This window comes from Lytechinus pictus, chromosome 3 (assembly GCF_037042905.1).
Source record: "Lytechinus pictus isolate F3 Inbred chromosome 3, Lp3.0, whole genome shotgun sequence".
Lineage (NCBI taxonomy): Eukaryota > Metazoa > Echinodermata > Echinoidea > Temnopleuroida > Toxopneustidae > Lytechinus > Lytechinus pictus.
In genome coordinates this window covers 54221525-54293613 of record NC_087247.1, presented here as the reverse complement: position 1 = coordinate 54293613, position 72089 = coordinate 54221525, and the positions used below count along the sequence as shown (strand labels likewise).

The 72089-nt window shown below is 35.1% G+C and overlaps 1 protein-coding gene across 1 annotated transcript; it reads right to left on the bottom strand.

The window, feature by feature from the left end:
- Window positions 1-20797: 20797 nt before the first annotated feature.
- On the bottom strand, window positions 20798-69844 carry LOC129255492 (homeobox protein engrailed-like). Its single transcript, XM_064096018.1, has 2 exons — window positions 69487-69844; window positions 20798-21213 (listed from the first exon to the last, which is right to left on the bottom strand). The coding sequence occupies exons 1-2, from the start codon at window positions 69842-69844 to the stop codon at window positions 20798-20800; spliced, it is 774 nt and encodes a 257-aa protein (XP_063952088.1).
- Between the last annotated feature and the right edge of the window lie 2245 nt (window positions 69845-72089).

Here is a 72089-nt window from a genome sequence, read left to right as displayed (position 1 = left end):
TAAGGTGTAATAGGGGCGGGCTGATTATATTAGACACGAAAATATCAAACAACTCCCCAAAATTCTATGGAAACTGTTTTATATGTGAAGGTAGGGGCATTTGATCGACAGTATATTGGTAAGTTTGTAATGAGTTCCCGTCGGATTTGAATAGATGAAATCGTCAGACGTGGGGGACAATTTTGGATGATGTAAAACGAATAGAAGTCATATTCGAAATAAAAAGGTAGCTAGCCATATTTATCAAAGTTCATGAAAAATAAGTGCCACTGCTCCTTCCGCCACTTCTTCAATACATTATTTAAAAAAAACCTGATTTTACAGAAAAAAAGATTTTGCAGAAAGCAATAACAGAATCATTCTGTAAATTCATAAAACAGGAATTTTTCTACAATTTAACAGAACAGGTCTGTTTAAAAAGGGGAAAATTGTGTTTTATTTAAGGAAATTTGTAAAGTTCCATACACCAAATACCAATTTCCTGTAATTTTACATGATATAATGTAAGATTACACAATCTGGTAAGATTACAGGTGTTCTCGAGACTCTGCTGCAGGAACTTCTTTTATTTTAAGGATACATTTTTAACAGTGTAGGGTCCCAATTGTATTCTGATAAATCAAAGAAATTCTGAAGAATCTTATTGTCCTTTATATTGAATATGGCTGAAATATTACCCTTTTAAAACATGACATCTGTCTCTCTATAGAGTCAATAACTGTATCTCATCTGTTATCAGATTATTTTTTTTTACTTTTAACTTCCCACCAAAACCTTAAAATATCTCAATTTTCTTTTAAGTATTGTTGATATTTATATATTATGCCACCATGAATACATTTAAGGGTGTTCAATTTTATAAATGGAAGGGGATAAAGAGCTTTTAAAGTCGAAGGAAAAGTTGGTCTGTTGCTGCTTTCGGTTTCACAACACGATGAGTGTGATCTTTATTAAAGGTATACCAAAATCCCTACCAAATCATGTTATATTGAAGTTAAAGGGGTGATGGACATGACTATGAAATGGTCCCATTGCATGCCGTACCACTCGTATATAATTATCTACTCTATGTTTTTTATATACCCTTTTTTCAATTTCCATTTCTTCTACCTTTTTTTTTTTCATTTTTAATACTTTATTTAACCCTTATTAAACTGGGGGGGGGGTCAATTTGACCCCCTCCCCTCAACAAATTTAGTCACTACGCCGTCGCACGAATTTTTTGGACTGCGCCGCTCACCGACTTTTTACTTTCAAGTCTTGTGCATCTTTTGAGAAAAATTTGCGACCCCCGGGTTCGCGGTTCCAAAATTACGCAACGTTTTGTAGGGGCATGTCAGACCAGAAATTGCTCAAAAACGTGATTCCGTGTAAAAAGTCAATGCAAATTGTGTTTTTCAACCCAAAATCATATAAATGTATGATTATTTTTAGTTTTGTTGGTTTAAATGGATTTATTTTAAGCTATTTATGATCACAAAAGGGTCCTCGACAAAGTTCATCGGGAAAAACATTAAAAAACAAAGGTTTGAAAAAACAAAGAAATACATAATAATTTAAAAAACAATAAAATACATAAGAAATTAATAATATTTTTGCTATTTTTTGCAGATATTTGTTAGAAATGTAGTAATTGATACTCCCACCAAAAATTAGCATTCTAATAGCTATACAAATTGAGTTAAAGGCAAATACATACACAAAAAACAAAATTTATGGCAAATTTCATATGCTTATTTGCATAATTATTTTTTTTTTGTAAATTTTACTATACACTCTTGTAGTTTAAATCCGGCTCTACGCGCTTGCAAATTTTCGTGGCGATTGCGCTATCAGCGGCCAAGATCTGAGGGGGGATTCAAATTGACCCCCACCCCCAGTATATACTGATCCGAAATAGCCCAGTTAAGATAGGGTTAAAGAAGATAATCTAACAGTACTCTTCTTCTATCTCGTTTTCTTCTTTTTCTTCTTCTTCTTCTTCTGCTAATTCTACTTCCTTTCATGACCCTGGGATGTGGGGGTGATGGGGTGCTACGTGTATTCTGCATAGGCAGCTCCCCCAGGTATTCTGGAAGATGTGTAAAAATTGATAAATGTAACCAACACAAGATTTTGCTTTTCAAATTTCTCTGGACTAAATTGAGCTCCATATTGTAGTGAAACCTTTTTTTTCTTTTTCAAATCTATATCATCGCCCACAGTAAAAAAAATCGTTCCCAGGGCCCTGCTTTCTTTTGTATGGCTTTCCTTTCATTTTTATATACTTTACTTTATACATTTACTATACCTCCTCGGCTTCAAGTGTAAAAAAACATTTGAAATCGTATTTACAATAAGCATGACTTAATGACTTATTTATGACTATTCATTAAGCAACATGTTTATCATAATTGTACTGAACTAATCCCCCTGACTCAAAGATTATCAGTATTACGATAGTAGTGTGGGCCACGGAAATATTTTCGTGGTGTGGGCGCGTCGGGGTCTAGTAGTTCTGACTCTCGTCTTTCGAACAGAGGGTCGTTGTTTCGAATCCTAGCCATGGCGTGTTTTCCTTCTGCAAGAAATTTATCCATACTGTGCTGCACTCGACCCAGGTGAGGTGAATGGGTACCCGGCATGATTAATTCCTTGAACGCACGAGCCCTGAGACGCTGCTGGAGCTAAAGCTCCAAAGTACAGAGGTTTGCCAAATACTGATTTTTTTACTTTTTTAATCAATATATTCATTAAACCAGCGCTTCTCAACCGATGGGCCGCGAAGCTCTATCAGGTGGGCCGCGAGAAGCTCAAGAGGGAGAAAAAAAAGAGGAAAAACTGTAATATATTTCACAGACCTGTCCGATCGGTCTACGTTGATCAAATAAGACTAAAGCACGCTTACAGATATCATGCATATTGCAAAGCATGCACATACACATTTTGATGGTTAATCTAACATTGATGTGAACCTCATTTGCATGCATGTGTATGTCGTTAATAATTGTCGCCCATATACCGGACATTTGCGAATGCAGATTAGTACTCAAACTGTTTGTTTCAAATGTGCTTTATAGAGCTTTGTGTTCAAATTTTATGAAACATTTTGTCATCAAAATTGACGTTTTCTAAAACTTTTGGTAGGTGGGCCTCGAAAAAAATCTGAGAGTCAAAGTGGTCCTAAAGTAAAAAAAAAAAAAAAAAAAAGGTTGAGAAGCGCTGCATTAACGGAAAAGACGACCACCAAAAGTCCAAGCAATGGCGCCATCTACGGCATACTTTGAGCACACAATAATTCATGTAACCATACTTCTTCTCAAGAGTATTTGAATATTATCCAGGGGTTTCTCTGAGTAATCATCATACCATTGTTTGATAATTCAACCCACTCTATAAAACCCATTTTCAGCAAACATCAATTGAAGTTCATGAATCCCTGATGTCGAAAAATACTGGGGGATGGTAAAGACAATAGTTATGGACACTGGTGATTTGTCTGTTGCTAGGGGTGATATCATATGAGAAGTCAATAATGCATCTCGGCTAGGTCAGGAAAAATGCCTCAGGAATTATTTCCGGGGGAAAACTGTGAGATTTCTTTCACGTTTGACCATTGCATGAAGAAAAAGAAGAGCAAAGTGAAATGAAAACTTGCGGTCGAGTGAAATATGCTTGTGATCAACCGAGGTTTCCCCTAGCCGAGTTAAGGAACCTGGCGGTCCGGCCTGTCTGGGTGTCACCAATCGTGAAGGTATAACGGAAGAAATCTTGATTAAAACCATGCTGGTCTCTTACACCGATCCTGCCAACATTAGCCAGTAGGGCCTACACGAAGTTGGAATTAGGGGAGGGGATAAAGGTGCCCTAAAAAGCTTTGTTCCGCCTATAATGATTTGAAGAAAAAAAATATTATAGAAAAGGACAAAAATGATAAAGATATAAGCCCTAATTTCATCTTACCTTTGATTTAGAATAAATGTTGAAAGGCTCATCGGGTCTGGTCTTTTCTCGATCGCTAAATTCTCTTACATAATAACATGTAAAACAACTTATTGCCTCGAATATTTATCGCAACAATTTCAGACACTATACAGCAATTGCCCTATACTATACCTTCAACAGTGAGATGGCCGTAACATCATCCCCAACCCCAACCCGACGCCACCCTTTATTCTTCACTGGAAATCAACCTAGCTATGCCACTGCTATATATTATGTTCCCTGATCATCTCTCGGAATAAAACTTTTTTGGCTTTTCTGTCTGATTTTGGAGTGAAGGCGTCCATTGGGGACATGTGAAGTAATAATTAGGTGAAGGGGAAGTCTCTTCATCAGTATAGGAGAAGCCTTTGGGGTCGACAGGCCTGGAGAAACCCGGTGAAAGAAGGAGATATGGCTCATTACCTGATCTAGTTCTCACCATACTATCGTTCTTCCATTCCTTAGTCTGTTGGGGTAACAACAATTAAGCCTAGCCCCCTGGGAATTAATGATCTCAATTTCATTGTTTGATATAATCTGGAATCATTTGTGATTTCAAATTATATTTTATTTGATTTCTTTATCAGTCATCGTGTATCATACCCCCATAGGGTAATATTGTCAGGTTAATAGAGTTAGTTGAAAGTTTTGAGTCATTGAAATGTATGATAAAACCAACACTGATCTACCGGCAAGAAATATCCACATCGTATATTTATCAAGAAAGAATGCACACAACTTTGAGCAGAATGTCGTGGGTTCGATTTTGGCCGAATCATACCAAATACTTATAAATGTAGAACCTCCTGCCTTCTAGCTTGGCGCTCAGCAATTAAGATTGGAAAAGGATAATAATAGCGTGTTATGTTGTATAAGCTCTGTTGGTGGAGTTGTTTTATATCAAACTCAAGTGGCGTCGCTTGGTAATTAATACGTTATTACTATATTTTGTTATGTATTGTAATAAGCAGGGCTAATCAATATGTCTAAACTGATGCACTTCATAATCAAAATAGATGTCAAGATGGATAACTGTTTCTGTCTTGACGCCTTTTTGTGGCCCCTTATTTCTGGGTTTATTAGTAGCGACCCCGCCTTACCCTCAGGAGGGAATATGGGGACAGTATCTCCCCCCCCCACCATGCTTAAAAAATCCTGATTCCGTCACCAATCTTACGTAATTTCGTTCTTTTTTTTTTTCCATTTCTCTTTTCTTTTTTCTTTCGTTCTTTCTTATTTTTTCCATTTCCCTTTTCTTTTTTCTTTCTTTCTTTATTTTCTTTCTTTCATTCTTTCTTTATTTCTTTCTTCTCTCTTTCTTTCTTTCTTTATTTATTTATTTCTATCTTCATTTTCTTATTTTTTATTATTCTGCCCTTCCTTTCTCTTGTGTTCAATTAATAACAATAAAAATAAGATAAATTTAATGTTAAAATATTATCGTTATGATACTACTACTATTATCATTATTCCTTAAAAAAAAACGCTGATTTGTTGAAGCGAGTAGATGAGTAGCAAATATATATATATTATTCACCAGAAATATTAAAATTAGAGTGGAAATGCGATGAAAAGTAGAAACATATTTGTCGCAAGTCGCAACCATTATAGTTGCCTGTAGGTTTAGGACATGCGTGGTTGGGGCCCGACTTTTACCACCATTCGTTTCGTATTAGCAGACGATGAGCACACCTTATGAAAGTCGAGCCATAGAGGGAGTGCCGCATTGGGATTACAAAATTTGAAGAAGGAAGGATGACGAAATATCTATTCATAAGCTTTCTAAAAATCCTTCTCTCTCCCTCCCCCGTCCCCCATTCTCTATAATAGCTCTGAAAAATATAAATCGACATCGATTTTAGGTAATCATGTGTTCATATCGATACAAAGAGGAGCAGGAAATACAGACAGAAAAACTGAAAGAAAGAATGAATGGATGAAAGAAAGAAAGAAAGAGGGAGGGAGATGGAAAGATGATAACAAGGGAGAAAGGGAACGTAGAATATTAAGTTTTAAGAAAAAAAATCACATGAGCTGTAATTATTATTTAATCGATTGCACGATTTTAAATTCCTTGGTGGTTTGTGTTTTCTTGTCTAGTGTGAACGATGTACTGACAATAAATGGCATAATACCACAACCGTTCTATTACAAAATTCGTTGTTGATATTTTATGAAAAAGGGAATACAAAATTTCATTTTAGATTATATTGTATATGTCTTTATTGGCCACCTTGAAGGGTGTGAGAGAACAACACATATATACATACATGGCTAGTATACTAACACAAACATTGACGAACGAGTTAATGTTTAAGAAGATGAATAATAATGCTTAGTGGTTTGATGAAGTAGAATATATCAACATTTCAGTGATGAAAAAGAAATACATTGAAAAGGAATGGAAGTTGAATGTTGATTGCCATTGACTATGACACGGAAAGGGAGGTAACAATAGAATTATCCCATTTCCTTCTTGTAGCAGTACATCCTGTATTTCATGATGATGTTTAACAAAATGAATTACTGCGCAATTATATCAGACCACATCTATTATTTCGTCCCGAACGATTTGCCACGATCGAAAAAAACAAGTCATCGGTAAGTCATTGCTATAAGGCGAAAATGATGCTATCGGAATGAGATTAATAAATTTGATATAAAACGAAAGATGGAATTTATTCGGAAATATCACTCAGGACTTCTAAGATGGCAAACACATGACGGTAAATTGTAACGCTTTCTGTGACACACCGGGCTTAGCATCTAAATCAGATCCAGTACACCTTTGGTGTAGTATCCTATACATCAATCATCGGCATACCTGTTGGTGTAGAGCTCCCTTTCTATTCTCTCTCTATTCCTCTTTCTTTATCTCTTCATGCTCTCTTATCTATATTGTCTCTCCCATGTTTTACGCCTCCTCTCTTTATATATACGCCTATTGCCGTCTTTCTCTTGATCTCTCTCTCAGTCTCCATGACTGCCGGAACCCAACTAAGTCATTTTGGGGGCTCATGATTATTAGAGATAATTCATTCCAGGCATCATTTTAAAAAAGTTCAAAAGATCTACTCTCGGTAAAAAAAAAAGTGAGAAATATATCGAAAGTTTAAACAAAGACTCCGTTAAAAATATTTCGAATCAATTTTTCACCCATTTCACCCATGTGGCTTCTTCAAGCTATACACAAACTTCTTACACATACACACCCTCATACACCCACATACACACACGCGCACCCTAACACCCACATAAAGTCCCATGTACAGCCCCCACACACACACGAGTGCGCTCCCGCACGCGCATAGGCCTATAGTGCGTTTTCGTGTCAATGTCGAGATCCCTGCTCCCCCCTCTCCTTTGCTTCATCTTTACGCCTCTCTCTCTCTCTCTCTACATCTCCTTCTCTAGATGTCTCCTCTCTCTATGTGTCTCTCTTTTTCCCTCCCTCTTTTTCTCTCTCCCCGTCTGCCATTACCTCGCCCTCCTTCTTTCTCTAAGAGAAGAAGATTTACTGTCAGTAGTTAGAGCACAGATGAAAGACAGGCTTCGATGTCTGCTCTGATTGATCAGTCGAATTGTGACGATGGTGGATTATACAATCAAATGAAGTTAGTTTTTAGTGCCGAAAGCATGATCATTTCTTTTTCTTGTATCAGGGATGATCAAATACGTCGTCATCGTTTTGACAACATCCCATGACCATCAGATCATCCTCGTTCCCAATATATCATAGACTGGATAAAATGGATCTTTGAATTCATAATTACATTACGATTTTTTATTTTGCAACTGAAGATGGCGTCTATTTACCCAAATATCCCATAAGACAGAAAAAAAATCGTTTGGCAAAATTAAATAATACCTAAAATTTTCATTTGAATTTTTTTTTGGCTTTTCAAGTATTCAAAGGGGAAATGGAGTAATGAAGATGAATTAATATTAAAGTAAGAAGAGCCGAAAACAGAGAGATTCGGATATCTTACCACTTACATTCAATCGAGAAAAATACGTCTTTGGGTCGTCTTTCCCCTACTAAAAATACAATGGAGCCATCTCTGAGTTCAACATTAAATCGGCTCACGAAGATATCCATTGATCTGTATTTAAACAATGTCACAAAGATGGAGGGGCTGCAAAGAGTGATAACTTCATTAGTTAATGTACATTATGGGGATTACGAATAATACATTGAGTTCATCAATGATTTTGATCTACGGAGAATCTGAAATCGTGGAACCAAAATTTATGTCATCTTAGGATTTCGGAGCAATTATTGTGCAATAATTAATTTTAACATAAATATGATCAAAATGGTCGCCAACACTATTAACTCTCCACAAAGTTTATATCCAACATTTGGTTAGCAAATACATTGAAAACGAGGCTTCTGCCCCAACCCACCTCTGACTAGCATGTTAAACGGGATTGATAAAAGGTATTTTTTAAAGGATTTTAAAATAGTATTTATACGATTCCCCAAGATCCATAGAACCCTGGATCAGGTGATATACCTTACCCTCATAACACTTTATCACGCGACTCATCGCAGAACAATCACTTCACCCAGCCTCAGGGTGGTAGATCTACAAAACTGCCAGGTACAGATCCGTTTCAGGAAACATCGGCCCTTCTATTCAAAATCAAAACCAGTTGATCTCTTCATATTTTAGTTTTTTTTTCTTCATTTCTTTATATATTGAGAAATCAGCGCAGAGCCCTGTCACAATCAGAAAATGAAATAGATTTGGCAAGCATGACAGATTGGAACAATCTGGATGGGTATGCTGATTGACACCAGGTAATCATCACAGGGTGTATAGACATGAAGAGAAATGAAGATTTGAGGATGGAATGAAGAGATACATATTATTCTGTTTTATTTTCTTTCTTGTATAACCGTGTGAGCAGGCAAGATTATTTAAGATATTGATAATGAACTTTATGAGCTGTGGTAAACAAAATCATACCTGTAATTTGAAATCATTATGTATGAATGACAAAATAACTTACCAAAAGTCTATATCTCATTCATATTTATTATAGTCAAGAAATCATCCTCACCACTACCACGATCACCACCATTATCATCATCATCCTCATCATCGTAATCATCATCATCCTCATCATTATCATCGTCATCATCATCATCATCCTCATCATTATCATTATCATCATCATCATCATCATAATCATCATCCTCACCCTCAACATCCTCATCATCCTCATCATTATAATCATCATCATCCTCATCATCATTATCATCATCATCATCATCATCATCATCGTCATCATTATCATCATTATCATCATCAGCAGCAGCAGCAGCAGCAGCAGCATCATTATTATAATATTCATCATCAAATATCATGATTAAATAATGATCGTCACCATATTAAGAATCATCATTATCACAATTACCACCACTACGAAAATCACCATATCACCACGATTATCCATCCTGTACTCACAAGCGACAGTTGTATCGCAAGGACTATTAAAAAAAAATGCTCTAGAAAGACAGATCACTATAAAATCCGGGATGGGGAGGGGGAGCAGACCAAGTTCCATATTACTCGAAGTAATATTTTCCTACCCAATCTATACAAAGGTTATTTCTATTTAAATTAATCACATGTTTAACATTTGCTTTAACGAAACATTCATATACTATTTATATATATATATTCTTGGTTCAATTAGCTCTATTTTTTTTTATTTTTTTTTATTTTTTCTGTATTTTCATCAAGCACATGAACCCTTTACATTTATTGTTATTTAATCACTCACGGTTGGCCTAGTATCATTGTTAATGTTTTCACAAAATAAGTTAATTAATGTGTCTTACCTTTCAGTGGCGTAACAGGCGGGGGGCAGGGCGGGCAAGCTGTCCCCCCTCTGGCGGATTTCACCGGGAAAATTAAAAAAACGGGAAAAGAAAAAAGGGAGGGAGAAAGAAAGGAAGAAAGAAAGGGAAGGGGGAAGGAAAGGGGAAAAGGAAAGGAGGAAAAGGAAAGGAAAATGGAAAAGTGAAAAGAAAACGAATAAAATATTTTTTTAATGGAACAGGAAGGAAAGCGGAAAAAAGGTACGAAAGAAGAACATTTGAGAAAGAACAAATCATTCCGAAATAGGCCTATGTACTGCATTAGCACGATGGGAAATAAATTAAAAGATGACAAAGGGCAAACAAAAGTGGGAAACGAAGGTAGAATGGAATTAGTCAAAAGCTAAATTGGAAACAAAGAAAAGGGACAAGAAAAAAAATTATTAACACGACCGGGCTGCCGAAGATTGAAAATAAAGAGCGGGGAGAAATATGGACTGCATGTGTGCTATAAGCGTGCTAAATTTCATGCAAATAAGCTACCAGGGCTTTGCCCCAGACCCCACGCAGTAGGGCTCTTCATCTATAACCTTCAAATGGCTCTACAACGCCCCCCCCCCCCCCCGTTCAATCACGTTCAATTACCGGCGTACAGGCGCGGGGGTGTCTTGGTTCCACCATAGGGTTCCACACCCCAAAGGAAATAAAAGAAACTCTAGGACACAACGTATGATGAAATGAATGGAAAAAATGAAATGTGTTATTTGCTTAATATAATGGGAAAATCTATCAAATAATTAGAATTTAATTTCAATAAGCATTTTTTTCCAGCTCGCTTTGCACACTGGCGACTTTTTTACAAATTTTCCCACATTGCTATGTTTTGCCCCCTCAAAATATTTGGTTAATTGCGCAACTGGGTTGAATAAATGTATTGTGTATAAGCTATATTTTGTATATACTCGCGATTTGATTAAAATAGCGGCAATCTGCGAGGTTTAAATGGCTTTGATATCAAGAAGTTCCGGGGGCTCGGCCCCGGACCCCAACCGCACAGCACTGTCGTATATGAGTATGGAAGGGTTGGGCCATGGCCAGGGTTGGCACGTTTTAAACGGTGTGTTTTAAAACGTGTTTTAAAACGCGTTTTAAAACACCCGTTTTTTTTACAAAAAAAACGTGTTTTAAAACGCCTCATAGACATATGCATGGTCATGGATGTGATTTTAGATGAACGTTTTTTTTAATTCTTTTATTTCTTAAGTGGTATATTATTTTCTTCTAACTAAATCTCTTTTTCAACACCACTCTTTCCTTCTTAATCCCCCTTTCTCCATCACTTTGTCATGTTCCTTGAAATCCTCTTGTTCAATTGTGCACATCAATCTATAGAATATTCTCATTATAACAAACATCTGAGTGTTGTGCTCACTTTTTAGACAGGGAAAGAAACACTATTTAAAATAAGCTCAAATGTGTAACAGTAGTACTTGAATGAATGGAGGAGTTGCAAAAGCATAAAATACTTTACAAATAGACTGAAAATTGACATTGTATTCTTGAGGTACATACAAAAGCAGGTGAAACTTTGTGCTTCGTAAAGATGAAGAAAAGTAGTTTAATTCAGTATAAGATTGTCAGCTAAACCTTAAAGGACAAGTCCACCCCAAGAAAAATACATGTATATGCTGAAAATTTCTTTAAAATCGGATGTAAAATGATAAAGTTATGACATTTTAAAGTTTTGCTTAATTATGCAAAACAATTAGATATCTTGGTCGGTATGCAAATGAGGGGACTAATGACATCACTCACTCACTATTTATTTTGTATTTCTTTATTTTCTCATTGTCATGTGAAATAAAGTTTTATTCCTCCCTGAACATGTGGAACTACCATTGTTTTTAACATTTTTTGGGTCAGTCAAGTAGGTCATTATTATCAAATCTGTAAAAATTGAAATTGTATTGTTCAAACAATAAAAAACAAAATAAATAGTGAGGAACATCATCGACTCTTTCATTTGCATATCACTGAGATGGTTGGTATTACTGTTTTGTGAAAAATAAGCGAAACTTTAAAGTGTCATACATGTAACTTATTTCACATTTGATTTTGATGAAATTTTCAGCATTATGCTTGTTTGAATTTTCTCTACTGATTGAAATCAACATTTTTCTGGGGTGGACTTGACCTTTAACCCTAACAATCCCAGGGGACCGTAATGGCCCCTAAAATTTTTCTATGATGAATCCATGAGCACGACAGGGCCACGCCATATTGTTCAAGACTATTTTGGGGATGCATGCATGGGTATGTGATTATGATATTACACAAGTGCATGTCAGACCCCGAATTGCTCAATAACGTGATTTCATGTATAAAGCCAATGTGAATTTTTTGCCAACATTCGTACCTGTACCAATATTTGTACATGATTGGATAATTATCGCCAATAATTTCCATTAAAAAAAAACCTAACCAAAAAAACTGTTCATAAGAAATATATTTAAAAAAACTTAAAACAAACACTAAAAAACATTTTGATTAGAAATCTTCAATTAAAGAAATAAGGGCTTTATTTATAGATTTAAACCCAAACTTGTATTTCATGCACTAAAATTGGTTTAATTTATTAAAATGAAATGAAGAATATTGATTAAATGAAATCAAGCTTTGAAAGCCCATAGTCTTTAGATTATGTCATTTTCTTACATTGTGCAAATTCTTCTCACCCCTAGATTGACAAGACTCAAATGTATGTACATGTATGAGGAATAAACTTATAAAATGTCAATGTACTTTTTTGCATTCAATTTCAATGATTTAGTAATTTTTGGGAAAATATGAACCTTTCTTTTGGAAATTCAGTGAGAAAAATTGTAGTTATCTCTTACTTACTCCAAAAATGTATTTAAAACATCAAGAGCTTAAATAATACAGTATTAAATGTATAGTTTAATTGATTTACAGAAAATTTCATCGTTCGTTGGGGGAAAAAAACGTTTTAAAACGATTTAAAACGTTTTAAAACAATAAAAAACGTTTTATTTGTTTTTTTTAAATAAAAAACGTTTTTTATTACAACCCTGGCCATGGCCTCCAAAAGTTCTACAAACAAGAACCAAAAAAGGGGGGAAAGAAAAACAAAGGAAAAGTGTAGGATATGATTTAATTTACTGAATATAATGTCAAAAAAAATATCTCAAAGTTAGATTCTCATGAGAAGGTGATTTTTTTCTCGCTCGCTTCGCTCGCTCGGGACTTATATTTAGCAGCTCTTTAGCACTTGTGCCATACTGCGCCCCTCGTTTTTTTTTTACTCTTCACCCTACTGCCGCATGCAAAGAATCCTGTTCACAGTGGCGTACAGACCACAAAAAAGGAATGGAAAGAGAGAAGAGTGAAATATATTATTATCTGGATATCATGTCGAAAATCTACCACAACATTGGATTTCTGTATCAAAAAGGTCAAAATTTTTGCTCGCTCGCTTCGCTCGCTCGCAACTTTTTCTAAAAGATAATTTCTGCCCGATACGCAATATCTGGCCCTCTCAAAATAGTTGCCTTATTACACCATTATGCCTGTTCATACCATGATATGACCGGGAAATTTTTGGCTCTTGCCCCCCCTGGCCACCGACCCCTGTTACGCCGCTGTTACCTTTGTTTAATGATATTATTTCTTTTGATTTCTATTAAACAATTTTAGCTTTCAAGTTTCCTGTTTGATGTTGTTTGTAATTCAATTCAAAATAGTTGAGGTAGCGTAGCCTACTGGTCTATGGGATCTGAATAAATGCCTGGAAATCTGGGGTTTGATATCCGGCCAAGCAGCCTATCTGCATAGCTTTTTATTGGCATGGTACATTACATGAATAAACGAAAGTTATAAGAACATTATTGATACCAATGTGTGTATGTTAATAAACCTTTTAAGAAAAAATAGCGATGAAAGATTTTACAGAAAATCAGACAGAAATCCACAGAATTAGTTTTTAATTCGTCTTACATCATGTCCATCACTCCCTTTTTTGCATTCTTCATACTTTTATTATGTATGTGATTTCATGTTTAATTGAACAAGTCTGATATTTTTTTATAAGCACATGGTTTTAGACAAAGCAAACAGTTTTCCCGGATTTTTTTAGGACAATCCCTGGATTGAAAAAATCTTTTGTCATCAGAACAATAACATTACCATTGTTTGAATGAAATACTCAATGGATTTTAGATTTTTTTTTGTGTGGGGGTAAATGAACAAAAGATGAATATCTATTCCAGTTTGTTTAAATTTTTAATGCTTTTGGAGTTTTTCGCATATTTTTGATGTGTTTTCTTCAAGGTTTCAAATGAGGCACGGGCTGGATGTGCCCCCATCTAATTCCTCAATTGAATCTTATATAATTTTGTTACATTGGACCAGACTACGTCCCTGGTTAGAGTTGATATCTTTCATCTCTCTCAGGTGACAGAAAGGTTGGCACTTCCCATATTCAATCCAAAAGGTGAGGAGTATGGATTTACTAAAGTCATATCCCAAGTCTAAATGTGTTTTGTCATTATCGCTCAAAGAAATTCAATGATTTCTTTTCTTATTTTTGTTATTTCTTTTATATAAGTTGCATTTTCTAACAGCAATCAAACTATAATTTCGATATTTGTTTTGACAATTGCATAAAGCATCTCCTGTAAATATAGCGCACCTAGACGGTGCGTTTCCGCTTTAAGTACTGATCCAATTTCGAGACGATATCGTATTATCTGCTCAGGTGACTTTGCAAAAAAAATATACATAGAAATAAATGATGAATATGGATTTTCTTAGTGGATGTACTTGCTTGTCATAACATTGTAAAATAAATCAGAATCGGCACAGCAAAGAATTTGCCTAATTAATAAAGTAAAAATTAAATTATTGGAAAAAAGAGGACTGTTAGATACATGGGCGGAAATCCCAGGGGGGACAGGGGGACGCGATATAAAATGTCCCCCTACTATTTTTGGTCTTTTATGATGGAAAGAAATACATAATTCAAAATCTAAATAAAACATGTATTTTTGACGAGATGACCTTACTTTTTGGGTGATAACCCCCCTTTTTTTTGCTTGTCAAATTTATTTTTGTCGAAATGACCTTACATTTGGGGTGATAACCTTTTTTTTTTCTTGTCAAATATATTTTGGTCGAAATTACCTTACATTTGGGGTGATAACCTTTTTTTTTTCTTGTCAAATTTAGTTTGGTCGAAATGACCTTACATTTTGGGTGATAACCTTTTTTCCTTTTTTTTTGCTTGTCAAACTTTCCAGCCCCAGGTTCCCCCTACCTTTGGGAAGAGATTTCCGCCCTTGGTTAGATATCAAAAATAAATACTGACAAAATTGAAACTCTGGACTTTACGAACTAATGTCAATCCCTTTTCACTTTTCAATTTTATGATCATTGTCGAAATTGAAATATGCTGATAAACATACTTCTAAGTTTTTACACATGTCGTAGTGCAGTGATAATTACAAAAATAGTAAAAAGCGGATAGGGTAAGTGTTCCCAATTTCAAATAAAAAGGTGTATGCAGTGGTTTCTGATGAGTATATCAGGCAAGCTTAAATAACATCTTCTTAAAAACACATTATTGAAAAAAAAACATCTTCTTAAGAACTAACGATTATTTGAGTACATATCCAATTTAAAAAAAATAAGGGAAGGTCATTTGCGAAAAAAAAAATTGTCAAGAGCTAATTACGCAATTGCTTTTGGAGAAGGTAATGATTACTTTATCATTTTTCAGGGCCCACCAAGACAGTAGCTACCCTAAGTAAATACATGCAATAAGAGATAATTATTATGATACATATGTACATATATAACTATTATTATTATTATCATTATTATTGTTATGTATTATTGCTATTGTTATTGTTATCATTGAAATTATCGTTATTATTATCATCATCAACATCAAGAATTTAAATTAAAAAATTATTTTTCTTATTTATCACTGTCCTAGGGAAATCACACTTAATTCTTTTTTTTTCCTCTCTTTTCCTAGGGTAGTTTTCATTTCACTCTGTAATTTTGCATTGCTCACATTGTGTAAAAATAGTCCAAATGAGAGACAACACTGTGACATTTGTTCACAGATCGACCACACTTTTAAGTTCCATTCCTCAAATTGTTGAATTTGTGCCGACACTGTAAAATCACAGTAAATTAACTTTCCGAAATAGAACATCACTGTGCAAAAAAATTTGGTAAATTACAAATGTTAATATTTATGATTATAGAGTTTGTGAGCCTATGAGTCAGAGTGTGAACACACTGAGGAAACACTAAGTGACTTTTTTGTCTCTGAAGGCAGTGGCGTACCGTGGGTCACGACATTTGTGTAATCATGATACATACCTGTCTCACTAAACAAAAACTTCGAGCGCGAAGCGCGAGCTGAAATTTTTGTATATATTGACCCCGAACAGGGACATTTTAATGACTATTTTGTAGAAATTAATGAAAAGCATACGTATCTCACCATAGTCATCTATTGCGAGCGCCAAGCGCTCGCTGATTTTGTAAGAATTACACCTAAACACATAATGCATTTTTTTGTAGTCATTGTAATCACGAACATTATACTTTCTCACTAATCAAATAGCTGAAAATTTCTAAATTTCAGACCTGGAGAGGGGCATTCTAAGGCTTGTTTGTATATATTCACTAAGACAATAAGTATTTCACTAACCAAATGATGCGAGCGCGAGCCGAATTTTTTGTTATATTCAGACCAGAAAAGGGGATATTTTAAGGATTGTTTTGGGGAATTCATGAAGAGCAAACATATCTCACCAATCCACTCATGCAAACGTAAGCACGGACTAGAATTTTTTTTTTATATTCAGACCTCAAAAGGAGGCAATCACTTCAAGTAGTCATGAAAACGAAGCGTATGTCACTACATAAAACAATAACTCGAAGTGCGAGGAAATATATTTGGTGTATATTGACTTGAAAATATATAAATGTACATGAGGATTATTTATCTCATTAAAAAAACAATGCGAGCACCAGGGATGGTGAACACATAGGCCCTAAGCAAATTATGTTTCATAAAGTTATAAAAATATTTATTACGTCTTATGTAAAATAATGTAGTATAACATAATATGATACATGTATACAATAATTTCTTCTTCCCCCACTACGTTTCTCTGTTTTTCTCACTCTTTTTCTTTCCCCCCTTTTTTGTCAGCCGATGGGGGGAGGGGGCAACGTGCTCCCCCGTAGTTACGCCAATGTCTGCAGGTTGGTCAACCTAAACATCTCTACCATCACCATCATGAACACAAAACACCTCCATATTCATCAACAATAAAAAAAAATGTTTGATTAAATTAACACTCAGAATTAATATATCATATTTTATTACATCAATATCACACATAATTTGTCCCACATTATTATGATACTCTACAGAATAATGCCTGTATATACATAGCAACCAAATAATTGTTCACACTTTCAAAATTGATATTTGAATTTTGATCTTTTATATGTAAAAATCGATGACCTATATAACTACAATTGAAAATTAGCAAAACATTATTAGTATCTATTTATCAGTCCTCTTGATTCGTATTTGCGCAGATAGAGTCATGAGGATCGACATAAATTTTATCATTCTGCCTAACATTTATTTTCATTACATTAAAAATGGTGGTAAGTAGCAGTAAGACCAATCAATAAATGAATTTATTTCAAATTTCAACATTTCAGACGTTATAGCCAATATCAATTAATGAAGATATCAATCACAAGTGTTGGTAAATCACATGTATGAATAGTTTTGTCACTAATGATAATTGATCGCCACTTGCAACCTATCATCACTCGCGATCATCTTTGTGCTATTGATGAGAAGTTGCAATAATATCAAAATCCAATCACCAATGATGATGACTGGCCATCATACATCAAAATGCTGCTTTCGAGGAGCGGAAAGCATGTTAAAATCGGAAATGGCATGTGCCTGTTGCAATGCTTTCACATGTGATGATAACCTGTGAATGACATGTTATTGATCACCACTTGTGATTAGCGCTATCCATCTCGTGGTGATCCCGTCTGAAACTGCCCAATGAGTAAACGATTTGCTTAAAATTCCGAGAGCCAAGTTGATAGAATACAACGATGTGTGCGGCAGTGTATTTACTATAATATACACAAATATTAAATCCATGTGACTTTATCATTTCACTATGTTTTATTTACAATATTTCCAAATATCTACATAATGTACAAAATATATTATTCAAGTAACCTTCTGCCGTTTGTAAAATATCGATGCGATGACCCGGGAGCGTTACAAAACGTCTAGGTATAGTGGATTTCACCGATAAAATGTGCTCTCTGCCAATCGTATTCAATGATTTCAGTGGCTTATCAGGGAAATCACCTACAAAACGCTTCATGAAATTTTCCCAGATAGAAGTATGTAGCTATATTTCAGGCAAAGATAATGAAAGCAAAATTATATATGGCATATCTGGCGATGTACTGTAGGCCTATTAGCATGTAGTCCCAATAAAAATGAACTCATTGCCCCACAGTGTGTTCGCAGTGTGTTCACAGTGAGGAACACAACGTGAAATTACCCTCGCACTATAAGAATACTGTAAAGTAAGAATGAATTTCATATTCACTCAGTCCACTATAGATCAACATTAATAGATGTCCACAGTGTGCAATTTTCTTCACATTATTGAATTTGAGCATTTTTACAGTGTGTATTCACATATGGCCTAGTCCACTATGTGAACTCACTGTGAACTCATTCTTAACTGTGAGACATTGTTTCTTTCCAGTTGTGAACATAGGCGGCGGAAGCAGGGGGGGACGTGTCCCCCTAAATTTTAGGTGGGGGGACGATCCCCCCTAAATTTGTGGTTGATAAACTTTTTATTTTTGCTAGTCAAAAAATTGTGTGATGGTCCCCCCTAAAATGTTTGGCTTCCGCCGCCAATGGTTGTGAATGTGTATACATAGTGAACAAGAAGAAGACTTTTTCTCATTCTAATGGATATGATTTATATATTTTCTTCCTAGAGATATGTATCAGAGCTCCTGTCTGATTTGATACATTTTTGGCTATAAAGACAGTCATTTTTTTCCTGAGGATAACACAATAAAATTTTATTCAACGGCATAACAATCAAATAACTGAATATAATACCAGCCGAAGACAAATAGAAGGAAATAAAACGATTCTAAAGGAATTGTGTAATGTTTTCTGGAAGCATAAATCTCAGATCATGCAAGTCTTTGATAAGAGTGTGATATGAGATTTTCAAATACACAAAAAATATACCTATACCACACCTTTACTTGTTGAAAACCAGAAAAAAAATTATGTTATTATTCAAGTAGTAAGATGTGCCTCATATTCTATACTTCCTTTTTTTGTTATGAAGTAATGAAATTAAGATGAAGTATGATTATGATACATTGTCAGACATGACAGTCGTGATTGGTTGGAGCCAAGACAAGAGATGGACGGCTTCAAAACTAATCAACAACTTTCCACGACAAATTAATATCTCAATAAAAACAAGTTGACATCTGTTCAAGACAAAATTAACAATATCTGATACTTAAGAAGATGAACAATCCAAATGACTAAAGTAAATTAAGCGAGGAAAGGGGATCTAGGACTCGTTGAAAAATAGTTGCGCGCAATAATAATTCAAACGAAAGTCTCATGCTATGAGCTCTAATAATTTGAAATTCATCTTTGATTTTTCGAACTGCATTAATTATAATTACACCTCAAAAAGGACGGCAATCCTTATGAATGTGTCCCTTATTAATGGTGGCAAATTTCGGTAACAGTTTTTTATACGTACACAACAAAGAAGGGACGATGTTGTTCGTATTGATTGTAGGTAAACATAAGAAATTAAATAATACATAAATTACTGCAGGAGGAAAGAGGGAGATTTGGCAAAATAAAAAGGCACTGACAATATTGTATGGCGGCTTCATCGTAATGATCAATAGAGTGCTTGTTAATACAGGGGGAGGGAGTCTTCATATATGTGACGTATGTTTTATTCGCAGTGGAATCGATGACGATGTATGAATACATCTGTTCCACATCACACGCTATTCCTCGATGCCTAGTATCAATTAAATCACCGGATTGCCTAAATTTGTATCGGAAAGGCATTCACATTTCCTTCTGATTGAAAATCTCGAGATTAACGAGATAAGCCAGGCGTGTGGGAATCTCGAGGAACATACTTTTACGCTCTTCCAAATCTTTTTTTTTTTCATTACTGTTATTTGTGTGCGCGCGCGCGTGTGTGTGTGAGTGTGCAATCCTTGTGATTGATCGTAATCCTGCCTTATTTGAATGAAGATCAAAAGAAATAGAATATTTGATTTCATGATAATGATTACTCCTGTCTTTAATGAGCATCGGTTCAGTTAGCGAGAAGCCTCGGCTAATACACTTTTATTTAGTTTTGCTGGGATTAAATGGGCGTTAACTCATATCTTCTGCAATGGAGATCGATGTCCTTCTACTTCACACATGAATTTTCTTCACGAAATTTCTTTAGCAAATCACTCTATTTCCTTTTGCTTTTACAATACAAGTCATTGAAGTGATTAACTGATCTGTCGCTACGATTTTTCTTCTTAATGCCTCTGGAATTTTCTCTGGATTTTTATGCTCTTAGAGATGTCTATAATTTATATGATGGGTCATATCTAATGTAGTTTCTATTTTGCACGGGATTATGTGGAGCACAGATCCTTCTTTTCAATTATGTCAAAGTGTTAATCCTTTAGTACTCCAACAATAAGGAGTGATTGCAAACTAATACGTTCACTTGTTCCCATAGGATTACACCTTCCATCAGTCGTCAACACAAGTCATGATAATAACATTACGATATTTATATAATCACATTTTTCCGAAGCTATGAGGTCTCTGTTGCGTATAAGTTAATGTGTCAACGAATCACCATCAGAATCACTTGTGTAGTCCGCGCTTGTGTAGTCCGATCTACTGCAATCACCGCTGGTATTTTGTCCATTCAAAATCTTAGTGTCCATACCATCTCCTTCTAAAGGGACCGTTGAATGGTTGTAAAGACCCTGAGCCATGAGTTGTCTCGCCAAGCCATTCTTGAGTCCACTTGCCTTCTTGATTTTGGCTCGCTTGTTCTGAAACCAGATTTTGATCTGTGATTCGCTCAGTGTGAGTTCTTTGGCAAGGGACCTTCTGCGTTGTTCGGTAAGGTAGTTGCTCTGTTGGAACTCTTGCTTCAATCTCTGGAGTTGGGACGCACTGAAAGCTGTTCGAGGGCGCTTTTCGTCTGCTTTCTTTTCCCGCCGTTTCACCTTTCGTGTCCGAGGCCCTGTAAAGTGGGAAACGAGAAGAAAAAAACCGAAACTAATCCATTAGGGGAAAAAAAATCATTATACCATACCTCACAAACACTGTTAAAATACAGATGTTACTCAAATTAGGCGGGAATACAAGTTAGAGGTACAATAGTAAAACTGATCTTTGTCATCTTGTTTTAATACTTTATATAGAAAAAGATTTACATTTATTTTTGTAAAAAAAATAAAAATAACTAACATGCTAACAAAATAATGAACATCCTTCATGTACCTCACGAGCGAAATTAATAATAGATACAATAAATTAAAGTGCCAACAACTGTAAAACAAGCCAAAGCTTCTGCATGGGAATAGCGGCCGCTCTCCTTGTTATGATAAGCCAAAAATTTAGGGGTGGGAGGTCCACCTGAAATTTTCGGATGGACACAGGTAAAAAAAAAAATTTGACAATCAAAAAACCAAAAAAAAAGGTTATCAACAAAAATAGTAGGGGGGACCACAAAAATTTTAGGGGGGGTCCACCTGAATTTAGGGGGGAACACCAAACAATTTTGACAAGCAAAAAAAAAAGAAAAAAAAAAGATTATCAACAACAAATTTAGGGGTATCGCCCCCCACCTCAAATTTAGGGGTCCCCCCGCTTCCGCCGCCTATGCCCACGGATGATGTTTATACCAATTTAATAGACAATGAAACTATGAAATGTTTCTTATTACTAATGTGAATGCTTGTGTGAACTATAAACTACGTTTTGACAGAGAGGCAAATTTTATACACGTGGTTTCCCCATTATAGTCTCACTGAGTCATGGGGAAATATATTGAATCATTATAGGGTCTAATATATTTATATTGTTAGATATATCTGATATAGATATATGAGATATTACATGTCATGCACTCTTCTGATAGAATAGATGTCAATTTGAATGTCACTAGTGTGTTTGTGCTTTTTTTTTCACAAATCAACCGTCATTAGCAACTCAAAATATCTAGTTGATCAGAAGACCATGCATAATGTACCGCCGTGAACATTTTGATTTAAAACAGACACAAAGGACCTACAAATGATTAGAGTTTAGAGGAGAGATCTTTGATATAATGACACCTTGGATGGAAATATGGGAACAGGTGAGAAGGGAATATGATTTGATATTTTACGTTTTTATTATGGAAAATTATTGAAGGTTTCATCACGAAATATTTGATTTACGCAGATGTCTATTTCGGTAGGAAAAGATGCGAATTCACGTCCGCAACCTAACTGCATTTCGAACCTCTGTTAAATCTTTCTGCAACAAAGTGGCAATATTTTCATATGTTTTTTATCAAGCTAATCGGAAAATGTCATCTTATTTTTGGCGCAAAACATCTAAATTTGTAATAATGTGAAAAGACGTTGATGTCTGTTTAATTTGTTTAAAAATAGAAGAATATTATCAAATAGAAATGAAAAGAGTCTAACATACACTTCTCTCTCATCGAAGTGAATACTTTGCGTTGAGACGCAAAAGCTAGGAAGAATTTGAGATCATTATTCACCTTCGTATTTTTCTTTTACCCTAGATGAATTGAGATTTTCTTACTTTTATGGTGGGGGGGGGGAATCCGCAAATGTAAAAAAAAAAATTTAGTCTTAACAAGGTGACTATGCATATGTGATTACTGTGATATAAATAATGACTTTTAGCTTAAGTGGCATATCAGGTTTTTAAAGCCCTTGGATAATCATTTAAATCGCGCGCTTTCCTATCTGCACTACGCAGATCCATGATGCAAGGGATCAATTACAACCGATCTTTGACATTCAATTAAATAATAAATGTTAATCTATTAAAGCGCGATTTCTTGCACATTTTCTCAATGAACCTAAAACAATGATGATTTAAAAACCTGACATTCATAAACTGTTTTCTATTTCTTTATTTTGGTTTGAGAGTAAAGATATCATTAACCATTACAAAAGAAAGAAGCAATTAGTGTTTAACCGTAACAAGAGCTGTAAAATCTTACGAGGGCCATTCAATGGAACAAAACAATCAGTGAGAGAGCGAAGCTATATACCCAGCTTCAGAAAAATGTCGAATTTCAAACCCTTAATGCTTATTCTAGTCATATACTTTGTGAATAATAAGATTCTTGTTTTCTTTATATTGAACAGCTAATATATGAATTACTCTGAACTTTAAAGCCCATAAAAACTCGTTTTATATTTTACATTGAACTTCAAATCTGGGTGGGAGTGGGGCAAGATCCTCGAAATGTATTAATTTCTAATCTATTTAATTTCCACTTTCATTCATTTATCTCTTTATCTTTTTTTCTTCTTTATCTTTTTTTTTTCGTTCTTTGCGCATCCTCATTGCAGCCCGAGGCACGAACCATTCCCAGAAGAAACACCACTATTTATTAGATGACTTTTCAAGATTCCATTTATTAACAAAAATGTCATTATGTCAAGCACGATTCACTTACGCGTTATACTTCAAAGCAATTACTCAAAGACATCCTAATCATAAGCTATCATTTTCATACTAATTGCGTAAATCTTGTTTGTTGGTCATTATTGAGTGGCGGTATTCTGTCTCTTTTTGCCTTGATTGTATAAGAGAAGCAAAGTGATTTGCGGATTATGATAAATGAAGCTCACATCTCCTCCCCGGAGACTCGTCGAAGGCGATTTATTCTGGCGTGCAAGATACACCGATGTGTCCCCACTGGCCTAGAGTGCACTCATTATGTTAAACAGCCTTATATGCGGCCTTGTTACTCATGGTGAGCAGTGTTTAAACATTTCATTATTCATGTGGCATGTGAGTGGTGGGGATAAACCTCAGCTAGGATGTCTTCTAGCTTCATTGACCAAGTCGCGCATGACGGCGATATTGACGAGGGTGAGAAACGCACGTCCCTTTCTCGAGTGAAGCAACGGTGATTTTCGTTTTCTCTCAGGTCCCTTGGCGTCGAAAGCGAAGAGGCGGCGCGGGTGAAGACTACCCTTTCCGCTAATTCTTGGTGCGATGCTTCCCAACTCGTAATGGAGCCTGGGGTTAGGTTAATGAGGCGAAACGGCGCGCGCGCTCTGCGACTTCACACCTCTACGCGACTACAGATTGGCCACTTTATAGCAGAGATTGCCCCCTCTAGGCTTCTATTACCAGGCGTGTGTTGCAACTCATTATCTTCCTGAGCCACGCTTCGTTATAGCGGCTAGTAATTGGCGAGGAAGCATGATGGCGGGGGAGTGAGTCTATAATGACCCTAAAAGCCAATCGAGACACGTAAATGATATCTTTGTGATTGCGATATTGAGACGTCGTTGCCAATACCAAAATTATTTGAAAGTCATTACAAGGGCTTATTGGTGTTTCCATGCAAGATGCACCTAGGGCCCAACGCCAGCATCCCCCGAGTAAAGCCAATCTTGGTGGATGATCACCCAGATGAGATATCAGTCGAAGAGAAATGAATTCAATTGGCAGAGATCGGCGAGCATTTTCACACCACAGGCGGTTGATGCGCAAGATGCCTCATCTTTAGCCCATAGGCCTACAGCCTCTAGAAACCATCGCTGACAAACACAACTTTGGTTATACATTGAATTACTCTTCGGAGACCCCATCCGAAAGATCTTCCACATCTGTTGCGATGACATTTTGACGACGTTCATTACCATGCCACATACCCTGTCTCTACCCGCGACAAACACACACACACACAACGTGAAAGAACTGAAAAGTTCACCATCAGCATATGTCGCCTAATGAGAGGAGAATAGTAATGATTATTAACCATTAAGGTAACCATTCATCTGGATAGACAATTCCATTTTAAGGGTAATCTTCTGGGGGTCGTTAGTGGATCATTCTCCTAGAGTACGATAGAGAGGTTAATCACTGCTCAACGTCACAGAGTCATACTCCATCTTCTCTCTACGACAAAACCACGAGAAGCAATACCCCTTCTTGCACAATCACGGCTCTTTTATTTCAAATAAATCATTTTTCTTTTCCAGACGCACATATAATAATTCATTCTGATATTTCCTTACCAATAAATTCACCCTCGGGTGTGCAATCATCACTTTTACTGTGGCTGTGGGTTTCAGAGGCACTACAGCGCCTCTGTGTGGCAGCCTGCATACATTCACATCCGAATTTTGTGGTGTCGCCTTTAGCCAATCATACTTGATTATTCAATAAAACTAGTTGGATGCTTTGTACTGAAAAAAATATTGAATAACAATCTTATCTAAATATTTTGTATTTTGTTTTAGTAAAATGAACAGAATTCATAAACGTAAAATCAAGTATGTTGTAAGTTATCATGATCATAAATTTTAAGCCATCATCCCCAATCGTCACATATTTCAAACACTCATAATCGATAATCTTAATCTCGCTTTCAAGCTATCACTGTAATGATAGGAGCTGTTTCCAAGATCCAAGATATCCTACGTTCATATCTTCTGAAGATGTCTATAAAACTTCATGGGGAGTGAAACGAAATCATATGGAAATTCCTATTGTGCTTTGGTTACACTGTCATTGGGACAATGGGGAAGACCAGCTCAATTTATACATTTTGTAACAATGTTATTAACAACTTCCATGAATATTGCCTGGAAAATACTACATAAGCGGTGAAAGATATAGATTATTAGCAATACGTATCTATTGATGAATCTATGTTATGAATATGATTAATGTAGAAAACAAATATATTGTGTTATTCATATTAAAAATATGTTCGATTTTTTTCTCGTTCAAGTTGAACAAATTATTATATTTTTTGTTATTCCGGTCTTTGCTCTTTAGAAGTGCTAGTGGGTAAAATCAAACATGTCCTTACTTCATCATTGTGTTATCATGAAATGATTACACATTTTCTTAAACATAATTACAACACAAAACTTTTAAGTTCCGGGAAATCTAAATCCCAAATCATCTTCAAACCGTTTTAAGCCGGATGACATCAAAGCAAAAGACAGACTGTCAACGTCATCATCTAGTGTAGGTTTTTATTCTATTTTTACTGAATATACATCAAGAGGAGACCATTAAGAGTGAAGAAAATTTGCTTTGTTATACTTTCTGGATGAGCGACGAAGCGCGACCGGAGCGCGTAGATTTTCATTCGTGCGCAAGCTTACATACACGTGTCGAAGATGCGCTGTGTATAGTTTGGCGCGCGTTCAGACACACGCCACTGTAGGCTACATGGCTCAATGTCAACGTGGACAAAGGGATAATGTACGTGTGTGGGGTCAAATGACAAAGAAACGAGCAAATAATGGACCAGACGTGTTTAAGATGGCATTTTTATCCCCCACAGCACCAACGATCTGGTGAGTTAACTGAAGATCAAGTGAATCGAAGTTAAATGCAGAGCTTGTTGTCTTCTTTTATTTTCCTACACACGTTTCAACCTCCTTTACTTTAAGAGTTTTTATAAGGCATTGTTCCTTTTAAAACTAAGTTTAGCTTTTCGTCTTATGATAGAGTACGGGCTTGGGAGTGGCTAGCACGTGACTGAATTGTCTTTAAATGATAAAATCACTATATTTTCACATTTAAGTTCAGTAACATGTTAAAGATGCAGTAAAATACCGAGGCTTGATTTTGATGGTCTGCTTGCTGTTATAAGGACAAAGCATTAGGGTCTGCTACTCTCAACGAGCATAGACAAACATATCTAGTCAGCCAATTCTATCTTTAAGTATACAATACATCCGCGCATTTACGTTTGGATAGAAGATTGCTTTACTAACTTTGCAATGGTACAATCTGATTCATGCTCAGTCGACCATGTTGGAGTGACAGTGCGCCAGGCAGATCAGATAGGAGGAATAGATTCGTGGTCGCACAAGCCCATCTGGTATAATTCTGCTAAGTTGTCTTATTAATATCCGAGAAGCGAATTATGATAGGTCGTTCATAAAGAATAAAATAGGAAGCGGCATTTATTTTATACACGTACATACCATATCATATACCTGTATACTTATAAAAATAAAGGATTTTGGGAGAATTGGGGGGTGACGTAAAATTGAAACATTTCTTCTTCATTTTTAATGTTTCTTTATCTTGAGGGATCCACGCTCTACAATCGATGATTTCTAATTAATCTATCCATTTCAAAATATATGTATTGTACTATTATTTGCGTATCTAATTTTCCACGTAATTTTTTCCTGCTTATGTCATTTTGTTCTATGAAATATGTCATGGGAATTTCTGTACATGTCGTTTTCGAAAAGTTTTATTTGTTGCACTTTGTTAGAAATTAAAACAGATTCCAGCCCCCTCAATCAAACGCAAAAAAGGGAACAGGTTTTGAGCTCAGGATTCGCCTTTCAAATGGCAGAAATGTACAGGACCCGATGGCACAGTAAATATTATGGTAACTTTGACATCTATTGGTTCCTTTTGATTTGCTGCTGAGTATCGTTACCATAGTTGTTCACATGTGATGGCAATGTCTTATTGACAGCAATAGCTAATTTCATGCAGCAGGGGGCATATCCTATATGCATGTATCAAAGGTCGGTTTTTCTATCATCTATTCTAAATATTTCATAATAATTCTCCTACCATTAATCGTAGCCTATTGTGACTTAATATTATGCACAGGTTGCGAATAAAATATATAACATGACTTCGATCAATAATACCAGGGGCGGATTTTCCAAAAGGGGGGGCAAATTTTTCGGAGGAAAAAAAAGGTTTTCAAGCACAAATTTAGGATATTTAATATTTGACAAGCAAAAAAAAAAAAGTTTTTCAACCACAAATGTAGGATATTTCGTACCCGAAAAAATTTGACAAGCAAAAAAAAAAAAGGGACTTCAATTTAAAAAGAGGGCATTTTTACATTATAAATTTTTATTTTGCTTCTCAAAGGGGGGGGGGGGGCACGTGCCCGCGCCTGAATATTACTAATTCACATGAATAGTTTTCGGCATTATAATCTAGGTGAATCCATACAGAGCACAGCTTGTAATCTTTCTACATTTACAAACTGATTTGGATGTAACATTATCTAAGACTAAATCGAACTTAATACCGATGTATTGTTATATGTAAATTGCAGCAATAACTTAAAATACCATAATTACGAGATGTTAAAACACGACAGCTGATTAATATCATAAAGTTTGTGTCGTCAATAAACAACAATCTGTTATAGATCCCAACTATGCAAGAATATGTGTTCTACTAATTTTCTATTAATATTGCCATGAGCAAGTTCACAGACTTGAAATACCATCAGAAAAAAGTGGACCCTCTGTCTACATCAGACGAACAACCCATAATAATATAAACCTATCATGTCTTTGCCTAGGGATATACATTTTAACCCCGAAATACTGGCCTTCACGTGATGATTGCTGTCTGTCATAACATACCTGGACACCCTCTATACCTACACCCATTTCTATGACAATTGATGTCTTAAATCCACCCCAGTTCAATTCGGACCCTTGCAAGACAGAAGCTCCGATAGTCAACTCCATTTATACCACTGCTAACCTACTTGGACTGTGCTTTATACGAAAGAGTTCCGTTTGAAGCAGCTTCTTGGTGATACCGAGCACTGTAAAATTGAGATTGACACGAGACAGGAGAGAAAATAAAGTCTAAATCCTACGGAGACGGGATCGTATTTGATTGGGAATATTAAGAGAAAATAAACAGATGGAACGATCACTGTTTGGATATGGATCGAAGCGACGAGAAGGTTTGGACAAACAGAGCACTCCAAGGCGGACATAAGTGCGAAGAAACCCTCCAGGAATCGACGACGAACACAGAAATACAGGAGGGCAAGCAAAGAAAAAAATGCAAACTCTCAAAAATCCTGAGTGCGAAATGACAAACCTATTTCCCTGGTTATTGTCGTAATTCAGCAGTCAAAATAGGAAGAGAAAATATCCTAGAAGCAGGGGCAAAACAATTAGGAAAGATAAAGTCCCGAGATATGGCGCGAAATATTCAGGTACATAGTAGTAAAATTATGTTCATAAGAGAGTGGGCCCATTTTATGGAAAAGTAGAAGCTCGACTTGATGGTTAATACCTACAATTTCAATAAAATTTTATAATTGTTTCATAATGATAATAAAATACTTGTATGGGATATATTTTGGAAAGGTCAGGTTCCCGTCACATGACCTTGGTTTTGATTGCTCTTAACATGGAAGTTATCGTAGGGTATAGAAAATAACAGTCCGTTTTATACAACGAGTCCTCTTTTCACCGTAATCAACTAATTTCTTTCTTTTTTTTAGCCATCGACCAAATGATAAGAACTAAAAAACCCTCACTGTTCGTAATATTTCACCAAATGTTTACATGTCTTATTCACCTCACATCTAATAATTGTTGCTTTGCATTGTCATTACTTCATTCATCGTCATAGTAATTTGGAGAGGAAATCGATTTTCTGCGTTCTCATGCCAATCTTACGCACCTCGTTGATACCATTGGCAGGGGGTGCAGCGACAACCCCTTCAACCATATCAAATTATCACCTCTCTCGTCACCCCATGTCCTGCTCAAACTCTGCCAATCGACTGGTGTGCAGTCATATAGCCTGTAGATCAAGTCAATATACCCTGGTTCAAGAACGAAGACCAATCAAATACATTAGGGGCGAGACATAATTCAGACCTCAAAAATCTTTCTTAATGGATGGTGCATCTTTTTTCCACATTGATATAAAAAAAAAGGTTTTGACAAAAATGAATTGATATACTATTTTTCTTTTTCGTCCCCATTAAAGAAACGTTTCAGACCTTAAAAAATGGAAAGACCAAATTGATCAATTCCTACATTAAGCATGTTAAGTTGATAAAGGAGAAAGGTCAAATAATCATAACGCTGTAAATGACGTCAAAATACAATCAATATTTTCACGTTTTCTCACTAAGCACTGCTAAATATTATATAATACTGTCGTTGCGCTGCAAAACAAAGAGTCGATGATATCACACATTAAAATTGTTGCATGCGTTTCATTATCTGGAATTTGTTTTAAATGTCAAATTTCCATAAAATTCACATTGAATAATGTTCCCATTAAATCAAAATGATTGCAATATTTTTTCATGTTCAGTGAAGAGTAGATCGACGTTTATTGGAGCAAAGTATAATATTTACCAAATCTTAAAGCAGAAAAGGAATAGTACTTGTCAGGACGCAGACTGGTCTCACATCATGCTAACTGACGTATCTCACATGATTCTTTTAATAAGCAATAGCTTAAGATTCATTTTTTTCTTATGATTTTTTCAGTATTATCAGAGTTTTTTCCACTCAAAACATTAAGTTGGCTTAACATACAAGTACAAAATACAGTGATGTTTTCATATTGTATGTGAGAGCATGTGCATGTAACTGAAAAAAAAGAGGAGTTTGTCTTTCTTTAAGTATCTGTAATGGACTGACGTCTAATACGCAAACGTAACACAACAAAACTTATCTGAATTCAGTGAAAACTCTGTGCTTTAACATTAACGCCATTTTCTTCAATAAAAAAATGTCAAAAGCAAAAGAAAATGCTGCTTCTCGTGCAGAAATAATTTTCAAAAGAATTATAGTCTACAAATCCATTTTCAAAATTAGCTTATTATCAAAGTATGACTATTTTCATTCACAGGTCTGCACAAGACCGCAATCTACGAAAGTAAACTCGAACCTACGTAGATTGTAACGGGGAAAGTCCGTCCACCCACCCTCTCATGGGAAGTCACACCCCCTCTAGAATAGAGTTGATCATTCTAAATTGATGTGATAATGTAAAAATTTGATTCAGATTGACAACACACGTGTTCACATTATGATTGTTTTGATTCATCGTTTTCCTCTCTTCTCGCTCAATTTTCCTTCCGCGGTTTGCCGAAAATTATGTCTGTGCAATCGGGGATTTCATGGCTGACGTATAAATGTACGGACAAGATAAGAGCGACAAAGAGAGAGAGAGAGGGGGGGGGGGGCAATAAGAAGAGTAGAGACATCTCATAATAAAGCAAGAAATGAAATATATCGGGAATGAATACGTTATAATTATATGGCTACTTTTGTCGAGCGGTTAGTCAACTTTTACTTTCTGAGATGTCGGTAAAAAATAGCATGAGTCTGGAAAAATTTTCTTACCATAAATTAGACGTTTTGATCCTAACCATCCATGTTAGGGTCTAACAAAGTAATGGAATCGTCGATTTAGAATGGAAATGGAAAACATAGGTTAACAAACCTTCGAAGGATGCTAAATTCAAGAGCATTGTCTATGAAGGACAGCGAAAACATAAGAAAAATTCATATTATGGTGTCACAATGATGTCGTCTGGAAAGATGTTTGATTTTTTTTTTTCGAAGGCAATAAACTATCTAAAAATACAAATACTGGCAATATAATAGGAAACCATTAATAACATAAACAAGTATATTGTTATCAGCAAAAAGTTATATGGAACATCCTTAATGAGGCATTATGCAAATAGAAACCTCGTCACATAATAACCTAAATTCAGAATACCCAAGAGAACAGCACCCTAAATATAATTATGTTTGGTCGTGTGAAATAGAAGCCATTATCGGATATTCAGGAATATTAAGACCGGTGACATAATTTTCCTGTCCACCGCATGATCTGATTGTCATCCTTCAAGTCCAAGACTTTATCAGAATCTAGTTCATCTGTGGATGTTGTTCTAGATATTCCCATGAGAGATCAACCCGGTATCATTTATCACGAGAAAAAGAGGTCCTGAGAGTTGGTTATAGTTTCTGAAGGTGATGACGTATGGCAGTAATGAAAATGTCATCTCTTTTGGAGCGTTGCGGAGGGGTGCTAGAGGAAAGGCTCTGTGATTAGAATGGTGTGGTGTTTGGACATCAAGAGCGGTAGAAAGAGAAGCATCGGGGAAGGTTTAGAAGGGGTATATCGCTTAGTCCTTTGGGGTGCTAGGCGCGTTGATGGATACCCAAATGGACCGTGTTGGAAGGGGAATGACCAACTCCGGCGGACGCTCCTTGATCCCATCTTTCCGATATGCCGACGGGCCTCCGATGTTTTTATCCCTTCTCATTTTCCCTTATTCCTCATTTTCTCTTTCCAGCTTTTCTTCCTGTGGAGACCCCTCTTCAGGAAAGATGCGTTCGACTTGAGGAAAAAGCTTGTTGATATAGCTGGCCGTACTTTGAGCTAATGTGTGAAAGAAAAGCCAAAGGTCAACATACTCCTCTATAAGAGGTCACTTGTAAAGCATTATTATTCATAATATTTTGAGCTTCCATTGATTAATTCGCTAGTTTATTTCATATGATTGGTCCATCACGATGCCATTATTTTTTGGTAACTTGATTGACCATAATTATAATGGACCAATTACTGATAATTATTTACGACACTGTTAAATCGCTATGCCGAATGCCAAATAAGGATGTGCTTTGGTTGCAGTAGCTGCGCTCTAATACGCCCCAAATCTGTTTCGATCTGTTTAGCCCTCTACCGGCATGACCGGTAATTTGCGACACTGCTAGGTATCGGTTTATGAACCCTTGTAATAGGAACCCGGCGGCCACAAATCAACCAATTTTACAACAAAATGATGGCTTCATTGATTGACCCACTTATATTCATCCAGTCTCTTCTTCCCCTTTTTTTTCTATTTCTCCAAGAAATCATATTTGCCTTTTACTCTGCATTACCTGATAGTCTGCATGCTGGTCTGTTCTCTTCTCTTTCTTAATTGAAGTTGCGTCTATCGCTTATTCTTTTTTTTTTTCAATTGAATGGCTATTTTCCCTAGCATTTCTCTGTTTTTGTTGGTCTCTCATTCTACCTTCATTTTACCTCACCACTTTTCTTGCACTTATTTTCTTTTCATTTCGTTCTGAGGCTAAATGAATTAGACTGAAATCAGGTGACGGTTGTCCAAAACTGAGGCTTTCAAGCCCGTCGTTAACAATATTCGAACCCAAAGACTCCCTGCATATATCAACCAGTTTCGTAAGCGTCAGACACGTTACAGGGCGCGAAAAACTTATCAAGAAAGGGCATTCCTAGAGATTATGATAAATTGAGATTTGCTGAACCTTATCGACTCTATTTTGTGAGTTCTTTGACTTTTGCTGGGGTGATATTTTGACCACGTGGATAATAAGAGTGCAAGTACCTGAATGGAGAGGTTCATGTCGGGTCATTTAAGAGAAACACCTCACTGTCTTCTTTCAACTTTTTGAAGGACATAATAATATGGTATACATATATACATATATATATTACGGAAAGAAATTAGATAAATGCAAACAACTTGTGGCAACTCTGTTGTAAATAATAAACAGTGAAATGAATACATACATACAGTACATAAAGTTTTTAAATTATGGGATGGGAGCTTCTTTATTGTATTCGTTAATACAGATACATGCTACAAAAAATGTACTTTCTCTACTCTCATTTCAATCCCACTTTAACAATTAGTAAGTTGTATGTGTATGTGGGAGAGAGTCAAGTGCGTGTGAGGGTGTGTATGTGTGAGGGTGTTCAGTCGTGTTCTCTCATTTCTTTTAGTGTATAGTATAGCTTTCATTCACTTTCACGCCATAACTGACCAGTCATTTTGGTTTAGATGTGATACACATCTCAGTCACATTGGTATATCGACCACTGCAAACCTCCAAGATGAGACTACTCGAAAGAATATAATTGTTTGTTCATTTTCGTTGGTGTGACTGTTCTCAATAAGTCATTGGAATCGAGATGTTGGTCTGCTGTCGCCCTAATTACCTTTGATAGAAGTGTAGAGGGATTCTCGCCTACGAACCAGGGGGACTTCTGGTGGGGGTTAATTCACAGGCTACGAGCCGACAAACGGACCAATTTGTTAGCCGAAGTGTAATGTCAATTTGGAAAGAACGATTCCGACACCACTACGTGTCAGCGATACTTTGTAGCAGAACAAACAAGGGTTGGCAGCGCGATGGGAGCTAGCACGGTGGGTTGTCCCAGACGGGTTCGGGTTAAATCCGATCAGTGTGGCGTTTGTACCTTCGGGCGCTGACCCTGCGGCCCATTTATACCAGCGGGAACGGAGCAAAGACATACTATAAAGGGATTGGACCAAATGCAAGATCTAGCCGGGGAAATGATTTTGTAGATATTCGTCAACAAGTCAATGGAATTATAATGGAATGAAAAAAGGGCACGTCCTTTTGAGAGGTGCTAATCCCAAATTGTCAGTACTGATCAAAGGATGTAAACGATTACGACTACGAACAGACTTATTGAATGGTAGTACTATAGCATTGTAACAAATGTCATTTTATCTGTTACAATCATATCTCTTAGAAAATGAAAAAGACCATTTTCTCCTGTTTTTGTACAAGTGGCCTGAATTCAATAATGCTTTTCATCTCAGCTGTCTGTCTCGTGCATTCGTCTATTTTCACATCTACCTTTCCTTTTAGTTCGTTTTAATATTTTCACTGTTGACATACATATATTTTTGTTTTGTGGAAACCGTACTTATACTACATGAAGAGAAACTCACGGTATGAGCAGACTTTGTCATTTTTTTAAATTATATCATGCTGTACAATACATCCTTATTTTTCAGAAAGAAGTATTTTGTGTTGTGGCAACCAGCGTCTGTTAAGAAAAGAGAAGTGATCAAATAACGATATAACAGTCAGTCATTACTGCGCATGATTTTTGTGCAAACTTTCGAAATAACCATATGATCAATAGTGCCATTAAGATGGTCTTTTATTAAAATAAAAGTGAATATAATAAACATTCTGTCAGAGTGCCCTTACTGCCTATTTTTAGCCTTTATATCATGATCCATTATATGTATTTTGGGTATGCGCCTTAACCATCTCTATATGGATTGACGTGCTGTGTTTTATAATTAATATTATTATTATGCTCAATATTGTCACTATTATTATATTTATGTTCATTATTATTATTATCATTACTTTTGTTATTACTACTATCGACATCATCAGTATCATTGTCAGAAATAAGACCTGGAGAAGACAATGAAAATGGTCAAAAAAAGTAACAAACCCTTAAATTGACCACTTTCATACGGAATTCACATACATATTGCAAAGTGTATTATATCCGAATACGCTGGTTTCGTTCCTAAAATATTTTCTTGAAGTTCGATCATTATATTTTCAATTGAGTCATACTCTCACTCAGTTCTTGTTGCGTATTGGGTCATTGAACTGAATATCTAGTTTGGAGTCTTGCTAAAGTGCATTAGCAACCCCACGAAAGAGCAAATTTGTTCGTTATTGGTCGTGAGTTTGTGGTAATGCAGAGTTCCCTAACCGTAATGAAATCGTGAGAAAAATAAGTGTGATCTCGAAATCCAACTGAGAGAAAGAAAGAAAGAAAGAGAGAGAGAGAAGGAAATAAGGGGAGAGTGAGGGAGAGTGGGAAGAGAAGAGACCAATTGTAAATATAGAAGTATACATGAATATGATTTCCTTATAAAACTGAATTCAGTGCTCAATATAAAGCGAGATATAATTTTTCGTCATCAAATTTACTATGTAAAAAAATTAAGGAATCAATCGTCTGAATATATTGACCATTACAAAGGGAGACTACCTAGATTTCATACACAAACAGTTAGTTTTTTTCAGTTTTTGTCTCACCTGCATAGCAGAGTGAGACTATAGGCGCCGCTTTTCCGACGGCGGCGGCGTCAACATCAAATCTTAACCGAAGGTTAAGTTTTTGAAATGGCAGCATAACTTAGAAAGTATATGAACCTGGTTCATGAAACTTGGACATAAGGGTAATCAAGTATTACTGAACATCCTGTCTGAGTTTCAGGTCACATGACTAAGGTGCGGGACTAAGGTCAAAGGTCATATAGGGTCAATTAACTTAGACCATGTTTGGGGAGACAATATCGAAATCTTAACCTAAGGTTAAGTTTTTGAAATGTCATCATAACTTAGAAAGTATATAGACCTAGTTCCTGAAACTTGGCCATAATAAGGGTAATCAAATATTGCTAAACATCTTGCCTGAGTTCAATTCACATGATTAATGTCAAAGATCATTTAGGGTCAATGGACTTTGGCCAAGTTGGGGGTATTTGTTGAATTACCATCATAACTTTGAAAGTTTATAGATCTGATTCATAAAACTCAAAGATAAGAGTTACCAAGTATCACTAAACATCCTGTGTGAGTTTCATGTCACATGGCCAAGGTCAAAGATCAGTTAAGGTCAATGAACTTTGGCCAAGTTGAGGGTATTTGTTGAATTACCATCATAACTTTGAAAGTTTATAGATCTGATTCATAAAACTTAAAGATAAGAGTAATCAAGTATCACTTAACATCCTGTATGAGTTTCAGGTCACATGACCAAGGTCAAAGGTCATTAAGGGCAATGAACTTTGGCCATGTTGGGGGTATTTGTGGAATTACCATCATAACTCTGAAATTGTATTGGTCTAGTTCATAAAACTTAGAAATAAGAGTAATCAAGTATAACCTAACATCCTGTTCGAGTTTCAAGTCACATGACAAAGGTCATTAAGGTCAATGAACTTTGGCCATGTTGGAGGTAATTATTAAATTGCTGTCATAACTTTCAAAGTTTATGGATGTAGTTTATGAATTATGGACATAGGAGTAATCAAGTATTACTGACAAGTTTTAGGTCACATTATCAAGGTCAATTGTCATTTAGGGTCAATGAACGTAGTAATGTATCACTGTATGAATGGTGTTTTTTGTGAATAAATATTTTATAGTAGTTTTCAAAGCCAGCACTGATGATACATTGAATCGCGTAATGCAGGTGAGACTGCCAGAGGCGCGCCACTTGTTTAATTATACATTTTTATTCTTTTAATGAAAAATGTCAAATGTGTCTAATTGTATTGATCTATATGTACGAAAATAATTTTAGAATTTTGAAGCTATGGAAATACAGTATTAACGTTAAAATAGCTTCGAATGTTACAAGCTTTACGTCCGTGTTAAGGTTTTGATTCAAGGTCAAGTTTAAGACATCAAAAGCAAAGTAGAAGAAACAACCAGATTTCCCAATGGAATGAAAAAAAGCAAATCCGAATAAGCAATTCGTACTACGCATAAAACTTATCATTCTTGGGAATCAAAAGAAACTATACCTTAACGGGTGTAATGACTTAATTATTGGTTTCCAAAACAATCGTGTATGGTGAGGGGTGACGAATACATTTGCTCGCTGAGTAGAGGGTTAATGAGAATGTAATTTTTGCCAAATTACCATTGTTCTCACGTCTAACTTGATTCCCAGGAAAATTGTGGCAAACTAGCAAACGAGAAGATAAAGTAATCAAATTTGAGAGCAAATATTGTGACATGTGTCGGTCAAGTATCAATTAGCAACACAAATGCTGGCATGATTTGTACGTCTCAGTTTGCTATTCTTGTCTAGCCTCATGATACACCCCTCTCTAAAAAGGATTTCCTTATTACTCATCTTCAAATGTTCTTCTTTTCCAGCACGAATTAATCAATAGTTGCTGTGAAAACTAAATAGGGCATCTAATGAGGGCATGATATTTGAAGAAAAATATGATCTACGAAAAGATCTAACTCTTCATAATTTTGGTGTCGCACTTGATTTATAATCATTCTGTCATTTATTAAAATATCTTTATTCATTTCTTTCATAGTTTATGTATATTTCATCTTACTAATGTATTCATGTATAATAATCCATCCCGTTAATTCAAGGTGCTAGCCCCTATTCTTTATTCCTACATCGAAGTTAGATAGTTGACAGTTGCAGTAAAACTGAGGATGATGTATTTGTTGCTGATTCTGTCAGACCTGTATATGCCATTGTTTAAGTCTCCTGCGATAATTCACCACCGAACTAAGCAACAACAACATCATCCAGTTATTTGTGATTTGACATCGTATATAAACTTTGAGAGTACTTTTAAGTGATGTCCAAACACAAATATTATTATAATTGTTTCCCCGATCGCCCTATTATTTCAGACGATTCACTTCCCAGCGTAATTCATTCGTGCCCTTTGCGAGTCGACTCGGTCCGCGCACCTGTTCCGCTCTGAACTTTGACATAGACTTCCAACTTTTAGGCTCGCTTGGAGTGAGACATTACAGGCTGATATTGGCCGGGTGACAAAAGAAAAAAATATGAATATGTGATATGAATTTCGACGTCGTGAGATCTTGTTCGCGGCGGTACACCAACGATGAAGCTCGCTTTGGGACCCGTTGATGATTGGGACTTATAATGTTTCACTATCCGGGGACGTATTTAGTTGGTAAACTTATTTCATAAAATTACCCTTATTACTAAAATGGCCATTAAATACACCATTTTACAATATCTATCTAAAACTATTCAACAATTCATGAACTCACAAACCAAATCAAAGAGACAAATTATAAGAAAAATAAATTCATTTATCGTAATTTTTGTCTTCATCAATCTGGCTAAAATAACATGGATCATCATATTTAGTACAGTGCTGCTTCATTCATTAAATGAATGAATGAAGCAGCACTGTACTAAATATGATGAATGATTGAAGCAGCACTGTACTAAATATGATGATCCATGTTTTTTTAGCCAGATTGATGAAGACAAAAATGACGATGAAATAATTTATTTTTCTTATAATTTGTCTCTTTGATTTGGTTTGTAAGTTGTGGGGTCCTTTTAAGATTTGCATGACATGAGACAAAAAATACTAATATAGAATGCCCTATAATTGATAATGAAAAGTAATAAATCAATTATAGGGTAAAAAAAGTAAAATAATAATGATAATGCCATATTAAGTCAACGTATATGTCAGAAATTACATATATATTGGCAGCTTTGTCAGCTCTCTTTATTTGCATATGTCGTCAAAGAAATGGGTATAAATGATCTTACCAATAATAACAAGGGAATGATTGCCAATATCTAACCAATTTTCAATACGTAATTATAGTACCAATCCTTACTACATTCATTCCATATCAAGAAGAGATCATAAAGAATAGACGCCCCTGATTATGATGTAAAGTGAGATATTGTCATTAATGTCAGAACGTATTTACATTCTAAAATTCCTGATTTAGTTTAAGTATCTGTCAGTTTTCTGCTCATGCCTCTCTGTGGCTATAAGAAGGTATCGGTTGTACAGGCACTGATGAAATTAAATTTATATCGGAACTATTCAGGTCATGAAGCCGAAACACAGGAAATTTGATGAATAATATTTCACTGCCTTCTCTATCCCTGGTGTATGATGAATAAGGGTGAGGTTTAGGGCAGTGGGCATCACAATGTCTATCTAGGAACGTTGAATATTTAATGAAAATATAATTCTAACACCATCCAATACCTGTTATTTTTACAATCACTTTTAGTGCATGTATTTTCAAAGAGAAACCTGTAATATTCATGATTTTTATTCAGATATAAATCATATGCATTTTAAATCATGCTATTAAAAATACTGAATGAAACTTAAACTTAAAAAACATTATCGTTGTTGTACAAAAGAATAGAGTGGGTAGCAATCACTAATATATTCTTCTTTTTTAACAACAAATATATAAGTCTTAGACTTGTTTTTGTATTTTTCCTCTCTGCCCAAGAACCGATCGTCAAAACGACAATGATCAGCACTTTTTGTGAATGGAGCTTTCATCTGTATCCATACATGTCAATACTTGGTTTGAGCAGGGTACCGAGTATTCTACAAATCTAGTTAGCACCCTACACGACTCTCCCCATTCTCTGGCTTACTCGGTTAAGGGTAATGAGTGACATGATAAGTGACTTTGCATGGATGTCGTTATTGTCCTCCTTCCACCCTCAGCCTAGATGCTTTATTGCTTGTCCGTCATTCCGGGCAGTCTACAGAACTGGTGGGATGTGGACATATATGCGCATGCCTCATTATATGTATATGTAATCATTCATGTCTTTGATTTTCTTGAGGGAAAATGTATATGTAAAGAAAAAATATCAGGTTTGGCGATTTCCAAAGCTTTATCATGGCTGGAAATAGGGTGGGGTGGATGGCGGAAGGGGTAAGACATCCCCATGGTTGCGGAACAATTTTTAAATAATTTTTTGGGGGACGTTTACCCACACCTACCCCCCCCCCCCCCTTGAATGCGGTCCAAGAATTGTTTGTGCATGTTTGATTTATTTCTCTCTCTCTCGACAAGAAAAAAAATGTTTATAAAATGTAAGTCAGTATCACAAATTTATATTTCGACACGCAACAGTTGAATAAAAAATGCGTTGTAGCTTTCATTTACCGTATGTGTAAATAATGTGCGTGTGTAATTAATGGTTTTACTTTTCCGTGTGTTTATGCTGTGGGTTGGTGAAAAGTATTGTTTATGGGGCGGCGAAAGTTGACATTAATGGACAAGGTATCGATGAGATGAAAGAGTAATTTTGAAAATAAGAATTGTAGACATTTTGTTGGAAGGTGTTTCTGTGTGTATAAGCGGATGCACGTTTATCCTCAAACATAAAAAAAATGCATAATAGTCTAATTCAACAAAATTGAAATGACTTAGAAGACCTCAAAATATTCATCTGTAATTTGTTTAAATTCTATTAGACCACTAATTCAAGCTGAGACATGAAACAAGCCGACATTCTCGAGGGGGTAACATAATTGCAATCTAATGAAGACATTGTTACATAATGTCGCCGTGAACCGGTCTCCTATTCGTGAATGTAACGCACCGAAGCGATGAATGCGAGGCGTCTTCACGCCAGACCCCATCGCGAAAAGCGCCCGGATTCTTACTTCGGATGATTAGGCATTTAATTTCTGAATCAAAATATCAAGATTTCATGGTCAAACTCATTTATTAAAACAAACACATTGTGAAATGTGCCAAGCATGTTACTGATGATTGTTTGTTTGTTTGATTTTTTAGATTTAATGCATAATGCTTCAGAATTAGTTGAAAGTTAATTTTATAATAAATTTTATCATTATTATTCATCGGATTCACACATATTATTCATCGCTAATATCTTATTAAAGTTGTAAAAGGAATATTGACATTATCTTGTCCAGATTTCAGTGTTTCTTTAAAAAAAAATTCTAACACGTGATCACAATTTGTAATACCAACTAAATTGCTGATTTCTTCTGAAATTCGAAACTAATTTCGTTACTCCTCTCAATAAAATTTCTTTATTTATTTTCAAATTCTACTGTTCGCGTCTATTGATAACATAATTTCTTGTTTATTTTTTATACGTCATGTGATGTATAATTTGCAAATTTTGATGTTATTTTCTCTTTAATGCATATACTGTGTTATGTTATTGATGTGTATATAATAAATTGTTTGCCTGACACCAATGGAAATTAAACTTTTTTGTATTTTCATGCATGTATATAAATATAATCAATGTATCCAAAAACAGACTATTGTCAGCGCCTTGTGGTTGCGCAAACAATAAGACTAGGCTCACCTCCAACAAATAGAAAATATGGGAAGTTTGATGAGAATGATTGCGCTTTTTATTAAAATGCTTGTTTCGCTAGCTGGTCTCAGTACGTCTGAATGGTGGTTAATTTCTGGCTCTCAAGAAGAGACAACGTAATAGTTTTTTTTTTCCATTCATGGTCCCCAATGATTTTTAACACACCGTTGACCCAAAACATTTCGATATCTATCCTAGAAAAACACGTACAGAGAGGGAGAGAAAGGAGGTGGTGGAGTAGGAGGGAGAAAGAGTAGCTTCCTCTCTAGAGATTAAAATAACTTTCATATGGAAATCATGGTCCAACCCACCCCCTAAAATATAATCAACAACGATATAGCTGTGCATAAACCCTCCAAGGATGAATGTGAAACTATAAAGGCGTTAAACCGACATAAATTATGTTCGTTATCTTCCCGATCAATATTAAATGATATTATAAATGTTTGTAGTGCTCTCTTAAAATGAATGTTACAAAAGATTCCAAACAGCGTTGCCACCGTTGTAAATCGTGATCAAAAAATCGTATTCACTGTGAATTTTAATGTGTGGTAAGACTTCTCTCTCTCTCCTCGTTTTTTGCTGCATTAGAAGTAAAATGAATAAATGAAAAAATGAATAATATAAAAACAATGGTTATGTGACCGAAAATGGTACGATATTCCAAAAGAATGGTAAAACAGTTTTACCTAAGGAGACACAAAGTATTAAGGCGTAACTTTTTCAAAGACTTCTTCACTGCAATTTTATTGTCGCCCTTCGCCGAATCATCAAAATGGAGGAAGTTATAGATCTGTAAACGATTAGCTTCTCGAGTTGTCCGTATTGAGATCCCGCCATAGTTTACTAGAGTGTCGACGACATTGTAGGAGCATCAAGCTGCGACTGTCTAGGATGGAATCTCCAGGACTAAGACAAGGGGGGTGAGATTGGGGGTTTGGTTACCCATATTTGCATTGCGAACATCCCTTTACACTTCATCTTGTCATGATACTGTTTGCAAGGATTTCAATCAAGTTTCGATCGCTCTTAAAATCCGAGCTAGTTTTCTCACACGATATATCTGAAAGGAAACTGGTTTTGAATTTCTCATTCTTTCGGCCGAGGTTGCTTGTTAACGTCCAAAGTAATTTTAAAGTGTTTAGAGTGTATTTCTCTTGGAGAGCATTTATTTTAAACGTATTCCCGGCAAGACCCTTATTTGTTCTGTCACTTTGGAGAGGCCCTGAAAAATCATTATTTCTAGAGAGGCATTTCAAAGAAAATAACCCAATAGTAGGAAATTGATCGTTCTAATTCGACAATGAAATGATATCTACTGAAACCACTTCTAACTTGGGAGAGCTATATTCATTCCCCTATTCAGAAATTCTAGTACTTTTTTTTCTCCATCTTTTCTCTCTTGGCAGTTTCTACACCTCCTCATCTCATCTGACCCGTAAAAGAGGGACACAGGGATTTATATAAGCGGGTTTTGCAATCGGAAAAAAGGCCTCTGTCATATTTTACTATATATATCTCGTTCTATTTGGGTATCAACATAGTTATACTTGTCCAAAATCGTCTTTTTCATAGATTTAATATACCATTGAAATTTCACATATTGGAAAGACTTGAAAATCATTTACATCTGGTAATTTCGCTACGTCAGTAAGAAATTTCATGTTCCATGATTTATATTTCGTAATTGACCAACAACAAAAAAAGTGAAATCCGATTCAGAAGAAACAGTGCGAATTTTTAATTCATTTTTTTTAATTTGATATTCCCTTTGAATAATCAAAGATTACTAGGAAAGACATACTGCAAGTAAAAGAAGTATATCTTTGAAGATATAAGTCAGGTCTTGCCTTTATCTGAATCCTCGTCTGGCCTTCTTATGAAAGCGAAGAGAAATCGAGTAATGCAGACATCAGTTTACGGTATCGTCGGCTTTCTATGAGTAGGGATCGAGTCTTGTAGCTTTAGCCCAGATAGCTGGCAGTCCAGAGGGCTGGGTGCCCGGTATTAAAGTATCTATAACGCTCTGTAAACATAACCTCTATATGAGCAGCTGAACCCCACCCCCTTCTCTCTCCCTCTCTCTCTCTCCCTTTCCATTTCTCTATTTCTCTGTCTTTCTTACTCTACCTTCACCTTTTCCTTGTCTACGTACCAGTCTCATTCCACAGTCGTACCTGCAAAACCATCTCCAGGTCGACCAAAGATTATTATGTCATTTTCGGTGAAATCAGTCAATTTGAAATAGGTTTCGTTCATGAGACTGTAGTAGAACCCTCCCCCTCTCACACAAATCTTCTTTCAATTTCTTCCACTCTTCTCTTCATATTCTGGAGTTTCGCAGTCTTGATTTTAGGTCATTATTACTTAAAAGTATCATTAATCGCGCATCAATGAGCAGGTCTTCTGTAGATAACTAACACGGCGTGTAAAACGCGGCGCCACATGAGTCTCCCATAATGCCTGTTCCTCAATCGACCCGTATACAGTCTTACTATCTGAACGTCAGATAGATACAGTATATCACATCTTCAAGAATTTAGGGGTATAGGTCTGTAAAAAGACTAATTTAACAAAGTGCAGTCTGCCGTTGAATCGATCAGTATTCTCAAAGCAAGTTAACCTATTTCTTGATCCCTATCAAAGACGGTTGTACTAATTATGTTGGAGAGAGAGGGCATCTTATCTTTAGTAATACAACATGACTCCATTTCTTCACATGAGACGACTGAATGTCTTGCATGGTTCTTAATTGCTTTCCTTCCACTTGACTCACTTGCTAGATCCGCCACCTTTATAATTAGTACATAATGTTTAGTTTAAAATAATTCCTTTTTAACATCACGTGTTATTTACAACATATTATTGGCAAACGAAAGTTAACAAAAATAATAGAGACTGTCATCACCGTGTTGTTTTTATAATCAAATGTGTTTTTTTGTCTGTACTCAATACTAAATTGACACATTTAACCCAAGTTGTACATGTTCTAAGCAGAAGTCTGGTATGTTTTAATAGACCGTAATCTAATATAGACTTCCAACTGCTCTCTGTAAATAGACACCCGCCATCTTTATTTATCAAAATTAAAGTGTCACAATTCAAAATGTTAACATACCACCGTGACGTAGCAGGGAGATGTAGCTTGCCGAGTGGAGCACGTAGATGTAAATAGAGAACATATTTTGTTTAAAGGGATTTGCCATATTGAATTGGTATGTAGGTCTATACCCTTAATTCATACGACCCAAATATTTGTTTTGGCAGTTATTTCCATTTCTATAACTATTAAAAATGAATCCTCAACTAACATTCTTCCGATATTTACACCTTACTTTTGATACTAAAATGTAACAGTAAAAAGAGTTATTATTCTTTATATTTTTGGTATCGTGAACACAGGTCAAATGTTTCAAATGAATACTACATAATTATAAAAATAAAATAATCCTGAGACTGCCTGCGCAGGCGACCATAAATCATAATGGAAGAGAAAATATACATATATATTATCAGCTGCTTCTTCTTTGAAAAAAGTAGCTTTTTAAACTCGGTAAAAGTTTGATATTGTTAAATGATTATAGATCGGTAATTGATAGTATCTTTTTATTTATCTAGCGGTGTAATTGTACTTATATCGTAATGCGTTCGGGACGTCGAATGTCATCAAAATCACCCAGTGGTTGGTCGACACAGCTCCGACAGTTAACGATAGCTCTAATACTTTGTAAACGATTTCGATTTGTTACATCGTATTGGTTACTTTAAAAAAAATTTAATGTCTTATAATATTTTGATCCCCTTTAAAATAATAAATTCTTGAACTTTCCTTCCACCACGGCAGAGAATCTCGGGCATTGACAACTTAACTAACGCGGAGTCCCGTATTATTTTGATTCCGGATAATATTACAAGAGGACCATGCAAAGCAAGCCAGTGCTCTTGTTTTTCCTCCAGTCCGCCACTATGACATTTCCATCTGTAGCAGACTTGGATGTGTGTTTATAGAAGGCCATGGTTCGCTTGGCCCGTCGATTGTATGTTCCTTTTCAATTCAGGTCCTATGGTAGCCCTTTTGAACTTGATTCTCGCAAGCCCACAACGGGCCAATTGACAAGGTTGCGCCACCCGTTCAATCGAACATGTCCACAGAAGAAGTAAGTTCATCTGCTCGCAACTCAAAGCCAAGTCTTAGGTAAATTGCTAGCGTTGGATTACACCATCTAAAATGACAGTTAGGTTGTATGTGTACGGACCAAGGAGCATTAAAATTCCGCCCTCACATAAGAAAATGAGGGTTTTGTTAAAAGACGGCATAAAACGGCCATCTGGAGAAAAAATTCCGGAGTTAACTTGTCTAACTGTCATGTCATGGGATGAAAAGCATATAAAATTCGAGATCGCTTAATCTGTGTGCCTCTGTAAATTTTACATCGCATTGGACGGGGATCAAATCATGTTTGTATTTTGTCAGAAGTAATCTCTCGTTTGCCTCTCTCTTGGTTATGAGTCTAAACACTGTGTCCTCTTTATACCAAACCCGATGAAAAACAATCGCAATTTCTTGTTGGTTGTAAGAGGTTTAAAAGAAAGCGTTCAAGAAGTATAAAGTTGCAGTATCAATAAAGACACTTAAGAGAGCATATTCATAATAAAGTAATGTGATAAATTACATAATGAAACTCGAGTATAGTGACTATGATAAATATATATACTGAATGTAGTGAATAATGAATTAATAATTGTGACTGAGAAAAGATATAGTTTTAGCAACTTATTTAGAAAGAATGCATTGATACATTAATGGTATAGGCCTATTGGTGAAACACAAGGATTTAAAAACTACCATAAATATTTCTTATTTCTGTAATGGTTTTGCTTTCTTTAGTATATACACTTGCAATTTATCTATAGTAAAAACAATTTACTTTATTTGCATAAAGTTGATTTCAAATATGCAAAATTCTTTCTCAATTCAATGACAATTTAAAACATAAGTTGTGTTCAATAAATGAACTTCATTACCTTTTAGTTAAGTGGTCCCTATATCCTAAAAGACATAGAAAGTTCTCAATAATTTACTTTACTTTGTTACATATGTATACCCATTGAAAGAGGTATTTTCGACTGCAACGAATTTTTGTATTATGAAATTTGAAATATGACAATAAGAGGTATTCTCTATTTTCATTTTTGTTTAATTAATGTAGCTAGCAACATGGTATAATTATCGTGAATTAAAATATAATTACAAAATATTTATGAACGAAATTGCAAATCTCATTTATTGGAAAGAATCCACTGAAATGGGAAAAGATATTGAAAAATATATTGAATATGCATATATCGAAATAGGGATTGGCGAATGCAGAAAATTTGTATAACTGCATATGCAAACGATATTTCTCCTTCTTTCTTTTTCAACCTATGGTACTTCCGTCAATTAGAAGTCCCGTATATTGGAATACAAATCTGAAAATACAGATATTTACGAATAATAATGAAATTGGCAATGATTTTTTAGGATTACAGTTGGATTATATACAGTTCTCGACCAAGCATAAAACCGCTGCATTTTGTTCATGTATTAGTGGCAAACAAACTTTTCTGATAGCTGTCGATGATCTGAGTTCATCTTCTTGAACGGAAACGGATGTTAGGCACAGGACACCAACCTCTACAAAAGGGAGTTTATTGTAATTATTAAAAAATACATGTTAGCTAAAGCATGACCGCACTTAATTATTAGTAAGCTAACAGATGATGAGATTTGAATGAATAATTAATCCAGAAATGCACAAACAAGATCACATATTCCTCGTCGGGATAAAGAGATTTGGGTATACTCTCCGTGATGTGTCTATCTAGTTTGATACAGACCATAAACAGACACGTTTCCAAGCTTAAAACTGCCGTGGATGACTACGCACGAACAAAGCTCCTTGAGTTCATCGATGCTTTCAACTCGGACCACATCGAAAAATAGAGGAACTCTTTTGGAAATGTCCATGTGCGATTTACTTTTATCTCTTCCAAATTTTACCGTCTGTTCTTTTTGCAGTCAATGAGATGACTGAATATAAAAAGAATGCGGTTTCTGAGAGGTTTGTATCTCCGAAATAGAAGGATAGTTTTAATTATTAACGATTTGAAGAAGTTGCGGTGGACATTGAGAAGAAGTTCGTGATTTAAAACGATGTTGTTCATATAAATCAAATATTTTGATTGATAAAACAATAATTCAGTTAATTAGTAAAAAGTGAATAATGTCAATAATTTGAAGATTCATGCTTCATTATTTCGTGTCCATTTTTTTTTATTCAAAATGACTTCAATTTTTTTTTTATCCGACTTTTTGGCAATTTCACGTATTTTTCATATCCAAATTGATAATCGATGAATAGAAAGGGTTTTAACCAATTCTCATAAAATTTATATTTTGAAGTACTTACTGTAATACAGGAACAACTCTGCACTTATGATTTTTATAATATTTTGCGGAATGATTTGAATTAATTGATAGCTTTTAAATTATGCATAACTAATAGTTATCGAATGAGTACAAATAAATTTAAGATGATTACGTATGGTAAATAAAATGACATAGCGGACTCAAATAACTAACAATGAACAATCCTAAGAATTCTTCTCTTATATTAGATGTTTAACAAAAGTAACACTTGTAATTGTATTCACACTACTAGCATTGAAAGACATAGCCTAGCATTCGCCTGAGCTTAATGAGTCAATTTAGATTTATGACATGTGCATAAAGCGCAAACATATTGAGACAACTCCAATTTCTACTTTAAACAAGCGCGACTGCTGGAGCTTCAAAGCGTAACGGTTTGTATAGAAAAAAGCCCCCCCCCCCACCCCTTACATGAGAAACCCTTTATTTAAAAGTCATATATATTTAGTTTGTGTTAATGTAGCACCTGGAATTTGCATCATCTCGACCGAGAGCTATCAGATTGCAGGCCGTCGATCACGGCATAAAGTTACCGTCATTCCCTGCTCGGTCGGGTCGCTCATTGGTGTGTGACGCTTCACAAACACCAAATGAGACTGAGCACAGCCAACTTGGTTAACATTACTTCTATAAAAAAAAGAACGTGCTGTTTTATGTAGTCTTACGTTGAAAGCTATGAAAAATAAAAATCATTTTGTATTTGATTATTTAATCACAATTTGTATTCTTCATAGGGCTTACTATTTCGACCTTATGTGGCTATTAGTTTCATAATCTTTCACGTTGTTCATTAACAAATTAAAAGTTGTGGTATACAGCTACGTACTTTCATTCATATAGATATAAATTTATTTATATATGTATATATATATATATATATATATATATAATATAATTCACATATGATAAGTGCAAAGCAGCGTTCTTGCTGTAACTACAAATCAGATCTGGAGTGCATGAAGTCATAATGATTTCTACTTGTTTGTTCATACTAGTATTGCAATTCTTACCATTCCGTTTATGTTCACTACCATCCACATTCATATGAATATTGTACACTATGAAACTTACATATTAGATAAATACTTTTTGAATATCTAAAAGAAAAAATTTAAAAAATGTACATTCCGAAGTCAGTCACTGAGAAACGTAAGATTTTTTTTTGCATAAGATTGAGGAAACCTCAGTAATGAATTAGTAAATGCACCCAGTGTCCACAGCTTCGAGAATGGACTGGATACAGTCATGTAAGTATTGGATATGTGAACCAGTGAAGTTCAAGATTGACGCTGACCCACCAGGGCAGAGTATTTTTGTTGTTGCTGAAACAGTCTTAAGACTGCTTATAGAAGAATCCATAAATATATGTAATCACAGGATATGGTTAACATATAAGCTTTTTTTTCACGATATATGTATGAATAGATGTTTGAGTTATTTTTTATTTAGGAGTGGGTGAATTTTATTTCCTGGCGCAGTTTCTATCCGTTATAGAAATTAATATATGAGCTTTATTTCAAATCAGACATAAATTTTCTACGTCAAGTATTACCGCATACATTCGTAATTCCGAAGCTTCATTATTCCGAAAGTTCGGATATTCCGAAGGTTCGTTATTCCGAAGGTTCGTATTTCCAAAGGTTCGTAATTCCGAAGGTTCGTTAGTCCGAAAACGAAATGAGGTTCGTAATTCCGAAGGTTCGTTAGTCCGAAAACGAAGTGAGGTTCGTAATTCCGAAGGTTCGTTAATCCGAAAAAGAAATGAGGTTCGTAATTCCGAAGGTTCGTTAGTCCGAAAACTAAATGATTAACTAACCTTATTTCGTTTTCGGACTAACAAACCTTCGGAACAACGAACCTTATTTCGTTTTCGGATTAACGAACCTTCGGAACATCGAACCTTATTTCGTTTTCGGATTATCGAACCTTCGGAATAACGAACCTTGGGAATAACGCCACAAATGTTCGGATTAACGAACCCTTTTACGTTTTCGGATTAACGAACATCGAGGTATAGGCAATTTACGTGCTTCGGAATTACGAACCTTCGGAATAAAGAACCTCCGGAATTACGAAGTGTAACCAAGTATTACTACTTCAATCAAAAATAAGTTATTGTTAAAATTAATATTGAATATTTTCATATTCATTAGGGTGTCATATTATCGCCTTTGATTTTGTAAAATGTAAATTTTATTTCAACCAAATGAACTAATCAAAATTTTGAAGAAAAGGTAAAAGGACAAGGCAATTTTTAGAAAGAAATAAATATGCTTTGCCTTTTTCGACTGCTAATTACGCCCTTCGAGTTGGCAGGAAAATATGATGACAATGTGGGACCGGAAGAAGTTTAGCAGTCTATGCAAGTGAACAAACATGTAAACCCATTGACAGTGTGTGAAGTGATGGCAGTTAGATCGACATTACAATCGCTCAATTTTCAGCTCCATCTTTACTGATTGGTGACTGAAAGACCGAGCCGTCAAACAACCAAGCGCTTGCGGTGACTCGACAAGTTTTTAACATATCTCAATACATACAACGACCTTTATCTTTTCTTTTACTGCATTACCACCACGACTTAATCAGATTCTGGCTCGCTGTTTTGCGCCCGTCGGGTTGAATAAAATGTTACAACTCGCAGTTAATTCATCGAACTTGTTGAACGTCTGCGGGAACGATTATCCAATTTGTCACTTTGCGTTGAGCTGTTGGTTTCACTCGCACCCCAATCGCTCGACAGAGGAAAAAGAATCAAGATGATGTGATCACAAAAGTACAATTGCCCCAGCGACAAATCCAGATTCACTTTGTCTTTGTATTGGATCAGATAACACAAGAGACGGGATATAACAATATCATTAAGCTAAAGGAAGCATCAACGATTAAACAAATCATATTTAGCTCGTTCGGTGTTTTCCCATAAGAATTCATTGAGAGATCACTGAACAATGAGCAAAGTCTTCTACAGGGGTCTGAAACTTCAGGGAAGCTTTATTCCACTCTCACTACTTCCAGTACTTCAAAGTTATTTAGACAATAATATGATATTGACATAAGTACAAATAGCATGCATAGTGTTATAAAGTTTTCTTAAGACAGGATAAAGCAGATATCGACATGAAAGTATCATAGACTAAAACTTTTTTAAACTGATCAAGGCGAATATTATAATGGTTATACAATTTTAAATAACTTGGCGTCATTGCTCCTCATTCAATTTCTTCATTTCTATCTTTCAGATTGTTTTTACACACTTTAACTGCGCTAGGTTGGGCTGACAAGCTCATTAAATACTCAACATAAACGAATCCATCATGTCACCAATACGAATTCCCTTCTTCCTCGTTGTAATTATTCATTACGACGATTGCCAATTCGTCAATCGTCTACGAAAATGGCAACCGACACTCTCGCTCTTTATCCTTTTCACCTGACATGTTGATGGCATCCTTTCTCCTCAGCTATTACTCGATATATCATCACGGAGGTACGCATTCTCCACATAGTAACTGAAACAATTCTGTTTGCATTTGTTCGCGTCCATTGCCAAGTAGGTCTTTTCATGGCCATGCTTAAATAAATACATGACATGTCAGGGACTGCAATACTCAGCGCTAATTAACGTCTATGGATTTCACAGGCTCACTGCTTTACCAGTTAATCTTCAGACTGGATTCAACCTTCCAATCTTCAACATACAACCTTTCAGTTCTCCCTCCTCGTCCCTCTCCGTATACCCTCTCTTTATATCCTACTCTAGTTTTCTATCTTGAACTCTCTTTTCTTACTCTCTCTGAAAGAACAGTCATATTTATAAATTGATTTCATCAGATGTATTTGGTCTTAGTCTCGAGGTAAAACCCAAGTTTGGTTTGATTTTTTTGTAAAATGCTTTTCATCAATTTAACTCCCGCACATTGTCTACTGCGGAGTTATCCAAATCCTTCTATATCTAATTATTCATATACCCCAGTAAACGTAAGTTCGCGAAACCCAACCTGAACAAACGGTTCTGCAAAGCATCGCGACAGCTTTTCGTCAGAGCTATATCCACCCAATTACATCTCACTATTTCGGTCACATGTACCTCGGCTTTGAAAAATCAACTTCAGAAAAAAAAGTCAAATTGACAAGTGGTTGCAATACCTGGTGATTATTTACAGTCCCAGTGAGGAAGGGTGTCAAAAAGAATTATATTGAAGATTTGAATCTGAGCCAGCCTGTGTTTTAGAGGGTTCGAGTGTCTGGAACTAATAGATCTCATCCAACTCCCTTTCAAATTATTTGCTAGACATCTTTACACAGTGGCGTACCGTGGGTCACGGCATGGGGGGGGGGCACCAGCAAAAATTTGGAGTCACTAATTAAGCGCGCTCAATGGGCAGGTATACTGACCTTAAATAGAGACATATTAAGGACTGTGTCATTAAACGGATATGTATCTCATTGATGAAATAATGCGAGAGCGAAGCGCGAGCTGAAAATGATTTGATATTCAGACCTACAAAGGGACATTATAACAAAGTTTTGTAATCATGATACGTACCTGTCTCGCTAATTTGTGCATATATTTCATTTCATTTCATTTATTGGTTTCTGCAACACTTTTTCATAAACACATGAACAAAGAAAATACAATAATATACGTATAACTGACAAGCAGGATTGAACATAATTGCATTTTCTATTAACACATATCGATTTTTAGAAGGTTGCAGGGGTTGCCACTATAAGCTAAGCTTGACTGCGTGGCAACCCCAGAAAACAATAATTATTATTCATCCAACATATCTTAACGTAAGGGTGCAGGTGCGAAATGACGGGGAGGGGGGGGGGCGCTTGGTCCTCACAATGTATTTGTTTATTTTGATTCTTGGTTGTTTTTTATTTTCTTGTTTTGGAAATTATGAGTTTCATTAGATAAAGAGAAAGAGCAATTTTAAGATTAACTCTTTGAATATTTATTAAATAATAATGTTTTAATTAATACCTTTTTTAAAGGGAGAAATGAATCTTAACTGTTTGAGTGAATCTGGCAATGTATTCCATATGTCAGGCCCATGATGTCTAAGTGTTTTATGTGCTAATAGTGTTCTAGGATTGTCTAAGTGAATATTCTGACATGTCCGTGTTGGGTATGAATGTAAGTTGCTATTATATGAAAATAAATCGGTAAACACAGGAGGAAGCAGTTTGTAATGATATTTATACATAAAAATAGCTATTTGTATAGTATTTATATCATATATCTTATACGTTTTTAGACGATAAAAAAGTGGATCAGTGTGTGAAAGATATGTTGATTTTGTGCAGATCCTAACTCTTTTCTTTTGTAATAAAAGTAAATGTTCAAGGTTAGTTTTACTACAGTCTCCCCAAATAATGTTACAATAATTAATATATGGTAGTACCAATGCATTGTATATCATTAAAAGGGAATGCTCTGGCAAAAAATACTTAAATTTGTATAATATTCCAGTTCCTTTAGCCATTGATGAGGATATATTGCTTACGTGTTGGTTCCATGATAAATGTTTGTCTATTGTAATACCAAGAAATTTAACATAATCTTTCTTATCTATGGGCTCATTATCAACTATAATGCCTTGGGGAAAATCGTCATTCTTATGAGTAGTTTGAAAATGAACAAAATGAGTTTTACTTATGTTTAACGATAACTTGTTACATTTAAACCAGGAAGAAACATTTTTTTATTCCAAATTCATTATATAAATCAATTCATCTAAATTTCTGTGAGATAATAAGATGTTGGTGTCGTCAGCATATGAAATAAACGAAAGAATTTGAGAAGAATTTACTATATCATTGATATATATTAAAAACAGAAGTGGTGCCAAAATCGAACCTTGTGGCACTCCACAATTAAGAAAGGACAACGGAGATCTAATATCATTAATAGAGACGAATTATTGTCGATTTGAAAGATAACTTTTAATCCATGACCAGGCAACTCCACGTATTCCGTAATTATATAATCTATGTAATAAAATTTGATGGTTAATGGTGTCGAAGGTCCATAAATAAAGCGATTATATGACTTCTTTTTGAAAGAGAGTTAACAACATTATCAAGTAATTTAGTTATTGCAAAATCGGTTGAGAATTTTTTTTCTAAAGCCGAATTGGGCGGGAGTAAGAATTTTATTTAATGACAAAAATGAATCCAATCGTTTGTACACAATTTTTTCCAATATTTTTGACAAACATGGTAAAAGTGATATAGGACGATAATTTGTAACTTTAGTCGGGTCATCTTTTTTGTAAACCGGGACTACTTTTGCTATTTTTAATAAATTGGGACAACAGCCAGTAGAGAGAGATAGGTTAAAGATATGTTCTAGTGGAAAGACAATGCTATATATTACATGCTTTAAAAGTTTTGTGCTGATTCCGTCATATCCTTTAGATTTTTTAGATGCTAAGGTTTCAACTATCTTAAGTATTTCATGTTGATCTGTTGGAATAAAACACATTGTATTTGAGTTGGGCTCGGAGAGATACTCAGTAAAATTCTTACCATCACTTTGTATTTTTGAAGCCAGGTCAGGACCAATGCCCGTGAAAAAAAGATTAAATGCTTGAGCAATTTCAAAAGGTTCAGTAAATAATTCATTTTTAACTTCAAGTTTTTCAATTTTATCATGGGGTTTACTTTTGTTTATTAATTTGTTTATGACATTCCAAGTTGCATTCAAATTCCCTTCTGCGTTTTTTATTTCTTTTGAATAATATATTTTTTTCGAAGATCGAATTACGCCGGTGAGTGTACTGCGATACTTGTTATACTTGATAAAATTATGTTCAGATCTATTAGAAATGAATGATTTATAAAGTTTATTACGTTTTTTGATAGACTGTAAAATTCCTCGAGTAATCCATGGATTTCTGATTTCATTTTTACGCTTCTTGCTTTGAACAAGTGGTATATTTTTATCATAGTAATGAGTGAATTTATCAATAAACAATTTATAAGCAACATTTGCATCATTTTCTTCCAAAACGTCATCCCAATTCTCATTGTTAAATCTTCAATCAAAGCTGAAATAGTATTTATATTTTCTTTCCTGTATGTTTTCATACTCTTTTCTTTGTTTACACTAACTTCACATTCTGAAGAAATAAAAAATATTGGCAAATGATCCGTAATATCATAAGTAAAAACTCCACTATTGTTATCATTGCTAAAATAATTTGTAAATATACAGTATTATCGATCAATGTTGCTGACGTGGACGTTATTCTAGTAGGTATGTTGATGCAAGGATGAAAAGCATATGAGGAAAGTATATTGAGAAATATGTTTCATTATTATTGCTATTATGATTACTTACTTTATATTGACCCCAAACAGGGACATTTTAAGTATACATATCTCACAATTGTCATCTAATGCGAGTGCCAAGCGCTTGCTGATTTTTGTTAAAATTACATCTGAACACATGAAGCACTTTTTGTATTCATTGTAATCATGATTACCATACGCATCTCACTAATCAAATATTGCCAGCGCAAAGCGCGAGCTGAAAATTTGGGAAATTCAGACCTGAAGAGGGGCATTGTAAGGCTTGTTTGTAGGAATTCACTAAGACCATACGTATTTCACTAACCAAATAATGCGAGCGCGAAGCGCGAGCTGAAATTTGTTATGTTTAGAAAAGAAAAAGATACATTTGAAGGACTGATTTTAGGAATTCATGAAGAGCAGACATATCTCACTAATCCTCTAATGCGAACGTAAACAAGGACATAATTTTTTTCATATGCAGACCTTAAAATGAGGCAATCACTTTAAGTAGTCATGAAAAATAAGCATATGTCACTACATAAAACAATAATAACTCGAAGTGCGAGGAAACATATTTGGTGAATATTGACTTGAAAACAGGATGTTTTAGTACAACAGGATTATATATCTCGTTAAACAGACAATGCGAGCACCAGGAAAGATGAACACATAAGCCCTCAGCAAATTATGTTCCGTAAAGTTGTGAAAAAAATATTTCTTATGTAATATAACATAATATATATATAATAATGTGCAATATTTTCTTCTTTCCCACTACTTTTCTCTTCCTTTCTCCCTCTTTTTCTCCCTTTTCTCCGTTTTTTTTTGCCAGCCGATACGGGGGCACGTGCCCCCCATGCCCCCCGTAGTTACGTCACTGTCTTTACGTTATTATCAATGTTTTTTTTTTAGATTTCAAAATATATCTTTGTTCAATTAAATATGAATTATGGAACTTTTTAAGATCAGTATTTAAATGCAAAATAAGTAGAATAAGAAAGAACTACTTTATCAAGAAATTAAAAACCTCTCATAAATAATTATTGGTATAAATTTCCCCGCCAAAAGAGTTGGTGCTATTCTAGTTTTAAACTACATTATACGAATGTGCATGTCCTAAAATTGTTACCGTTTGGATACGAAAAATAAACATATTTTAGTGGATGTATTTTCCAATATTCGCAATCCCAACACCCCCCCCCAAAAAAAAAAAAAGTGCATTTTTCTATTTGGTATAAAACTATTTCTCAAAATTAAATACAGGAAATAACCTTAATGTGTATAGCTTCCTGATGTACAATCACTTACATGTATGTTAAGCATTCAAAGTGTCTTTTTAAAGAGCCACCATTTGTGGTAGAGCGCCCGCCTCATGAACAGAAGGTCGTGGGTTCGATCCCTGTCCGAGTCATGCCAAAGACTTTTAAAATGGGACCTTCTGCCTTCTTGTCAGGCGCTCAACGTATGAGAAGGGTTATAGTAACATATTATGCTATGCAGGGCCCACTGGAAGAGCAGCGTACAGCTGAGATTGGCTACCCTGGGTAAAAAAAGGGTTATCATTATCATTATTGTTAATAATAATATTATCATAATCATTGTTATTATTATCATCATTGTTATTATTCTTATAATTATTGTTATTATTGTTATTATTATTATTATCATCATTCGTCTGTTTGTTTGTTTTATTTCCGTATTAACAACAATACATAACAATATATGAAGAGTTTAGTTGCAAAGGGGGTTTAGGTCCACTTTGGACCATTTCGAGAAAAACCATGTTTTTTATTCTCACTTATTGCAATATTCTTATGAGAAACTAAATTGTCATGATGTACTACCCTATCATGTGAACATAAAATTGGGTATAAAAGAAATATATCTGTCTCCATTTTTTTTTCTATATATTAAAACAAATTATTATTGTGGACCTAACCCATTTTTCTTTGCCACCTTCATTCACGTTTTCATTTGAATTTCAAGTTGTCTTTGGTATCATCAGAGTGACTAAAAATTTAGAGGTCTAGAGACAGGAAACAATAAAATTTATGAAAAATGGACCTAACCCCTTTTGACAAATGAGTTCTTCAAAAGAGTTTCGTTGCAAAAGGGGTTAGGTCCACTCCAAGAAAATAATTTTTTTTATTCTCCCATATTGCAATATTCTTATGCGAAACTGAATTTTCATGATACCCTACCATGAGAACATAAAATTGGGTATAAGATAAATCTACCTATCTTCATATTTTTTAAAGATATTCTTTTCCAAAAAAAATATGTGTGGACCTAGCTCCTTTTGCAACTAAACTGAAATGGACCTAACCCCGTTTGAAAAAAGAGTGATTTTTCTTTGCCATTTTAGTTCACTTTTTAATAGGAATTTCAACTTTTCTTTGGTATCATCTTATAGAGCTACTAAAAATCTATACATTGAGACATAAAAATCAAATTTGATGAAAAATGGACCTAACCGCTTTTGCAAGTGAGCTATTCATATACAGATGTAAAGATTATTATTATAAAGAGATTTTTAAATGGGCGCTAGATGTCTTCTAACATGGAAATCAATTTTTCATGAAGAATCAACTGAAAAAAAAAATCGATGGTCAATGCACTTTTATATGATTAAAACTGTGGAAGATTAGATGAACTCCAATGTAACTCAACTTTGACATGTTTTTAAAGACAATAAGCAATAACTCCCGATTTACCACTCTTTGTTTACCACTCTGTTATAAGCAACTTCATAAACTTCACCCAAAGTACATAAAGAATATGCTTTATCTTCAATTCTGAGGTCGAATCAATATGAATATTGTGTAAAATAATGTTCGCGAATCATTCTGATTATAATATACGCAGGACTTTAATTCAGGAAAATACAATGTTGATGTAATTAACCCTCCTCATGATATTCTTTACTTCTGCTTGCTCTCGACCGATGTTTCCTTCCCCCCCCCCCTCCCAAAAAAAAAATAGAACGAAGAGCAATTTTGCAAAATTGATATTAATGCCTTTCGAATGGCGCGTCCGCCAGAATTGGCCCTAAAGCAAAAGGTGCCTTATTTCACGTACACGTAGGCATGGTAGACGACGAAAATCATTAGACCTTGCTGTCATAAAACGATGACAATTGAAATATCGCTACTGGCAATAGCTATAGAACACAGTTGTAAGATGCCGTACCTCAAGTGTAAGGAGAAGATGAATTGTAAGAGAAATCAAAGATAGACGCATTTGAGATTCGGAGTTAATGGTGTCCTGGGGGCGTAATGGGTAGAAAGTTCGTTAAACAGTCATCGGATTTCACCAAAATGCCCCATGTCGAATAAATTGCTCACGTATGAGGCGAAAGGCGGTCTATGTGACTAATTGTTTCATTTAATGCGTCGATAATTAGCCCTTAAATGGGAGAAGAATGAGGAGAATAATGAAGGTATCTCTTTCATAAAAATCTCCTTGTGGAAAAGAGCTAAAGGATGATGTATGGTGACGCACGCCCTCGGGCTAGTGGGTTTTTATACGGCTAGAACTCTTCGATAGGCATTGTCACCACGTGATAAATCAATAAAGAAATGAAACAATGAAAAACAGAAGCAGTCTGCTGAGAAAAAGACATATGGTTCATCAAAATCAAATTTCTGATTTACAAAATCTATCTGAAAAAGAAAATCCCCAAGTTGAAGAAATGGCACCAAAGAATCAGTTCGAATTGAAAGAGGAAATCTTAAGACAAGTTAGCATAATTTCATATACTGTATAGTAGAAAATGTTGATGGTAAAAATAAAATCATTATGATGAATTCATTACGATAACAATCGATCTTATCGTCATCTTCCACGTTATTATTATTATTATTATTATTGTTGTTATTATTATTGTTATTATTATTATTATTATTAATTATTATTGTTGTTGTTGTTGCTGTTGTTTCTAACATTGTTATATTTACCATCGTTGTGATAATTTTTAGCACCATCGTTATCACATGATTATAGATTATGACATTGTTAGCGGCTATATTACCAGAATCAACCATGAGATTGATATCATCGACATCTAACAAAGGACACTTTCATAGCCTTTGTACACTCAACATCTTTATAGCAAAAATGGTATCATGATTATCAATAATAATAATAAAAAATATTTATCTGTATTAAGGTGCTCCTATAGCTTATTATCTCGGCTATTATAGGCTACCGATTCCGGTGCCCACAGCTTTATGAGCAATAACTTTCTGCCGGTACCCATTTACCTCTCCTGGGTTGAGTAAAGCACACTGTGGATCAATAAATTAAGTTATTGCTGTAAGAAATTCGATTCGAATCAACGACCCTCGGTATTAAAGGCAAGAGTCAGAACTACTAAACCACAATGCTCAACAACGCTCTAAAACCACAACGCTCGATCTTCAACTTTTTTTTAACGCGAAAAAAAACATTTCATAAAGATACAAGAGGACGGTTTTTGCTGATAAAGTTAGGGAAGATACGTGAGGGGTTTCTTGTCGTCTGGTCCCTCTCCCTGTCAAAGTCCTCTGTATGGGATCAAAATATGAACCAGATATCATATCGACACTGACATATTTTCTCCTTAAGAAAACACCTGTAAACGGGTTATCCTTATCCCATGGCTTCAAGAGAAAGTTATTCTAACATAGTCACATGCCCCAAAAGACCCCAAAATTGTGAGGTTTTTATCTGTTAGCTGACAACTGAGACAGTTTAAAGAAGGGAATAAAATGGCGAAAGGAAAACGACCATGCGGACGAAGAGAAAAAAAAACACGCACTGTGGGGTCACATTTCAAAATTGTAAGACTCTTAAATCCATTCAGATTTTGTCTCTCAACCCGATATGCGATGAAAAAGACAATAATGACTGCGGGAATTTATGGGTAGGACATTGGCGGGTGGCATCGTCGAGAATAGAGGTTGATTGAGAGGAGATGAAAATGAAAACATTGACTTCCATCTACGAGGAGGAATGAAGCCACAGATCAGAGACGTAAATATAGATACCGAAATCAGCCATACCAGTAAATCAAAACTAACAAGTTACGATTAGATATGTAATTATTTTGACATATTAGAATACAAATACGTCAAACACTTCAACCATATTGATGTTTATTCCGACGTAAAAAAAAACATTGGATGAAAACATGTTATTTGTGTTTGACTTACAGTATGTCCGGGGGTTTTTTTTTTGTCCTTTTTTTTTTACCAAATCGCTAATTGACAAAACATTTCTTGAGTATTGTTCAGAGCAGAAAAACATTCCTGTAGAGTCTATCATTTCACCATATCTCTTCTGGGGAGATATATGCAAATAATAATAATAATAATAATATATATATATATATATATATATATACAAATGTGAGAAGTTATACATGTACAACAGCTTTGGCAACTCTTTTATTTAAATATTGTGTGAAAGAAATGGATGAAGAGAACAATGGTAGGCGTAGCTTAAATCAATGTTCCCCAGAGCTATCTACCCTTTGGAAAAATTGGTGATGCCGAAAACATGTCTCTGCCGGGAATCGAATCCGGGCTCCCAGCAGAGACGGGTTAGTGGCTAGGGCGACCCCGATCCGATTGACCGTCAGATAGACAGATTTTCGACACTATACCAATTATAATTTCCTTTGTCGGGTGAAGGTGTGTTTTGAACAATGACAAGCCGCCATGCCTCAGCTGGATCAAAGGTATTGCTTTGATACAGTACACGTATGGGAGAAAGTATACAAATGTGAGAAGTTATACATGTACAACAGCTTTGGAAACTCTTTTATTTAAATATTGTGTGAAAGAAAGGATGAAGAGAACAATGGTAGGCGTAGCTTAAATCAATGTTCCCCAGAGCTATCTACCCTTTGGAAAAATTGGTGATGCCGAAAAAATGTCTCTGCCGGGAATCGAACCCGGGCCCCCAGCTTTAAACGCCGGTGCCTTAACCACTAGACCACAGAGACGGGTTAGTGGCTAGGGCTACCCCGATCCGATTGACCGTCAGATAGATAGATAGATTTTCGACACTATACCAATACCAATACCCTAACCACTAACCCGTCTCTGTGGTCTAGTGGGTAAGGCACCGGCGTTCAAAGCTGGGGGCCCGGGTTCGATTCCCGGCAGAGACATTTTTTCGGCATCACCAATTTTTCCAAAGGGTAGATAGCTCTGGGGAACATTGATTTAAGCTACGCCTACCATTTTTCTCTTCATCCATTTCTTTCACACTATGTATATTTATATATATATATTGTTCAAAACCCACCTACGCCCGACAAAGGAAATTATAATTGGTATATAGTGTCGAAAATCTGTCTATCTGACGGTCAGTCTGATCGGGGTCGCCATAGCCACTAACCTGTCACTGTGGTCTAGTCGTTAAGGCACAGGCCTTCAAAGCTGGGGGCCGGGTTTGATTCCCGGCAGAGACATTTTTTCGGCATTGCCAATTTTTTCAAAAGGGCTCTGGGGAACCTTGATTTAAGCTTCACCTACCATTGTTCTCTTCATCCATTTCTTTCACAAAATATTGAAATAAAAGTGTTGCCAAAGCTGTTGTACATGTATAATTTCACACATTTATATATATATATTCTCAAATAAGCAGATGCAAGCAATTATTTGAATCGGGCCCTACTGGACTGTGAATAATACATTCTTTTACATAATATAATTCAAAAAGCAGCTTAGACACAAAAGGTGATAATTTAGGGATGGTTTTTCGAACAATTCTCAGATGGCTTTGATTTCCACAATGAATGAAATCCGGGGGTCTTAAGATTGATTCCCCGATTTCAAAATGATTTCATATTTAAGAAAATTTGATCTTTCTTTTCACTCTAAAATTCTCTCTTGTGTGGGCCCTAGTGATATATACCCCGCCAAGGAGTTAATATTCTAATTTACTAAAATAAACAGGTGCCGGGCACTACGGGATCAGGGGTTTAGACAACGGGAAGAACCGGGGGAATTTCGGCGAGTTTTGAGCAGTGAGAGAGAGGGTCGACTGAGGTAGCGATGTTCGTGGCTCGCAAAATCCGAGACAATCGGGCGTCCCGAATCCGCATAGGAAGCTTGCGTTTTACGTTTTAAGGGGCAAAATGAAGTCAAGAATGCAATGACAAAATTACAGATAATTACTTCCTTTCCGACGCCTCCATATTTTCACCATATATTCAAAGCTAAGACTAACTAATACATTTTACAGATTAGAAGATATATTTTAAACATCTTTCAAAGAATATGTACATAAAAAGGTGGCCTATATTTCCGTTTCTATTTTGTTCTTATTAAATTGTCTATACGTTTCGTTTTTCATGAATGTAATTTTGCACATTGTTTTTTACTACTCACATGGAAGATCAGTATACTATAGGGAAGTAAAAGCAACAACTATAACACAAAAAATCCAAAGCATTAAAGTAATGTGATGCACAGAATTAAGTCAATATACCAGAACTCCTTCCTTGAAAAATGATTATGATAATAATGATGATGATAAAAATAACAACAACAATAATAATAATGATTAAATAATAATGATAAAATAATGGCTTTATATCAATGTTAAATCCTCAGTACCAGGTCCTTCGGAGGGGACCTTAAGCCGTCGGTCCTCTGGTTGCTTGCTTACAGGCATTCATGCTTTCTTAGCAATCAGGTAAAAAAATCACCACCAAAACTAAAAATTGCAATAATAATAATACGTGTAATGATGATCATAACAATTATTAATATTTTTGTTTGGATTCTATTTGTAAACAGTCACATATATATATATATATATATATATATATATTATATATAGTATAATAAATATGAATGATAAATAATAAATGAACAATAATAATTGATACTAATTATTACTATTGATCTTTACCTTGCCAAGTTTCGAACGGCATTTGTTTTTTTTAATACAAACCATTTTTTTTCCACATTGGTAAATAGAAAGTCAACACTTGAAATTATTTATCTTTTTAATTAGCGAAGTACTTTCACTTTTAAAAGTATTTCTCAGATTCACTGTTTATTTATTCATTTCTTTCACATGAGAAGAGATAACCTCCTGAGCCACAAACCGTGTTTCTGAGTGAAATCTTCAATGGTTGCACAATTTTATTACATTACACTCTCAAAAAAAGGTGTAAGATTAAGCAACGTGGACGTAATTCAAAATTAAAAGCCAATTTAAAACACTGCAAAAATACAATACAACAAAAAGGCACAAGGACAATGAACGATATTCTATTATAGGCCAGTTTATTCATTCACTTTTTACATTTTTTTTAAGTTAAAATATTGTCATTATCGATGTTTTAAAGTTGAATGGCATGCAATACGGATATTAATCTGAACCAAAGACATACACGCCACTTTGCATTTTACATAGTTAGCAACAACAAAAAAGAGTTTGAACAAAAAGTTACTTTTCACCTTTACTTTTATTACCTTAAGGCCCTCTTCAAAGTTCAACATACATAATGATTTCAAAAATTGGCACCCGCCCTGGGCACGCGCTAAAGTACTCGAAAAATGCTCCAATTTGTTAGAACAAAGCTATTTCACGCCTTAACAACCCCTTTGAAGAAAATGCATCTTTTGAATTTTTGACATATTCTCTCTCAGCAAGAGATGGTGATTGGAAAGCTCAGTTTTCATTCTGATTTGTCTAATTTTCCTATGTTTTCATGCTATTCTTTTGTTGGGTAGTGTTTTATTACTCCCTTTAGAATACGGTATTATTTGATCTGTTATGTGGTTACATGATATCATAATCTAATATTATCTCAATTAATATCAGGACCCCACATGGATGCATTATCTTAATATTACTTAAAAATTATCTCCATAAAACATTATAACAGTTTTCAATTGTTATGACTCTTTTCGTAAAGTTGCAGAGAGTCTGTAATTGTCTAATAAAGGAGGTTTGTCGTCTGTTGAGATCTGTAACCATCTCAAAAACATGAACATGTCCTTTCCCGCGTGGTCGCTAATATAAGTTCTTATATACAGTCATCTGGTCGAATTCATGATCAGCATGAACCAAATATAGGCCTATCAAGTGAAAGCAACTGTTTCCTTAAAATGCTCTTTCATTAATCTACAAAAAAAATATTTTTGTAACTTAAACGCTTCGATTAAAGCCGTAAGCGTTTTCTGAATAATAAATATAGAGACTTCAAGTATGGAGTATCATGGTTACATCGCGCTTCAAGCGTTGTTATGTGAACTTGAAAAATTCATGAGGCAAACTTTTTTTGTTTGGAACTATGTAACGCACTCGTCGACTTTCGGTAGCTATCGGATAATTGCTTATCCCCTGCCGCGAGGGTTAGGGCAATGTGCCTCAGACCTTACTGAAAAACACTACAAATGAAAGAAAGACACAGTTGTAGTCAGGTGTATTATACTTGGTATTTACTTTAAAAATACATTAATCTTTCTGCGATATGAAAACTGACGATTTCAGAATAAAGATTATCATGATTATAGCTCATCAGTCTAAATTCGAGGCGTTTTAGTAGGCCCTTTATGTTAAATCTTTATCAGATGTAAAGAAAGGAGATTCACTTCAGACCTTTCCCCTCGACGTCACAGTCTTTCATCTTCTCGCATCCCCCACTCACTCTTTCTCTATTTCTTTTTATCTATCTCTCTCATTTCGTTTTATATTTGTCTGTTTTATCTTGCTTCATTTTGTGCCGTCAGAATGTAACACGCACTTAATTTTATCAAATTGGAGAAGGGATTTATCCAGTTTCACTCCCTCTCACCTGATGAAAACACTCACGTGATGGGTGCAGATTTACACACCTAACTCCATCCGGGCTTTACCATTTTCCGCGGGTTGATTTAATTTGAGAGAGAAGGTGAGAAATGGGAAGGGATATTGAAGGGATTAATAGTGGCTTTGGCCTTCACGTCGCCTGTAGCAGATGCACCAATAGTCATTTACACTGTGAGGGTTGTCGCTGCTAATAAGGTACTCTCCCTACTCGGCATGAAATAAGTCTTCACTCTCGACAACACACCATGAAACATGACAGAATCGTTCCCCCAACAAAATGTAGGACGGAGGGGATGGGAGAGATGGGGGGAGTAAAAGAGACATAGGAAATATAATATGAATAATACAGTAATATTCATGAAGTCGAATTAATCAGTTTTAGAAAGAGATATGGATAATACGGCATAAATTAATAAGGTCATACTCACAGTGGGGGGGGGGTAAACGAATAAGAATATCAAGAAGTAAGAGGGTTAGAATTAGTGACGTACATTATGATAAGAAAAAGGATGGGCCTCTGAGATAGTCTATACACCAAGAAACTTTGTCAAAATTGTTATTTTTTGTCCCAGTTTTCAACACAATGTATAAAATAAATAAATACGTGTACTGTAACACAATGAAACAATAATTTATCAAATTGGAAATAACGGGATGGATAGATGATTAAACGGATCATTAAATGGGACGTAAAAGAGAGAGAGAGAGGGGGGGGGTTAAAAAACCGTATTAACGAAATGTGTTGAGCGAGGAAACCCGCTGGAAAATGAGTGAAGACAGCAGACTGTGGCGAATGACCTGCCACAATTTTCCGCGTCAAGGCAGTGTTTCATCCTACGGTTGATAAATCAACGTACCTGTTGTAGGATCTAGAACAGATACATTCTCACTTTTCTGTTTTTTTTTTTTTTTTTTTTTTTTTATTCCTCACATGAAGTATTTTGAATGTGTGCGTGTGCTCATATTAGGGTGTTGGGATGAAGAAGAGGAGGGGATTAGAACAGGTGTGAGGGCGATGACGAAAGAAGCGAGAAGAAGGGAATTCACGCAAAGACATATTATTCATCATAATTATAACTGAGAACAACATTACAAGATTGTTCAAAAATGATAATCGGAAAAACATTATGAAAGCATGGTTAGACATTTTATAATGTAAATTTTGGTGTATTTTCTAGACAAAACAAAAGGTTAAAACAAGTCAATTTGACAGAAAGCAAATATTGTTTCCCATTTTGATAATGACATATCACATTTTATTTGGGATATGCGGCAGGAAAACACTTCTCTGGCAATGAGATTCAGTAGACATCTCGAAACTCTTATTCTTTCAAGAAAACCTAAAAATAAATAGAGAAATAGTCATAGGAATATTTCACTAAGTAAGAATTAACTAACATATTATTGCAAAGGTGTGAACACCAATAGGGCCCTATTAGAATTCAGAGGTATGTTGCAGTTTGGTTTGAATTATTTTTTTGTTTTCCGCAAAAGGCGCACATACTGTGCACATATTACGCTGGATATTATGAATATTCTGTCAGATTTTTCACTCATATTCTTATTGTATCGTTTATATACTGCAGAAGGTATTGCATTTTATTGTTGAATATGGTAATACTTATCTACTTTGGCAAAATTGATTGTGAATTTACACATGTCTTCATAATAATATTTCGATTTGAGTGTTCTTATTGCATTGTAAACGGTCTAACCCTTTTCTCTGTACGTCTATTTGCTTTGATTATATTGAAACATCAAGTCCATCTTCAGCTTATGACAAACAGAGATAAAGTCCATAAGAAAAACATTAAGAAATCAATATTTTGTATACAATAATGGGTACGCTTGCTGTTACATGATGCCTCAAATAATGACATTTTTAATTGTAAAACGATTTTATAATGCGCAAACTATCATTAATACAGTAAGTAAATCCACACACACGAACTCATCAGCGCATACACATCATTAATTTTGTACATGATAAATCAAATTGTAGTCTTATAGATGAATTACGATTAAAACGATTCTGTTATGAAAATGAAATAGACTGCATGGTCTTCACGTCGTTAAGCTTTCTCGGAAAGTGAGAAGCAGTAATATTATGTCAATCAGTCAAACTATTTAAGTCAGAAGCTATGGGTAGGGGTAATTCAGATGATAAATAATTTGAATCTTCAAACTCACTTTATTAAAATTCATTTTGTGACTGCTAATACAACAATTTCAAATTTAATGTCTGTAAATTTCTAACTTTTGCCATTATATTAACATTTTAATGAAAATGGGTAGTTTTTTTCTCTCTTACCAAGAAAGCTAGCAATTCGTTGGGATTACCTGATTTGGATTTCTAAATTACTTTGCTGATGTGTTGATATAAAAAAAATACCAGAGTGATTTATCATTATATTCAACATTGTAGAAAATTAATCCCAGATTAATATCAAAATGATTTCTTTAATGTCATTACTTAAATACATTTCTATTTAGGCGATATTTCATAAGATGTGATCATTTTGGTACAGTGCATGTAATAAGGTGACAAGGCCTACAACTACGAAATACATGTGGTAGTTTTCTCAAAAATAATTTAATATAATTATTATTACTAAAAAAAAAAGATTGATAGTATTTACAATTTTTACATTTTAAAGATTATGTATTATAGGTCCTATCTATATAGTAAAGCCGTTAGATATGTAATAACTTTAAGAGTGTTGGATGTTTTTCTGCTATACATGTAGGATATAGTTGAAAACTATTATGTCTTATGATAGATCTACTTATACACCAATATATTATTTAAAAGAAAAATTAAAAATTTCTTAATAAGTTAACCAAATGAAATATTGAAATAATCATTTGACAAAAATGATGTATTCGAATCGTTACTTTAAATGTAAGGGATGTTTTTCAAAGGGAAAAAGTCGTGACGCCATGCATTTTTTTAGTGATGATCTATATAATTCATTCATTTCTGCTTTATAAACTATTATCTCCAAGGAAATTTCATTAATCTCTAGAAATAAGTGTTTTTATTTCAAACAGATTTATCATGATGAAAGCTAAGGATTTGATTAAGCATTATTTTCATTAAAAAACCTGGAAACTAATTAAACCAATATCGTTTAGTAATTCATTTTAAAGTTTACATTACTGTCATTGCACATATCACAGAAAATATAAGTATGAGGTCAAAAGTTCATAATGAGCTATAATTATCGTAACTAAAAATATGTTTCATATTAATTCAGGTAACAGACAGGGAGGGGAGGGACAAACTTGTGAAGATTCAACCAGAAACCGGGAAGGAAAATTTGAAAATTTCAACCACATTGAAAGGAAAGAATGCGGTGAGAAGGGATTATTAAATTGGGTCGTTGGTTGTTGCGAAAATCACGCGCAAAGATGTGACAAGTATAAGACGAAGAGACAAATTACAGGAAGAATCCGTCTTAACCGTTACCATGGTAACATGTGTTTTTCATCTTCTTTGATATCATATTCACTTTCTTTTACTCCCACAGATAAAAGATTAGGTTTTGTTAGTCAAATTCATTGGGACGAATGTCATAATGCATTAGGAGACGGATTTGGCGTATATAGTGGTAATCAGAGAAACTACTCGACGCAGAAAAAGAATCAACTTAACTATAATTAAGCTTGTAATAAGGTATTCAAACGCCCGAAAAATATGGAATTAATTTATATTGCTTACTTAAGATGCTGAACCTATTTTTTCAACCGGCAATCTATCGATACACAAAAAGAAAATAGTTTCTTCTGTGATTTTCACTTGTTGGTCATTGGTAATTACGTGGACACTTTAAAAAATGTTTATTATAATACAGGAGTAACAAGACAATGTTTCATTTTGATAGTTGTTTCAAAATATGATTACTGAATACTGTTGTTAAAAGCATTTACCTAGAATTAAATTATAAACTCCATTTTAATCATATTTTTAAACGACATCATAATAAGATAACCTAACCAAATTATGACATAATTTTGTACCAACCCTGAATAATTCTGAGTTTATTATTCATTACTTTATTACCAAAAGAATGTTTATTGCCTGACCATGCTAACTACAGAAAATTGACAATCAGGTACAATGAAAACAATTAAATTAGATGATTTCAATAATTTGAATTGTCTTCTCACCTGATGACGGTCTATCCGAGTAACGCGTACAGTAAACCCATGCTGGCCATGATTGCGATGTCGGGCTTTTCGGTGATGCTTTATCCCCCGTACTCAGCGGCCGGGCCTCCTCGCATCGCTTGGCGACGTTTGTTCTGTCCTGTCTCACGACCTCGGGTTTATCGTCATCTCGATGGTGCACTTTACTCGTTTTGCGCGATCCACCGAATTCGGGTCCAAGGATGGTTTCGATGAAGAAGTCCGTGAAGCGTGTCTTGACAGCGAGGTCATTGTCAGAATGGGACCGAGGAACGTGGATATTGTGATGGTGTTGTGTCGGTGATCGCGGCTCACGACCGCCTAGAGATAAGGCTGACATGGTATCGACCACCCGCCTGCAGCCCCCGCTGGTATCCGTACAGACAAGGAAACCTATGGCGAAAAATCCCTCTTTGACCAATGCAAGAAGTAGCTTTATACGACTCTCCTGAAAACCTGACTTTGAACTTCACAGTTGTAGATGTTGACAAAAAGTTTGTTAAATACGTTTATTTAGGCTATCCCATGTATCTAATTGAAGACAAAAGATAATCAGCCGATGGCTTTCGAAGGCTAAATAGAAATAAGGAGTCAAGAAACTTTGAGACACAACACATGCATTGTGAACATTTCAGAGAAAGATGTTTGAATGGAACAAACCAAACTATAACGTGAGTGTCAACTTTCTCGATAGATCTATTTTGTTTAAAATATCGGGCCCCAAACTGTGTGCTCAAGGAGTAAGGGAGTGGGGGCAAAACAAAAAGGTAAAGTTTGTGTGGATAGTAGCGCCGCCCGCAAATGGACAAATCACCTTGCTCGTTAAAAGAGATCGCCAGTCAATTTCTTCATCTGCTTCACACAATGCACCGTAGGAGTCTGTCACCCGCCGGCCAATGGGAAGCCCGTATTGGGGTGACGTCACCTAGATTTCCGCGGTATGGGAGAGAGAGAAAAAGAGAAAGGGGACGAGGGGTGGGGGAGGGTGAAATACAAATCAGATCACACACACCTGACGGGAAAGAGTCGGGGTAGAAGTCATAACATTCCCGAGGGGCAGTGAGAGAAATCGTAGAGCTACAAATCAACAAATTATTACTTTCAACTCAACATATTCATCTTCTTTTGCTAGCTGATCGACTCGTCAAGGTCAGACTTAGGTGAGCTAGACACAATGGGGACAAGACATCAAGAAGCTTTGGGTATGGACTGTTGTGACACTTTGGAGCAGGGGTTAGTAAATAATACATTCCCTCTCATCGCAACAATCTTATAAAAGATAAATGAAATCAGTAAACAAATAAAGATTTCAAACAGAATTAGACATTCTTGGAAGGTGTTTTTTTTCCAAAGTATAATTGAAAAACATTTTACAATACACAAGATTATTTCATTTTATCATTTTATGATAATAGTCTTATATCTTTTATAATAAAACTAATAATTGCCTAATATATACATATAATATACACAGTAAATCAAAATGTGGATTTTGAGTGTTTATTACTTTGTTAGCAGATAAAAACTTTTGAAGGAGAATTAAATGTTCATTTGTTAATCACAAAGTCGATATATAGTCTCCATCTTGCATTAATTATGTACCTGTGAAATTCAAGTGTTGTTTAGTTTTTACTAAAATAATTAGTTAAAATAATTATTTCAAAGTTTTCAATGAACAGAAATGAAAAGACTATGACAGATAGGCAACACATTTCAGCATAGCCTCGGTTGTATGGATTTGTGACTCTGAATCATAACAATAACTGAACTCGATCAGTGCGTTCAATAGAAATCTTGAGATTCTACATTTTAATAACTGAACTGTTCAGAGTAAAGTTGTAACCTCTAGATCATTGACATAATATCTTGATAAAAATGGCATTGTTCCATATGTGACCGAGTATAAAGTCATACGAATGAGTTCCAAATGCGGATAACCCTCGTTTTAAAATTACATATTCTCATTTCGCAATGGTTGCAAATGTACACTCGAGTGGTCGCAATATATCACCACCATTATGTGCACTAGAAACCGTTGTATACAGTTGAAACTGGTAATGAAGCGCAGTTTCGCAATACCTGTATGTAGTATTACTGGTATTGGTTGTAGTAGTGGTAGAAGTAGTAGCAGTAGTAGATGTAGAAGTAGGCCTAGTGATAGTAGTAGTAGTAGTAGTAGTAGTAGTAGAAGAAGTAGTAGTAGTAATAGTATTAATGGTACAGTAGTATAGTACTGGTAGTTGTAGTAGTAGTAGTAGAAGTAGTAGTAGTAGTAGTAATAGTAGTAATGGTGCAGTAGTAGTAGTTGTTGTAGTAGTAGTAAAAGTAGTAGTAGTAGTAGTAGTAGTAGAAGTAATAATAGTAGTAGTAGTAGTAAAAGTAGTAGTAGTAGTAGTAGTAGTAGTAGTAGTAGTAGTAATACTAGTAATGGTACAGTAGTAGTAGTAGTAGTTGTAGTAGTAGTAAAAGTAGTAGTAGTAGTAGTAGTAGTAGTAGTAGTAGTAGTAGTAGTAATAGTAGTAATGGTACAGTAGTAGTAGTTGTAGTAGTAGTAAAAGTAGTAGTGGTCGTAGTTGTTGTAGTAG

Excerpts from the sequence above, each read along its gene's own strand:
- LOC129255492 (XM_064096018.1), bottom strand. The coding sequence starts at position 69,844 with ATGTCAGCCTTATCTCTAGGCGGTCGTGAGCCGCGATCACCGACACAA. Across the intron at positions 21,214-69,486 it reads CTCGGATAGACCGTCATCAG|GGCCTCGGACACGAAAGGTG; the intron begins GTGAGAAGACAA and ends CCCACTTTACAG.